Source organism: Silene latifolia, chromosome 4, assembly GCF_048544455.1.
Source record: "Silene latifolia isolate original U9 population chromosome 4, ASM4854445v1, whole genome shotgun sequence".
Taxonomy (NCBI): domain Eukaryota; kingdom Viridiplantae; phylum Streptophyta; class Magnoliopsida; order Caryophyllales; family Caryophyllaceae; genus Silene; species Silene latifolia.
This window is the reverse complement of record NC_133529.1, coordinates 53,623,120-53,695,208: the sequence shown is the minus strand read 5'-3', so window position 1 is coordinate 53,695,208 and position 72,089 is coordinate 53,623,120. Positions and strand designations below refer to the sequence as shown.

Genomic DNA, 72,089 nt, shown 5'->3' with positions numbered 1-72,089 from the left:
ATTTCACATGTTGGTTGTTGGATGAATTGGTTGCCTTATACTTGAGTCTTCTTGTCTTGTTGCCATTTTAGCTTGTTCTCATGAATTATGAGATTAACGGTTAGCTGGAGTTTGGATTATTATTGATGTTGAGGATATTGTTGGATTGTCTGCTGAATCGACATTTATATAGCCTTTCACATGATAGAATGTTAGCATTTATGTTGGTAAGTTGGACTCTTTGCCCTCTTATGGTTAAGTCGGTGTCCTATTTGTCTTGTGTGGTGTGGGCTAAAATATTCAAGCTGGGACCTAGATTGGTTTTATTTAGGTCCTAGGTGAGTATTTCGGCCTTCATCATAGATAGGTCATTATAGTCTTTGACGAGTGTATGTTCACTGCTTAATAGCCTCTGTGTTCCTGACTTGGTGGGTTTATATCCAAGTTGGGGCATGACCTCGTTATTTATTTTGAGAGTAAGTGGTCAGCTTAAGTACTAGCCAACCCTTTGGTGGACTCCTTAGGGTACTCACTTTGTTTTAGAAAAATTGTGGGTCTTGGGTGCGGTGGTGTGTATCCGCATGTCTAGGTCTCAAGGATTTTAGGCTAGGGTTGTGTTGTGTCTTGGCCATGTTTTGATAGAACCTCCGAGCCAAGATACCGGTTCGATTACCTTCCCTACCTCGTGGTATAGACTCGAGTTCTGAGTGACTATTGACGGAACTAAGAACTTATGTCTATCTTTGATATATTGTCCTTTCTTGTTTGATGATTCTATGAATTAGAGAAGGTGAGATGCAAGCCGGCTATGGTTGATAGAGTTTGGATTCCTGGATGTTATGTGATTCACATGATAGTGTAGTATGAGTCGGTCTAGTATTGACATGCTAGGACTATGTGTGGTTATATTGTTGTTCACATGATAAGCACGATTGTCTAGCATCTATATGCTAAGGCATTGTGTGATTCGTATTCATATTCTTATGTTTACATGTTATATTAATTATGACATTTCGTGGCTGGGAGGACTCGGAGTTACTCCCCACTGACTGTGGCTTTCATATTTGTATAAAATGCGAATGACAGGTAGGTGATGCATATATGGGGTACATGGACGAGCTAGCGAGCAAAGTAACCTTGGGACCTAGATTGGCTTATTCTATTGTGACCCTTAAACACTTTTTATGTCACACACATTTTAGGGACTTATGTCTCCCTCTCTACATTTGGTTGTATAATTTGCTATTCGCGACTTTAGCGATGGTTATGTTGTGAAACTTCTAGTTAGACCTTGTATGTTTGACACCTTCCAATTTGGATATCTTTATAACAGGTTCAGGTTTTAAAAATTACAAGTTTTTACCCAAATGAACCTATTACAAACATATCCATGCAGTTTTATTCTAGAATTACGTGTTTATTTTTCCGCAATAAATGAGGGTGTCACAGTTGGTATCAGAGCATATTTGCTCCCGACGCACGTTTGTGCACCCCAATATAAATAACTTGACCTTGAAATAATAAACTTGAGAGATGGGTAAGATGGGTAGACTTAGGACCTTATGTTGTAGTCTCTTTGTGTTTGCTCTTATTTAGGTACTAACCTGTTTGTTGATTGTCATTTAATAATTGTTGCGTTCTTGGATCAATGACCGTGAGCTTATCTATAGCTAATGGAGTTATTACCCTTATTATAAAAAAAAATTTTTGAACTAAAGGTTTTGAAAATATTTTAATGTTTTTCACTGGTTTTAACGTCAATTAGTGTTAAAGCTTGTTATTGGAGACGTCTGATAATTAGTTTTATCATTTGTTGGTGTAAAAATGTATATTTATGTCTTTGAATTGGAATATTGATGTTCATGAGTGATCGCCAAGAGTATCTCCGTTCCATTGAAAGGACACTTATATTTTAAGAAGATCAAGATTTAGTGCCTATTGCTGAGGATTGAAGATTGTTCAACCTTTGAAGAATGCTTCTACTTCCTTGAAGATGTTTCTCGTTCTTTTTGTATCTCGCCTTATTCTTAATCTCTTGGTGCTTATCCTCCTTCTAAACTCCCTTCTGTTTTACTTTAAAAGCTACTCTTGTACTCCTAACTTGTTTTTTGTTCCTTGCTTATCCTCCCTTAACGCCATTTGATAGTACTCCTTCTTGTGAGGAATGTTGACCTGGGTTGGAAAATTCGACTTTTGAGGAGATTGTTTGTGTCTTACCCTTAACCCTGGCTTTGAGAAGTCGTGATGTTAGAAAGACTTAGGTAAGGTGATGAGACATACTTAGTGATTCTTATACCTAGTTCCTTGACAAAGTGAGTATAATTGATCGGTGGAATTTTGTGTGTTAAGTGTGAGTTGCCTATGATATTAAGATTATGGAACTTAGCCTTGCTGTTTATACTTGGAATTTGAGGATTTGATAACTTGAGTATTGTTACTTGGGGATTTGACATGGCGTAGAGTTTATGATGAGAGCTTGGAAAGAAACACCTATAGGACGTGTTGGCCATTGGTGATAAAAGTGTTACTTGGAAGTTTGAGTTGAACTCGAGATTAGCGTAGTCGGTATACTTTTGTGAGTGTTGTGCTGATTACGTAGGAACCATGTTAGGTGAGAATTGTTGTTATCTTTAGAATCTCATTCGGGTATCCACTTTGCGGTAATGAGGAATTAGTAGCCAGAGTTCTTGAGATGTAATTATAAGTTGGGATCGATGGATGTTGAGTTGAGATGAGTTAGAGGTTTTGGGTGGTTGCCTTGTGATTTGGAGAATGTCACCATCTATGCTTTAGGTTTCGAGAGTATAACAAGACCTCATTGGGGTGATAGATTATGGAAAAGGATTTTTGAATTGGGATTTTGATTAAGGGTTGTACCATTTTGAGGAACTCATAGTTGACACTAGATGGATATGAGCATAGCTTTGTTAGAAGCTTTGACCTTGATCTCGTGGAGGTTGTTTGTAGATATCTCAGGATTTAGAGTGGTGAAATCACACTTATAGTGAAGTACCTTGTTTCTTGGAATACCTTAGGATGAAGTAACATAGGTGTTTTGAGGAAATTCTTGGAAGTAATGTGGTTCTGAGATTTATTTTATTAGGAAGTTTTCGGAACCGTTTAGGATGATGTTATGTTTGGGATATAAGTATCTGGCGTTTCCTTGTTGTCTCATTTCCCTTCTTCTTTCACCATAAGTGTGGTCGTTCATATCTCTCTTCCTCAATTCACCATGCTCCTCCTTTAAATTCGATCTTTGATAACCTATATAATTCTACCTTTGACATCCTTGTTGACCTAACTTCGACTCTTACCCTTAGGAAAGTTCACCATAGCTCTTTTGGTTGGTTAAGTTTGGACTCTCTTAGCGTACCTTGTATTTTGATGTCTAAGTTACTTTTCTTTTCGTACAATTTCTAAACAATTCAAACTATCATTTTTGATTCATTGTTAAAAAAATATGTTACTCCTACAAAACTTTACCTATTTTAAAGGTTTGAAAATGAAAATTTAATTTAGTTCCCATTTTGATCTTTGAGCATCGACTCCTTTATCCTAAATTTTGATTGTTAAACCCGAGTTGCTTTTAAATTTTGTTCAATTTCTAATTAACTTTGATTTGTTTATGATTCTTTGTCAAAATTTAATGTTATATTTTCACGAACTTGACTCCTTTTTGAGTTTAACCACAATCCCTTAATTTTCATTTGACTTTTGCGAAAGAAAAATTTGAATGGATTGCCATTTTCATTTGATTTTAACGTTGATGGGATGTTAGGACTCGTTATTAAAGGCGTCTAATAACTTGTTCTACGCTTGTCGGCGAATAGTTTTTGTTTTAAATTTGTCTCTGACTTGGAAAGTTAGCGTTCTTGTGTGCACGACAAGAGCAATTCCGTTCCATGAATGAGACGTATATTTTTGAAAACTCTTCATTAATGTTTTTGAAGGTATTTTGATTTTTGATTTATACAAATGATTTGCCTTTGACCTTATCTTGGATTTGGAATGTGATGTTCTTGAATGCGCAACGAGAGCACTTCCGTTCCTTTGATGAGAATCTGGTTCTGTCGGAAAATTTTATTTGAAACTTTTGAAAGAATTTTGATTCTTATGATAAGTGACCTTTTAAATGTTTTGGTTACCGATTCCAATTTCAGTTTTATTTTTCTAACCTTTTATTTATACTTTCAAGTTTCGAGGACGAAACTTTTTAAAAGATGGGGTGATTGTAACACCCCGTATTTTATTAAGTTGGATAAAATTCTTTTAATTGCTATTTTGAATTTAATTACATCATTTAACGATTTATATATATATGCTTAGCTAATTAATTAATTTCATCATAATTCGATACGTTAATTTTAATAATCATTAATAAGTTTATTTAAAGTTAGTTCGAGTTTATTGAAGTTAGTTCGAGTTTATTTATTTAATAATTTCCGTTTCTTTACGAGTCCTTATGAAAGTTGTTTTAAGTGAACCCGAGATGGATTTTGGGAACAAAACCGTCCAATTAGCTATTTTGAGCTTATTTCACTAAATTAGCAATTTTTATTAATATCCGTTAGTTTAAGTAAAAAATCGCTAATAATTCCGTTTCAAGCCGATTTCTTATTATTTCCGTTAACTATCCGAGTTTATTTTATTTTTCATTCTTTAAACTTATTTATTATTGTTTCATTTATGAGACTCTTTCTTAAACCGGTTAAATTTAACTCGAAACGGTTTTAATAACTATCGAAGTTTCTTAACGACGAAGAAACGTACGTATAATAAATAGCAGGCTAGCAGGCTGCTGTCTCATTTTCACAAACTCACGCCTCTTTTCTTCTTCTTCCTTCTTTTTTCTTCTTTTTCGTTCTTTTCATTTTTTTTTAATTTTAAATTGATTCTGCCACTCCGTTTGTCATCCGTTATCAATGATTTTCGTTCCATAGTGCTGCTTTCATCGTTCCTGTCAATCCGTTGTAAGTAAAATTCATTTTCGTCATGTATTTTTACAAACCCATTTATATTTTCAGCTTTATTTATTATAAGACGGTTGTATGTACTAAAATAGACTGATGCAGTAGAAGATTTGTTAGTCCATTTTTACAGTTGAGACGGTGTATAATTATATATAGGGATCCTTATGGATGTTAATTAGTCAGTTGTATAGTTGAGACGGTGTATACTGACCTCTAGGGATCATTTGGGATGCTAGCTAGTAAGTGGTATATTTAAGACGGTGTATGCTGACATGTATGGATTGTTTTGGGTGATAATTGGTGTGTTTTATAGTTGAGACGGTGTATACTGACATGTAGGGATTGTTTTGGACTAATTTGGACTCGTGTTGGGCGATTTTTGTAGTCTTTAGGGTCTGTTTTTGAGTTGCTTTATACTTGTGGATTTCCGCTCTAAAACCGTTTTAAATGCTGACTTAGTTGGCTCGGCTAGGACTGTTTTTAGGCACGAGAATGGAGTCTTAAGGGGACGATTGGTACTGTTTTTTGGGCGGGGGACGAGAGAGCTGTCATCGTGGGTTTTCACTTTGCATTTGAGGACTGGAGTTGGGGTCGAACCTAGGCCTCTTTTGGATTCTGTTTTGGACTGATTTTTGGGTCAGGTTATGAAGTAGGGTGAAGGGTGGCTATGGGTAGTCGGGTGGTGGTCGTGTCGGACTCTTTGTGGCTTGCTTTTAGGCGAGTCGATGGCCCGGCAAAGGCACTGTAGCCTAGGCCGTGGCCTAGCTAAGTCACGAGTTTGAGGCCATGTGTAGTTGGTGGTTAGGCCGAGTTTGAGGTTGTCATAATAACTTTGAGCCGTGTCCATAAATTGTTTTGACGCTAGTTTGGTTTATTTAAAATATAATTAAATTAATTTCCGTCTCATATTTTATATAAAGATAATTCGTTAATATCGTCCTTTCACATAATTATTTTAGGTGGCTCATATGTGGTTGAAGATGAAGAGTAATTTTGGGTTTTAGAAGCTTTCTCAAGTTATTACTTGTCTCTTTGCTAGCGTAAGGTAACTATTCCGAGTTACTCGACGAATTAATGTCACATTAGTAGTTGATGTGGTGTTTGTTGTTTGTTAAGTGTTTAGGTGATTGATAATGTTTTACTTTCGTTTTTCACATGATAGAAATTGGAAATAGCATGAGAATAATATTGTGATAAATTTTGTGATTTGGGCCAAAGTAGGCCAAGACTCTGAGCTGGGCCTGATTGACCGAACGAGTTTGGTCAAGCTAGGTTTAAACCGTCGACCTCGATTTGACCGATGACCCGTCGCGGGACTCGGGTCGAGGGTTTGTCTTTGAGGTGAGATTGGATGTTTTATGTTATGCCTTGATATTTGTAATTATCATTTCACATGTTGGTTGTTGGATGAATTGGTTGCCTTATACTTGAGTCTTCTTGTCTTGTTGCCATTTTAGCTTGTTCTCATGAATTATGAGATTAACGGTTAGCTGGAGTTTGGATTATTATTGATATTGAGGATATTGTTGGATTGTCTGCTGAATAGACATTTATATAGCCTTTCACATGATAGAATGTTAGCATTTATGTTGGTAAGTTGGACTCTTTGCCCTCTTATGGTTAAGTTGGTGTCCTATTTGTCTTGTGTGGTGTGGGCTAAAATATTCAAGCTGGGACCTAGATTGGTTTTATTTAGGTCCTAGGTGAGTATTTCGGCCTTCATCATAGATAGGTCATTATAGTCTTTGGCGAGTGTATGTTCACCGCTTAATAGCCTCTCTGTGTTCTGACTTGGTGGGTTTATATCCAAGTTGGGGCATGACCTCGTTACTTATTTTGAGAGTAAGTGGTCAACTTAAGTACTAGCCAACCCTTTGGTGGACTCCTTAGGGTACTCACTTTGTTTTAGAAAAATTGTGGGTCTTGGGTGCGGTGGTGTGTATCCGCATGTCTAGGTCTGCTTGTGATTTTAGGCTAGGGTTGTGTTGTGTCTTGGCCATGTTTTGATAGAACCTCCGAGCCAAGATACCGGTTCGATTACCTTCCTACCTCGTGGTATAGACTCGAGTTCAGAGTGACTATTGACGGGACTAAGAACTTATGTCATCTTTGATATATTGCCCTTTCTTGTTTGATGATTCTATGAATCATAGAAGGTGAGATGCAAGCCGGCTATGGTTGATAGAGTTTGGATTCTGGATGTTATGTGATTCACATGATAGTGTAGTATGAGTCGGTCTAGTATTGACATGCTAGGACTATGTGTGGTTATATTGTTGTTCACATGATAAGCACGATTGTCTAGCATCTATATGCTAAGGCATTGTGTGATTCGTATTCATATTCTTATGTTTACATGTTATATTAATTATGACATTTCGTGGTTTGGGAGGACTCGGAGTTACTCCCCACCGACGTGGCTTTCATATTTGTATAAAATGCGAATGACAGGGTAGGTGATGCATATATGGGGTACATGGACGAGCTAGCGAGCAAAGTAACCTTGGGACCTAGATTGGCTTATTCTATTGTGACCCTTAAACACTTTTTATGTCACACACATTTTAGGGACTTATGTCTCCCTCTCTACATTTGGTTGTATAATTTGCTATTCGCGACTTTAGCGATGGTTATGTTGTGAAACTTCTAGTTAGACCTTGTATGTTTGACACCTTCCAATTTGGATATCTTTATAACGAGTTCGGGTTTTAAAATTACAAGTTTTTACCCAAATGAACCTATTACAAACATATCCATGCGGTTTTATTCTAGAATTACATGTTTATTTTTCCGCATTAAATGAGGGTGTCACGGTTGGTATCAGAGCATATTTGCTCCCGACGCACGTTTGTGCACCCCAATATAAATAACTTGACCTTGAAATAATAAACTTGAGAGATGGGTAAGATGGGTAGACTTAGGACCTTATGTTGTAGTCTCTTTGTGTTTGCTCTTATTTAGGTACTAACCTGTTTGTTGATTGTCATTTAATAATTGTTGCGTTCTTGGATCAATGACCGTGAGCTTATCTATAGCTAATGGAGTTATTACCCTTATTATAAAAAAAAAAAATTTTTGAACTAAAGGTTTTGAAAATATTTTAATGTTTTTCACTGGTTTTAACGTCAATTAGTGTTAAAGCTTGTTATTGGAGACGTCTGATAATTAGTTTTATCATTTGTTGGTGTAAAAATGTATATTTATGTCTTTGAATTGGAATATTGATGTTCTTGAGTGATCGCCAAGAGTATCTCCGTTCCATTGAAAGGACACTTATATTTTAAGAAGATCAAGATTTAGTGCCTATTGCTGAGGATTGAAGATTGTTCAACCTTTGAAGAATGCTTCTACTTCCTTGAAGATGTTTCTCGTTCTTTTTGTATCTCGCCTTATTCTTAATCTCTTGGTGCTTATCCTCCTTCTAAACTCCCTTCTGTTTTACTTTAAAAGCTACTCTTGTACTCCTAACTTGTTTTTTGTTCCTTGCTTATCCTCCCTTAACGCCATTTGATAGTACTCCTTCTTGTGAGGAATGTTGACCTGGGTTGGAAAATTCGACTTTTGAGGAGATTGTTTGTGTCTGACCCTTAACCCTGGCTTTGAGAAGTCGTGATGTTAGAAAGACTTAGGTAAGGTGATGAGACATACTTAGTGATTCTTATACCTAGTTCCTTGACAAAGTGAGTATAATTGATCGGTGGAATTTTGTGTGTTAAGTGTGAGTTGCCTATGATATTAAGATTATGGAACTTAGCCTTCTTTGTTTATACTTGGAATTTGAGGATTTGATAACTTGAGTATTGTTGCTTGGGGATTTGACATGGCGTAGAGTTTATGATGAGAGCTTGGAAAGAAACACCTATAGGACGTGTTGGCCATTGGTGATAAAAGTGTTACTTGGAAGTTTGAGTTGAACTCGAGATTAGCGTAGTCGGTATACTTTTGTGAGTGTTGTGCTGATTACGTAGGAACCATGTTAGGTGAGAATTGTTGTTAGCTTTAGAATCTCATTCGGGTATCCACTTTGCGGTAATGAGGAATTAGTAGCCAGAGTTCTTGAGATGTAATTATAAGTTGGGATCGATGGATGTTGAGTTGAGATGAGTTAGAGGTTTTGGGTGGTTGCCTTGTGATTTGGAGAATGTCACCATCTATGCTTTAGGTTTCGAGAGTATAACAAGACCTCTTTGGGGTGATAGATTATGGAAAAGGATTTTTGAATTGGGATTTTGATTAAGGGTTGTACCATTTTGAGGAACTCATAGTTGACACTAGATGGATATGAGCATAGCTTTGTTAGAAGCTTTGACCTTGATCTCGTGGAGGTTGTTTGTAGATATCTCAGGATTTAGAGTGGTGAAATCACACTTATAGTGAAGTACCTTGTTTCTTGGAATAACTTAGGATGAAGTAACATAGGTGTTTTGAGGAAATTCTTGGAAGTAATGTGGTTACGAGATTTATTTTATTAGGAAGTTTTCGAACCGTTTAGGATGATGTTATGTTTGGGATATGAGTACCTGGCGTTTCCTTGTTGTCTCATTTCCTTCTTCTTTCACCATAAGCGTGGTCGTTCATATCTCTCTTCCTCAATTCACCATGCTTCTCCTTTAAATTCGATCTTTGATAACCTATATAATTCTACCTTTGACATCCTTGTTGACCTAACTTCGACTCTTACCCTTAGGAAAGTTCACCATAGCTCTTTTGGTTGGTTAAGTTTGGACTCTCTTAGCGTACCTTGTATTTTGATGTCTAAGTTACTTTTCTTTTCGTACAATTTCTAAACAATTCAAACTATCATTTTTGATTCATTGTTAAAAAAATATGTTACTCCTACAAAACTTTACCTATTTTAAAGGTTTGAAAATGAAAATTTAATTTAGTTCCCATTTTGATCTTTGAGCATCGACTCCTTTATCCTAAATTTTGATTGTTAAACCCGAGTTGCTTTTAAATTTTGTTCAATTTCTAATTAACTTTGATTTGTTTATGATTCTTTGTCAAAATTTAATGTTATATTTTCACGAACTTGACTCCTTTTTGAGTTTAACCCTGAATCCCTTAATTTTCATTTGACTTTTGCGAAAGAAAAATTTGAATGGATTAACATTTTCATTTGATTTTAACGTTGATGGGATGTTAGGACTCGTTATTAAAGGCGTCTAATAACTTGTTCTACGCTTGTCGGCGAATAGTTTTTGTTTTAAATTTGTCTCTGACTTGGAAAGTTAGCGTTCTTGTGTGCACGACAAGAGCAATTCCGTTCCATGAATGAGACGTATATTTTTGAAAACTCTTCATTAATGTTTTTGAAGGTATTTTGATTTTTGATTTATACAAATGATTTGCCTTTGACCTTATCTTGGATTTGGAATGTGATGTTCTTGAATGCGCAACGAGAGCACTTCCGTTCCTTTGATGAGAATCTGGTTCTGTCGGAAAATTTTATTTGAAACTTTTGAAAGAATTTTGATTCTTATGATAAGTGACCTTTTAAATGTTTTGGTTACCGATTCCAATTTCAGTTTTATTTTTCTAACCTTTTATTTATACTTTCAAGTTTCGAGGACGAAACTTTTTAAAAGATGGGGTGATTGTAACACCCCGTATTTTATTAAGTTGGATAAAATTCTTTTAATTGCTATTTTGAATTTAATTACATCATTTAACGATTTATATATATATGCTTAGCTAATTAATTAATTTCATCATAATTCGATACGTTAATTTTAATAATCATTAATAAGTTTATTTAAAGTTAGTTCGAGTTTATTGAAGTTAGTTCGAGTTTATTTATTTAATAATTTCCGTTTCTTTACGAGTCCTTATGAAAGTTGTTTTAAGTGAACCCGAGATGGATTTTGGGAACAAAACCGTCCAATTAGCTATTTTGAGCTTATTTCACTAAATTAGCAATTTTTATTAATATCCGTTAGTTTCGTAAAAATCGCTAATAATTCCGTTTCAAGCCGATTTCTTATTATTTCCGTTAACTATCTGAGTTTATTTTATTTTTCATTCTTTAAACTTATTTATTATTGATTCCGTTTCATTTATGAGACTCTTTCTTAAACCGGTTAAATTTAACTCGAAACGGTTTTAATAACTATCGAAGTTTCTTAACGACGAAGAAACGTACGTATAATAAATAGCAGGCTAGCAGGCTGCTGTCTCATTTTCACAAACTCACGCCTCTTTTCTTCTTCTTCCTTCTTTTTTCTTCTTTTTCGTTCTTTTCATTTTTTTTTAATTTTAAATTGATTCTGCCACTCCGTTTGTCATCCGTTATCAATGATTTTCGTTCCATAGTCTTTGCTTTCATCGTTCTGTCAATCCGTTGTAAGTAAAATTCATTTTCGTCATGTATTTTTACAAACCCATTTATATTTTCAGCTTTATTTATTATAAGACGGTTGTATGTACTAAAATAGACGATGCAGTAGAAGATTTGTTAGTCTGTTTTATAGTTGAGACGGTGTATAATTATATATAGGGATCCTTATGGATGTTAATTAGTCAGTTGTATAGTTGAGACGGTGTATACTGACCTCTAGGGATCATTTGGGATGCTAGCTAGTAAGTGGTATATTTAAGACGGTGTATCTTTGACATGTATGGATTGTTTTGGGTGATAATTGGTGTGTTTTATAGTTGAGACGGTGTATCTTGACATGTAGGGATTGTTTTGGACTAATTTGGACTCGTGTTGGGGCGATTTTTGTAGTCTTTAGGGTCCTTTTTGAGTTGCTTTATACTTGTGGATTTCCGCTCTAAAACCGTTTTAAATGCTTTGACTTAGTTGGCTTAGCTAGACTGTTTTTAGGCGCGAGAATGGAGTCTTAAGGGGACGATTGGTACTGTTTTGGGCGAGGACGAGAGTCATCATCGTGGGTTTTCACTTTGCATTTGAGGACTGGAGTTGGGGTCGAACCTAGGCATCTTTTGGATTCTGTTTTGGACTTATTTTTGGGTCAGGTTATGAAGTAGGGTGAAGGGTGGCTATGGGTAGTCGGGTGGTGGTCGTGTCGGACTCTTTGTGGCTTGCGTTTAGGCGAGTCTGATGGCCTGGATGCCTTTGTAGCCTAGTGTGGCCAGGCGATGGCCTTGGCCGTAGCCTAGCCGTGGCCCGGCCGTGCCTAGCTAAGTCACGAGTTTGAGGCCATGTGTAGTTGGTGGTTAGGCCGAGTTTGAGGTTGTCATAATAACTTCTGAGCCGTGTCCATAAATTGTTTTGACGCTAGTTTGGTTTATTTAAAATATAATTAAATTAATTTCCGTCTCATATTTTATATAAAGATAATTCGTTAATATCGTCCTTTCACATAATTATTTTAGGTGGCTCATATGTGGTTGAAGATGAAGAGTAATTTTGGGTTTTAGAAGCTTTCTCAAGTTATTACTTGTCTCTTTGCTAGCGTAAGGTAACTATTCCGAGTTACTCGACGAATTAATGTCACATTAGTAGTTGATGTGGTGTTTGTTGTTTGTTAAGTGTTTAGGTGATTGATAATGTTTTACTTTCGTTTTTCACATGATAGAAATTGGAAATAGCATGAGAATAATATTGTGATAAATTTTGTGATTTGGGCCAAAGTAGGCCAAGACTCTGAGCTGGGCCTGATTGACCGAACGAGTTTGGTCAAGCTAGGTTTAAACCGGTCAGCCTCGATTTGACCGATGACCCGTCGCGGGACTCGGGTCGAGGGTTTGTCTTTGAGGTGAGATTGGATGTTTTATGTTATGCCTTGATATTTGTAATTATCATTTCACATGTTGGTTGTTGGATGAATTGGTTGCCTTATACTTGAGTCTTCTTGTCTTGTTGCCATTTTAGCTTGTTCTCATGAATTATGAGATTAACGGTTAGCTGGAGTTTGGATTATTATTGATATTGAGGATATTGTTGGATTGTCTGCTAAATAGACATTTATATAGCCTTTCACATGATAGAATGTTAGCATTTATGTTGGTAAGTTGGACTCTTTGCCCTCTTATGGTTAAGTGGGTGTCCTATTTGTCTTGTGTGGTGTGGGCTAAAATATTCAAGCTGGGACCTAGATTGGTTTTATTTAGGTCCTAGGTGAGTATTTCGGCCTTCATCATAGATAGGTCATTATTGTCTTTGACGAGTGTATGTTCACTGCTTAATAGCCTCTGTGTTCCTGACTTGTTGGGTTTATATCCAAGTTGGGGCATGACCTCGTTACTTATTTTGAGAGTAAGTGGTCAGCTTAAGTACTAGCCAACCCTTTGGTGGACTCCTTAGGGTACTCACTTTGTTTTAGAAAAATTGTGGGTCTTGGGTGCGGTGGTGTGTATCCGCATGTCTAGGTCTGTCTCTTGATTTTAGGCTAGGGTTGTGTTGTGTCTTGGCCATGTTTTGATAGAACCTCCGAGCCAAGATACCGGTTCGATTACCTTCCCTACCTCGTGGTATAGACTCGAGTTCAGAGTGACTATTGACGGGACTAAGAACTTATGTCTGTCTTTGATATATTGCCCTTTCTTGTTTGATGATTCTATGAATCATAGAAGGTGAGATGCAAGCCGGCTATGGTTGATAGAGTTTGGATTCCTGGATGTTATGTGATTCACATGATAGTGTAGTATGAGTCGGTCTAGTATTGACATGCTAGGACTATGTGTGGTTATATTGTTGTTCACATGATAAGCACGATTGTCTAGCATCTATATGCTAAGGCATTGTGTGATTCGTATTCATATTCTTATGTTTACATGTTATATTAATTATGACATTTCGTGGTGGGAGGACTCGGAGTTACTCCCCACGACCGTGGCTTTCGTATTTGTATAAAATGCGAATGACGGAGTAGGTGATGCATATATGGGGTACATGGACGAGCTAGCGAGCAAAGTAACCTTGGGACCTAGATTGGCTTATTCTATTGTGACCCTTAAACACTTTTTATGTCACATACATTTTAGGGACATATGTCTCCCTCTTTACATTTGGTTGTATAATTTGCTATTCGCGACTTTAGCGATGGTTATGTTGTGAAACTTCTAGTTAGACCTTGTATGTTTGACACCTTCCAATTTGGATATCTTTATAACGAGTTCGAGTTTTAAAAATTACAGGTTTTTACCCAAATGAACCTATTACAAACATATCCATGCAGTTTTATTCTAGAATTACGTGTTTATTTTTCCGCAATAAATGAGGGTGTCACACAAGGGCTGGTCAAAGTGGTTCCTTATAGGGAGAAAGCAAAAGGTAATGGATAGGGATTATTACCGAGGCGCGGTTCGGGGAAATGAAAATGGTGTAATCTATGTCACAAAGAATAATCGGCTCCTTGACAGATTCTGCATGTGCACGACTATGTCTAGTCGTGCAGAAATAATTAGGCATCACAAAAGACAAGAACGACAATTTAGAAAGCAAAGAGAAGAAGAATATGAAATTGAGGAACAGGGATGAGGGTTATTATGACTCCGACTGTTAGATTAGTTTAGAAATATCTTGTGTTATCTTGTATTTATTGTTATTAGGTATTATCTTGTGTTTTTTTTTTTGAGTATAAGCCTAGTAGGCTTTATCATTTTGAAAGCCTTAAATGGCTTTTGTAAATATTTTTCTAATATTAATGAAATAATATTATGACTATTTCTTTGTTTAATGTCATTAGCATTCAATACATTATATATATGCTATATCAAAATGGACAACAATATTTCCTATGAACATTAGCAGTAAAATAAATGTCCCTTTAAAGGCATGATAATGGACATTCGCAGGAATACATTATATATGAACCTTTATTTGTACGAAATAAATTGCCAATATTTGTAGAGCATATTAGAATTGGATTACTGCATTATTGATGCAATAATATTCAATATACTTACTTACTTAATTACTGTTGAAGCAGACAATGAGTACAAGTGATGCAACTACGTCGTCTTCTACAAATAACAGCTTTAAAACACCAAGGACAAGAATTGAAACATTAAATGCACTCCAGTACATTCCATTCTGTCCAGAGGAAAAGAAACCTAAAGTCGGACAAGTATTCGAAACGCTAGAATCAAGAAAGCGAGTTATTCTACAAAGAATATTGTACAATCTGTGGGTTTACGCCAAGACTTGCAACAACAAAAAGGATTAAAGGCAATGAGTTACCAAACAGTTTTGCATTAAGGAATGTTGTCTGCAATAGGCAAGGTGTAAAGGTGATGTGACCATAATTTAAGCACATTTAGTCCCCGAATTAGCCTTGTTCCCATGCTTTTTAGTGCATACTTGGGTTATTTATTGTCTTTAGTCCTTTGTTTTGCATATTCTTTGAGGTTTTGTGTCCCTGGTAGGAAAGGAGTGCAAACCTTGCATTTTCATGGCAAAATGAAGCTAAATTGATTGAATTCAATGACCAAGCATCAAGGAGAGACAAGATTAGGAGGCCTTTGTACATACTATAGTAGATGGGCAATGATGAGAAAAGATCCTTGCATCCCTGAGGAAATCCTCAAGGATTCTATGAAGAAAAAGGAAGAAAAGAAGAAAGAAAGAAGCTGTAAGACAATCCGGGCGGATTGTCCACAAGACGCCCGTCCAGCATCCACAATCCGAGCGTCTTCCCCCTGTGGACGCCCGTCCAAAACACCCAGAATCCGCCCGTCTTCCCCAGCTGGACGCCCGTCCAAAATCACCCAAATCCGCCCGTCCCGTGCCCTGGACGCCCGAATTCCCTAACAGCCTTTTCGTCTTCTACAAGCTTCAAGGAAGGATGCGCATCTTTTTCTAAGACCGGCGAAAAGGAGACCGGAGTCTCCCTAGAGACCGGCGATTCCTCAAGGACTTAATCGGCATTTAAGCCCTTAGTTAACCCTAATTTATGTACCTAATCCCCACTATAAATACGCCATTAGTCTATTAGAAGAGCATGTTCTTCTTAGTAATCTTTAGCGTAGTTAATATCAATCAAATCTCTCTTTAATCTTGTAATCAACATTTAATCAAGTTTTAATACAAGTTTCATTTCCTTAATCTCTCTTTTGTTCATCCTTTATTTTGGGTAATTAAAGATTATTTGGGTTATTATTGGGAGATTGACAACCTTCCAATCAAGCATCAAGTACTTCTATTATTCTTTGCTTTATTATTGGAATCATTAGTAGGTATAATTCTCTTAATCCCTTTTTAATTATAGTTAATTATCTTCATTTATTCATCATGTTTCACTTTGTTGGTATGATTGACAACCTTGCTAGCATGTTCAACATGATAATGAGTGAGTAGTCTCCTTAGCTAGGGTTAATGGGTAATTAGGGAAAACCAACATGGGGAATGATTCATGCTTAATTTAATATGTTTTCATAGTTTATTTGCTTGCTTGTTATGATCTCAACTTATGCACATGTTATGTTTGATGAAATGTGAGCCTATGAATCCTTGCATTTTTTACCCATCACCTATCTTTTCAATGAAACTTGTAAGACATAAACCAAGTCGAGTCTCATTAGACCATGCATATAGTTGAGTAGGAAAGATTAAGTCGACTTGTAGGTGTTGTACAATCTAATCGATTCGGCTCCGGGACCCAAACTTTCCTAGGATTGTAAGATAAAAACCAACTCGATCCATCACAACAATAATTGCTTGCTTATAATTTGAGAATATGTTTGTATGATCAATTCCCATGAATCCCCTATGACCCCATGACACCCTAGTGCCTTTTATCAATTGTTTACATCCCTTTTTAATCATCTTGCTTGTTTACTTTCATTGCTATTTAGTTTAGTGATCTTCTACTTCAAACCCCAAATTGTGACACCCTTAGACACCACTAGTTACAATAGAAAATCTCATCTCAATTCCCGTCCCTTGGGATCCGACCTTTACTTGCCTCTTTACTAATTGTAGAGTTGTTTGTGAAGTTATAAATTGTGTTTTGGTCTAGGTGCTCCTAACGACAAGTACTGAAAACTAAACCCTCAAAAGGGAACATGACCAAAAATGGCGCCGTTGCCGGGGACGGTGTTAACTTGATTTAGATTTTCTTATATTGTTATTAGTTGTGTCTTTCTTTGCCTTGGGGAAGTAAAACTCCTCAAGGTTTGTTCTATTTATTTTCGAGTTGTTTGATATTTTGCATGTCTAGAAGGTCACAAGGTAACTTGTTACCCTTTGATCAGGAAATTGAAAGGACTTTGACAAACAATTGAAGACTTGCTAGGAGAACTTTGAGAGGTATTGGTGAGGTTGTAGATATTCAACCAAACACTATTGAGTTCATCAACCCTTTTGCAAGAGAAGGTGAGGAGAACCCAACACAAAATCCAACACAAAATCAACCCACAATGCCTAAATTTTCATCACATTCCGTACCCACCGAGGAGAACCTATCCAATGGTACTCCCACACCACAACATCTAACCGGAAATTTTATTGCCAAATCCGCATTTATCCAATTAGTTGAAAGAAGCCAATTTGGGGGGATGCCTAGTGAAGACCCTCACTCTCATATGGAGACTTTTTGAGACTATTGTGATGCGATTTCTCAAACCGGTGTAACTCAAGACCAAATTCGATGGGTCTTATTTCCTTTTTCTCTAATTGGCACCGCGAAACAATTGTTGAAAGGCCTTGATAAGGCTACTCTCGGAATTGATTCTTGGAAGAAGTTGGCTCTAGCTTTCTACAAAAAGTTATATCCACCGGAAAAGACTAACATGCTAAGAGCTCAAATTACGGGCTTTAAGAAAAGAGATGAAGAATCCTTGTATGAAGCTAGGGAGCGATTCAAAGGAATTTGCCGCTCATGTCCTCACCATGGACTTAGCGAGTGGTTCTTGGTACAACAATTTTGGAACGGTCTTTATGAAGACTCAAGAAACATTCTCAACATGGGATCAAATGGAATGTTCACCGAAGTTGATGACAATCAAACTTGGAACAAGATTGAGGAAATGGCGGTCCATAACTCACAATATAGTAGACCTCGCAAGGCTACTAGAGGAGGAAAGCATGAAGTGGACTCCATTACTCAATTGGGTGCTCAACTTAGTGCTCACATTGATACCATCAATTTGAAGTTTGAAAAAGCAATGGCTAGACTTGAAGAAGCCTCAAAATCACCAAAGCATCATGTTAATGCCATGACGGCATCTTCATTAATCCCAAGTGGGATATGTGAGAATTGTGGAACTTTGTGACATGACCAAAGTGAATGTAGGGGAACAAATGAACAAGTGAATTCTTTTCAAGCATACAAGAGTGGTACCCCTTACTCCAATTATTACAATGAAAACACCAAATTCCACCCAAATCTCTCATACAAAAGCCAAAATGTTCAAAACCCTCAACCAACATACACCCCACCTCCCATGAGAAACCAAAATCAAAGACCCTTTTACAACCAAAACCAAGGTTACCAAAATCAAACTCCATACAATCAACAAAATGACCAAGGTTTTGATGTTCAAAAAGCGATCCTCCAAATGCAAAAGAATCAACAAGAGTTTTTCACTCAAATGCAAAAAGATAGTCAAGCAAAGGAAATCACCATCAACAACATCCTAGCTAACACCAAAATGTTGGAAACCCAATTGGCTCAACTAGCATCCTCAAGCTCACAAAGACAAAAGGGGCAATTACCACCTCAAAGTAATCCCCCAAGACATGAAACGGTTAGTGCCATTCACTTGAGGAGTGGTACAAGGTATGAAGCACCAAAGAAGCAAGTTGAGGATGAAGTTGTGGAAGCTAGTGACAAAGAAGAAATTGTGCAAAACTCCAAGGATGGAGAACCATCGAAGGAAGAATTTTCAAAAAAAAATGAAGACAAGGTCAAGGAGAAGGAGCCCATTATGATTAGACTTCCTTTTCCAAGTCGTCAAGCCAAGCCCAAATTTGATGACCAACTTGGAAAATTTATGGAGATTGTGAAGAATTTGGAAGTCTCAATTCCTTTCACGGAATTAATCAATCACGTACCGGCCTATGCAAAATACATGAAAGACATCCTCACAAAGAAGAAGTCGATCCGGAAGCTTGAGACTATCGCCTTCACTAAGGTAAGTAGTGCAATACTTCAAGGGAGTTCACCTCCAAAACTTAAAGATCCGGGAAGCTTCTCAATACCGTGCACCATTGGCGACACCACGATCAACAAAGCCTTATATGATCTAGGGGCTAGTGTGAGTGTTATGCCGTACTCGGTAAGTAAAAGGTTAGGGATGGGAGAGCTTAAATGCACCAATATCACACTCCAAATGGCCGATAGATCGACGAAGACACCATTAGGGATATGGGAAGATGTTCCCGTAAGAGTTGGGAAATTTTTCATCCCGGTGGACTTTGTCATTGTTGACATGGAAGAAGACTCCAACATTCCGATCATTCTAGGTAGACCTTTCTTGCACACCGCAGGCGCGGTGCTTGATGTAAAGCATGGAGAGCTCACTCTAGAAGTGGGAGATGAGAGCATAACTTTCAATCTTTACAAGACCATGAGAACTCCCCGTTTGCATGAACCATGCTTTATGGTTGATCATTATAGCCGGAAGGATGATAGGAAGAATTCGGAATTCCAATGGAAGAAGAAAGTTGATGATGCTCCATTCAAAGAGCAAGTGAATTGTAATAAAGAGAGCTTGAAAAGCTCACCAAAGTCAAGCAATGAAGAGGATGGCCTCATTGGCCAAGACAAGAAAGTGGGAAAGTTGTCTCTATCAACTCAAGAGATCTTTAGTGACCAAGTAGATGAAGTTTGTGGTCTTTGGGACGATGAGTTTGAAGGGATTTTCAATCCCTATATTGGTAATGTTATCGATCAAGACCAACATGAAGGACAACAAGTGCAAAGATCTATTGAGGATCTTTATCATGACAACGAACAAGCTTTTGACTACTTTTTCAAGGTGTTGGGTAACATCAACAACACATTGGACATGCCCCCATGACATCTCACTAAGGATGAGAGTTTGGTGGAGTCCTCTCCAAACCACCATTTGTAAATATTTTTAACTCCCTAACTTGCATTTTAATTCTTACATTGCATTTTTGTCATTTTTGGATTTTTATGCTTTGATCAAGATAATTATCATTTTTGAGAGAAGTGAGGGAGGGACTAATGATTTAATTGATGTGTAGTGCTTTAGCTTAGTGTGGGGATAGCAATTTCCTAGGCTACTCATGCCTTTGTAGTGCCCCTGCAATGAAGAACACGGGATTTGAAGAATGAAAAATGACACGGGATATGCAAGTGCACGGATGGAACTGAATCCGGGTAGACCAGGGAGAATCCGAGCGTCCTCAAGGGGAATCCGCTCGTCTTATGGGAATCCGGGCGTCTTTGGCAGAATCCGTCCGTCCAATTGAGCTGTAAAATTGAAATTTTGGGACTGTTGAAGAATTCGAGCGTCCTAACAGAGAAGACGCTCGTCTTAAGGAATCCGCTCGTCTTTGCAGAAAGACGCCCGTCTTTTTGCCTGTGCAAAATAAGAAAGCTTGCTGTATCAGAATCCGCCCGTCTTTAGTAGAATCCGCTCATCCTGCAACTGAAATATCCGAGCAGCCCAGCTGAAAGACGCCCGTCTTTAGGCGAGAATCCTGAACCCAGATTGAGCAGAATCCGAGCGTCCCGAAGGAAAAACGCCCGTCTTCCCCTACAGTTCAAAATTTTCGGATGTTTTTAAATACCCCTCCCACATTCATTCCTTCATTCATTCATTCAAAACACTACCAGAAACCTCAAAACTCAAAACCCCTCATCCTCTCCATCACCAAAACAAGATTTCCTCAACCAAATTCAACAAAATCAAATCCAAACTTCCTTTCAACAACAATTAATCACTCCTTTTCCAACAATAATCAATCCAAGCACCAAAATCTTCAACCTTTGAGTCGATTTTTGAAATACAAAGGCAAAGCCTTTCATCTTAAAATCGATTTGGGTATAATTAGAAATTGAAGATTTTCACTCTTTTCTTGGTATAATCATCAATGGCAAGAACAAAAGGATCAACAAAGACACTTAAGACAAAGGCACTCTCAATAAGGCAACAATGCCTTCAAGCAAAGAAAGCTTCAATGGCTATGGTGGTCGCTAGTGCAAACTTGGAAGTTCAACAACAACAAAATCCTCCCTTGGAAGCAACAACATCAACAACTCCGGAAATTGCTCAATTATCAAACTATCAGGAGGTAATTTTCATTTCTAACTCCCATAGGGATAAATTTGCCAAGTATGCTAGAAAATCCATTCTACCCACCAAATTCATATGTGAAGATGCCTTGAACAAATTGGGTGTCCTTGAACAAACAAAAGCCTTATTTGAAGCCATGGGGTTGGGAAAATTGTTTGCTACAAGAGAATTGACATACCCCTCTCTTACCTTAGAATTCTTGAGTTCTTTGAAAGTAACTAAGGTAGAGACTAGAGAATACATCGAGTTCCGCCTTGCCAATGTGAATTGGTGCATCACCTTTGATGTCTTGAGTAAAGCATTAGGTCTTAGTGATACACCTCGTTATTATAAGAAGCCCGAAAAATATGACCCCGCTCCTCTTTGGGAGGCGATTTCCGGGAAGAAATTTGAGAACTTTCATGCTTGTCGCGCTCTATTAGTCCACCATCCGGGCATTAGAGTGTGGCACAAGGTCATCGGGAATACTATCATTGCAAGAAAAGACACTAACCACTTTACCAAGCTCGATTGTGTTCTACTTGAGTCGGCCTTAAATATTTGAAGGGAATTCACCAAGCCTTACAATGCTCTAAGGCTTTTCGTGGAAAGATGGCTCAATGTTGATTGTGGAACGCAAGGCACCGCTTTTATCGTAAATGGAGGTTTAGTTACTCTATTTGCCAAGTAATTTGATCCGAATTTCAACAAGGATAGCAAGTATGTGGCAAAAAAAGGGGGTCATCTCATTGACATGGATGCCATGATTAACAAGTACAAGTGGGTCACACATAATCCCCTTGACACCGAATATGGGTGGCTTACCAATGATGCTAGATCTTTTACTTTGCCTTTCAAGATATGCTGTTTGAGTGTCCATCGGACCAACTACCTTCTTCCCCTCTCAAAGGAAGCCGAATACATCATCCGTCAATAAAGGGGTGAAATTGAAATGTCTGAAGGAAATGTAGATTCATATACATACTAACATACTCTTATATGTCAAAATTAATTTGTCATAAAATTAAATACGGATTTTATGCATGCAAACAAATAATATAAAAGAGAAGAAATCATCCTTACATTGTGATTTCGGTTCTAATGGGCACAAAAGAAATCTCCTTTTCTTTTGTTCTTGAGCTTTCCAAATGGAAGAACAAGGATTCAAGTGTAGAATCCCTCCCAAAAGCATATACCCAAGGAATACATCTTAATAAACCAATACTATTTAGATCTAGTAATAATAATGGTTTTACAATAAAATTGATACAATATAAATTTTATTTTCACTCTTGAAATTTCGGTCAAGAGGGAGAGTATGTGAGATTTTATTTCTCTAGAAAATTCATATATTGTAGAGATTCAACACTTTCTTACACTAGAAAAATGTTTTTGGGTATAAATGATGAATGAATGAATTAAAAAGAAAAAGCTCTTTTTCTTTTCTTGTATGGTTGGCCGAAAATTGGCTTGGGTAGGATGCCCAATACTTTTTGTTTTTGCTCTTCTCAAAAGCATAGGTGGGCATGGCTAGAGATTAGACTTTAATAATTATGTTTTCTCTTATTAAAATAATCAACATAATCATTCCACTAATACTCCTAATTTTCGGTTTATACAAGATAAAATGGAAGGTCCATTTTATTTTGTCATTTGTCAAGTGTGACATATGTGACATGTTACTTGACATGTGAATTTGTAATGTATTTTTAACATATTAAAAATCAACATACTCATAAAATATGTCATTTACAAAATCGACTAGTAATTCGTAATTACTTGTACCAAAAATGTTTCCAAATTATAAACTACAACATTCTGTATTTATAATAATTTATTCATTCCGTTTCAATTGTTTCTGTAAACAATAATTTCATCTAAGTAATAAAACAATTCGATTACTTAGACCGTGTCTCATTTAATCATATTTACAATGAGATACGTAAATTATACTCACAAAATTATCCGTCAATTTTAAGCAATTTAATTAACACGTATCGGTATACGATTAATTAAATAATCAATTAAGAGTATTTCCCTATAGGTATGACCTAAGGGGATCAACTGATCACCACCGTCGCATGACAGTAATGTCAAACTCTAGTCAGCCAATCATTACCGATATGTGTGGACCAGTTGACTTGTAAAATATTACATCCCACATGTATTCTTAAAATGAGATTTAATAATGATATTTAAATCATGTGATCGCACTATTGTTGAGGACACATTTCCAACAATCTCCCACTTGTCCTCGACAAGTGTGCGTCACCAATTCTCTTGCCTATTACTATCTCCCACTCAATGCAAGGTGTCTTTCGGTCGTACTTGCAAGTGATCATATCGAGAGTGGTTTCCTCGATCCGGAGAATAAGCGATTGACCGGATTTATCCACTCGGATACCTTCCGAGCGTGGCCACGCATTTCGATTCATTACTCCTCGAGTGGCCTTGAGATATTGTTTTAACCCTGACAAGGGGATGGACAATTCCTATCGCACTCATTCCCTTCGACTAGCCACAGCCATCATAACCCAAAATATGCCCATTTAACCCCATTTACGAAGGTCGTAGTAACACAAATCAAAGTTAATCTGATACTGAGCCATCTTAGGTGAATAGTCTTTAGTCAAAAGAATCGACTCATTTGAATACTATAGCAGCTCTCGCCACGACCAGGCTATATAAATTTGCCAGAACTCTATAAGCGGTCATTTGCCCGACAAAGTGTTCCTAACAGTCTGCCTATGTGATCGACTAGTCATCTCACATGACTCTATGGCACTTGAACTTGCCATCAATCGCATCACACTCTAGCCACTTCGAGACGTCACCTCATACAAGTGACTATGGGCGAATACCATGTTAATCCGCGTTCACTTTAACGGGGTTCAATTGTCTCTACAACCCGTTTGGATGCAACAAGGTATAATAAAAGAGTTTTAAGGTAAAACTCAAACGACAAATGCGATTATCACATATGAATAGTCAATGCTTGATTACTACTTCATATTCTATAATCTAATTTGATCTTTTATGTAGTTATTCATCTCAATTTAATTGAAATGACATGACTCATCGTGTTAAGCCTATGAGAAGGCTTTGGTTAGTAGGTTTTATCAACTTCTTGTACCTTACTCAACCTTACTACATACTCGTTTTCCTTTGTAATGTATACATTTGCATTAGAAAACTTTCTGAGTACGTGTCGAGATCCAATCAAGACATAGGTCCTCTAGCCTAAGAATAGCTCCCACTTTGTTTTCACGATTAATGCGGGACTCATCCTCTTGCACATCTCATGATTGCAAGTGTACTCAATTTCCGTTATAAATATCTCTCATTGTTCTTTATTGCCTAGAACGATTCTAGAAAATCTACTTCTTAATTAACATAGCCGCAATGGTATCTTAACCATCCTAATGTGTTTTGATTATGGTTTTGTCGGAAACCATGCGCAATCTCAATTGTCAATTGTCACTTGTGTAACACCCTTACACAAAATTGCATCATAAACACTTTGCTTTACTTCCTTAATGCTTCTGCAAGCACTTAAGGGTAATCTTTACAGCTTACTTGGTAAAGATTACTTAAATTCGATTTTTTGAAAACAATTCATCATACTCAAAGCATATGAAGTGTTATACATCATTTCTTTTTAATTGATTCTGCAGCGGAAGCAAATGAAATCAATCAAATATGTTCAATTTAATTGAACTAGTCATAAATCTTATCAACATAAGACTTCTTACTGACGCTAATATCATGTGGATTTATCTTCATAAATCCGGATATTCAAGATGTATTATAATACTCCAAAAGTCTTAAATCATTCTCAATGATCAATATGTCATCCACATATCAGACTAATTAAAACTTCCGTAACTCCCACTAAACTCCATGTATAAACACAACTTCTCGACTTATCGAGAAACGTTTTATAACATGATCAAATCATTGATTCCAACTCATTGATGTCCTACTTAAGATCCTCTCTTAAGTTTCACATAATCTTAGGATTGCAAGAATCTACAAAACTCAAGACATGTATTGAATACATTCCTTCTTTTGAAGAAGCGGGTTTTAGATTCACTTGCTACGTATTTCATAACCTCATAATGAAACACAATCCTTAAGAAGATCCAAATAGACTTAAGCATTTTAATTAGTGCAAAACCCTTTGCAACCAATATTGCTTTGAAATATCTCTTTATTAGTGCAAAACCCTTTGTCACTAATCAAGCCTTTTTGTTTCGGATTTTCATGGCTCTAAGCCTTGTATTGAGTTGTGACTTTAAACACTCTTATGTAAATCATATGTTCATTACTTTTTAGAAGTAATCAACTTGAATCAAACAATTTCTTTTGTAAGTTATAAGCTCTTTACTTTCTTAAGAGTAGCATGAATTCATCATCTTTAACAAGTGACGAATTTAACCTCCTAGGTTTTAAAGAAACAATATTTTACACAAAACGTCTCATGTAGCCAAGAAAGACCAGTTTCTTGCGACATAACATTCTCTGTGGCATTCTTTGTGGCTCTTGAATAATTTCTCCCACTCTGTCTTCTAAAATAAACTTGTATTTTAGAAAGACGGCTTCATGAGCCGCAAACCCGTCGTGCTCGTGATAATTGCAAGGGAAAAATGAGCATTTGTTTCTTGTGAAAAACTTACAACCATGGTACTCTTACCATTTCATATCTCATATGATTCGATTTAGTGGAAAAATAATTTTAGACAAAATGATAAAATTCCCAAAAGGATCAAGTAACTCAAAGTAACTTCATTGAAGTTCAAACCATATCGAATAGCGTTTGAATTCTTATCCAATCACACATTATTCCATAATGCGTGTTAAGAGAGATTAACTTGTGATACTATATCACATTTCTTTTGGCTTATATCAAAGTCTTCACTTTGATAATCCCATCACGACTAAATCGTGATTCCTTGAACTCTTTAAACTTCTTCAAAGATTTTTCTATTTACCTTATTAAGTGAACACATAAGCGTCAACTTAAATCGTTGGTAAAATAAAATGATCAACCTATTATGGATCAATGATTTACAACCTCGATCTCCTTTTCAACCAAAAAGCACGAGACATATTGCTTTGAATACAAGATACGCATATACCATTAACAATCTAATGGTTTCAAGAGTACTTGATAACTCCTTGCGTTTATCATTCCAAAATTTAAGGTTTAATCTTGGGTTACCAATTTGAATCTTTACATCATCTACATGATATATCATTCTAGTTTGGTTTAGAATATAATCACCTTGATAATGGGCTAGCCATACATCAAATCATGGTGTATAGGGTCACAAAAGTGAAACCTCTTTGTATCTTAACAAGTATGTATTCTTATTTAGAGTTTATGTACTTAATAGTCACAATTAAGTACAACTCCAAACCCAAAAACTAGATTGAGTACACAATTACTCTATCTCTCGATATTGTTGTTGCTAGTCGTCATATTCTAATCATTCTATGTATCAAGTACAATGATGTAAACCACCACCGGTTTCTAATATTGACGAAGTGGTACTAGCAAAATTTATGTCAATCATATAAACATTTAAAGAAGAAGATCCCATTAGATGTCCCACAACTAACTTGTTGATTCTTCAATAATTTGGGGTAGTTTCCTTTCTCGTGTCCAACATTTAAGACAATGGAAACTTTATCGGTCGGGATTGATAGGTTTAGTATCGTCATTCTCAACAACTTTACCTTTAACATTACCTTGTATCAATTCCATTATAATCTTTACTTCTTGAACCTCGTCCTCATCTTAACGGTTTAAGAGAATGCTCCCACTCATTTCAATGAGTCTTTGCTTTGAGAAGCAAAATTGAATTCATGAAGATTACTCTTCATTTGTTCGTTTTAGTCTTAAAACTTTCATTGAAGTGGTTGCGTTATTTTGGTCAATTACGAATTCTGAAAATCTAATCACCAAAACAATTTATCGCTTCAAGGTACTTAATTCAATTAAGTATATGAAACATAATCCATTGTAAGTAGAAGTGTTAGTCATGAATCAAAAACCTGTTTGATAATGAATAACTTTAATCTATACTCTTTACAAGAGATCCTTATCAATGGTTCATTTGAGGTTTTAGAAGAAAATTCAAATTTTTTCTTTAGTTACGATGTTTTAATGGAGATTTGAATCAAAAATCAAAATGATATTGTATATGAATTGTGGTAAAGAAATAGAACAATATGATAACGGAATAGTGGAAAACATAACATTTATCGTTTTATTAATACTTGTAAATAACAAGTAAAGCATTTACATAGTGACCTCTACCCAACTATGATAAATGATTCCAAGACCTAAATTCATATTAACTTGGGCACGGTGTGGCCGATGAAACCCTTATCAATATAACTCGGTGGATTAACGCTTTAATCGATTCTACTTTTAGAACTCTTGGTCGATAATATTACATTAACATTTATCTTTAGCCCAAAACACATTCAACAAGGGGACGGTGTGGCCGATGAAACCCTTATCGAAAAACTTTTGTTGAGTTCAATCCAAATTTCGAATAAATGTGTCCATGATCCAAACCCACATTAACTTGGGCACGGTGTGGCCGATGAAACCCTCATCAACATGAATTCGGTGGATTAACATTCATCACCCACTTCCCCTACGTAACAAGGTTTGTACCCCGGTGTGGCCGAGTGCACTCCCTCACGAAATAGGTTTTCATGGTTTCTACTCTTTGGTAAGGCTATGTCTCAATTAATTGTTTTAGCGAGAGGTCATGTCAATTTATTATCTATCACGTTTTAAGTGAACTAAAGCGGTGAACTACGATAATTCTAATTGACACGGTCGATAAACTCGATAAGACAATGCATGTTTAGTTATGGCGATTTAGCGATGCATGTGACATAAAATAAAATGCAAGCATAAAGATAAATAAATCCTAGTATGGCCTTTCCTAAAAATAGAAAAACTATTTAACTATTACATTTCGGAAACCAACTCCATTGGTCCCTTGAACTTCGGTTGTGACACGCATCTCGAGGTAACACCGTCTTTATGTATCGCCATTCTTGAAGAAATCCGTCTTTGGGAACTCCGAGAATAAATAAAATTACATAATAAATTACATAATTTCCTATTATACATATGTAACTAAAATAAAAAAAATCTATTAAATTACAAAACGGTGATACGAGATCACAATAAAATTACAACCGAATCGATATTCCCATACATTTCGGGAAATACCAATTAAAATCTAAGGCCATACTAAGTAAAATTACATAATTCAAAAATTACATAAATTAAAATTATGACAATCATAAAGAAAAATGCAGCATTATAATATGTATGAACATGCCCAATTTTATGCTAAATCGCCTTTAATTAGCCAATATCGTATATTACTCGGTTTTTACGGATTTGCGTGATTTCAACATTTTTATAATCACAAAAATACATAAACTCATATTTATGCATACGTTAATTACCCTAACCTCTTAGAACTCAAAATTTAGTCTTCACTAATAATTTGACCATAATTAACCCATATTTTATAAAATTGTTCATAAATGGACCAAAAAATACAAAATAAGCTATAAACTTCAAATAAATCACAAAATTTCAAATAAATTCAAAATTTGAAATTTAAACTCATGAACATTCTGGAAAAAATACCATGACACTCATAATGTTCAAAATCTTAGGTTAAAAATTTCGAAATTTTCCCGGAAAAACAATGTTGCGGTTTATCGATTTTTAATAAAATAATCATAAAAACACGGAAAAATTATTTTCATTAACTTTTCAATTTTAGATCTGAAAAATATAATAAAATGCAACATTAGACGTTTTTCCTAAGTCATAGATTATGATTTATTAATTTTTCACTAATAATGTCACTATTTATGCTATTTTTCTTCAAAAAATCATAAATCATGCAAAAAGACTTCTTTATAGCCAATTATTTTACACACATCTTGTAAAATTGCATGTGACAACATATTAAAAAACTATGACCAGATTCGAAATTTAACTCATATTAACCTATTTTTCACCTAAATCCGAATTTAATAATGAAAAATCCATTTTTCGAGCATAATAAGTCCAAAAATTATGAAAATTTACAGGTTATCTCAAAATGATATATGTGACAACATATCCAAAAATCAATGAAAAATTCGAAGTATAGCTAATTTTAGACTAAAAATGACATTTTTACTCATAAAATCACATTTAAATGCCATTATTGTAAATTATGAACAATAAAAATCCGAAAAATAACCAAAATATCCTAAAACATTTTAGGACCAGAAATATTAACATGCATGTAATGATTTCGTGATATATCATAATAACACAAATTTTACAAGTTTTATTTGTTATTCTTATAACTCGGAAAAACTTTTAACTAATTTGCATGCAAACAACCGTGGCTCTTGATACTGATTGAAGGAAATGTAGATTCATATACATACTAACATACTCTTATATGTCAAAATTAATTTGTCATAAAATTAAATACGGATTTTATGCATGCAAACAAATAATATAATAGAGAAGAAATCATCCTTACATTGTGATTTCGGTTCTAATGGGCACAAAAGAAATCTCCTTTTCTTTTGTTCTTGAGCTTTCCAAATGGAAGAACAAGTATTCAAGTGTAGAATCCCTCCTAAAAGCATATACCCAAGGAATACATCTTAATAAACCAATACTATTTATATCTAGTAATAATAATGGTTTTACAATAAAATTGATACAATATAAATTGTATTTTCACTCTTGAAATTTCGGTCAAGAGGGAGAGTATGTGAGATTTTATTTCTCTAGAAAATTCATATATTGTAGAGATTCAACACTTTCTTACACTAGATTTTGGGTATAAATGATGAATGAATGAATTAAAAAGAAAAAGCTCTTTTTCTTTTCTTGTATGGTTGGCCGAAAATTGGCTTGGGTAGGATGCCCAATACTTTTTGTTTTTGCTCTTCTCAAAAGCATAGGTGGGCATGGCTAGAGATTAGACTTTAATAATTATGTTTTCTCTTATTAAAATAATCAACATAATCATTCCACTAATACTCCTAATTTTCGGTTTATACAAGATAAAATGGAAGGTCCATTTTATTTTGTCATTTGTCAAGTGTGACATATGTGACATGTTACTTGACATGTGAATTTGTAATGTATTTTTAACATATTAAAAATCAACATACTCATAAAATATGTCATTTACAAAATCGACTAGTAATTCGTAATTACTTGTACCAAAAATGTTTCCAAATTATAAACTACAACATTCTGTATTTATAATAATTTATTCATTCCGTTTCAATTGTTTCTGTAAACAATAATTTCATCTAAGTAATAAAACAATTCGATTACTTAGACCGTGTCTCATTTAATCATATTTACAATGAGATACGTAAATTATACTCACAAAATTATCCGTCAATTTTAAGCAATTTAATTAACACGTATCGGTATACGATTAATTAAATAATCAATTAAGAGTATTTCCCTATAGGTATGACCTAAGGGGATCAACTGATCACCACCGTAAGCACGACAGAATGTCAAACTCTAGTCAACCAATCATTACCGATATGTGTGGACCAGTTGACTTGTAAAATATTACATCCCACATGTATTCTTAAAATGAGATTTAATAATGATATTTAAATCATGTGATCGCACTATTGTTGAGGACACATTTCCCAACAATGTCCTCATCCTCCATTGTCACACCACCCTATCCATTCAAATATCAAGAGTTCAAACCCGAAGGTGTTGAAGCGGGCAATGACTACATGACTCTACTTATGCAAGAGATGCACAAACAAGCTTATAAGGATCGGGAAGATGCATACTTAGCCCAATATCCACCCCTCCTTCATTTAGCTAGGCAAGGACTACTTGATCCTTCATGTCCTTTGCCTAGTTGGGCGGATAGGGAAGTCTTCTTTCCAAGTGCATCTACGGGTGAGAGACCGGGTGACGATGAGGTTGTCGGTGATGAGGTTGTTGATGATGAGGGCATTGTTGAAGAGGTAAATGAAGATGAAGAGGATGATAAAGTAAGTGATGAAGGAAGTGAGCAAGGAAGTGAAGAGGGAAGTGGTGATGAGTCCACTTCTATTGAGGAAGATGATGACAATGATGATATGGTGGAAGTCTAGCAAGCTTTGGAGGCTCCTACCCTCTTGATGTTTGTCTACTTCTTTCTTTGTTTTATTTATTTTAACTTAATCATGGTTGGAGAGTCCTAGCAACATAGAGGACTAACACCTCGGCCCCATTGAGGTGTTCTTATTTTATTGTTCCCACCTTTGAAAATCCAAAATGACAAATTTATTTTCATGCATTGCATCTTGTGTGCATGAACTACCCCAACTTTAGGACATTAGAAATAATGTCTATCTCGGTTTGAGGAAGTACATGCATACGCAACGGGATGTAATCTAAATTACGCTCTCCGTCATAAACAAAAACCCATGCATCATGTAGTGTAGATTAGTATAGCTTGCATTTAGTGTAGAATTCATACATCATGTTTGCATAATTTTCCATCATTTTGTCCATTGAGGACAATGCCCATATTAGTGTGGGGATGGGAATTCTAACTTAACTTTTATTCAAAAATCCAAAAAAATCAAAAATTTTCGAAAAACCATAAAAATTTGAAAAATTGAAAAACCAAAAACATGTTCATTTCCTTTGTAGTGTAGTCATGTATATATTGTTGTATATATTGTTTTTGCTCTATCCTTGTTCACATTGTGTAGATACCTCATTTCTGCACCCCTCGCAAACCACCCGGTGATGATTGGGCTGCATGTTTGATACGCGGAATGATTTGTGACAATTCATAAGATTATCGTCAAGTGATTGCTCAAATATTAATGTCTACCTCTTAGTTGTCATCTACGTCCCGATACGGTCGTTTTGACAGTAATTAGAGTACATTTGGAGTCCGGGCCTAAAACCGTCTCCATTTTCTGTTAACCGTTAAATCCCGAGTCAGAATGTTCTGGAATGTTCCGGATATTTCTATTCCATATTTCATAAATTTTATCTTTTAGTAAACAATTTCCCGTAATATTCACATAAGATATTAAGGAAAACCGAATTATTTCCGTCCTACCATAACTCAAACACGGAGATCTTTCTTCTACAGGAGGAAACCCCTTGGGAACAGACGCAGCAGGTGCTGCGCCTCTTCCAAGAGACGCAGTGGCTGCTGCGCCTCTTCCCAGGCCCTTTTCTGCATGTTTTTCATATCTTTTTCATATCTTTCCGAGATTCACTTCCAAAGAGTCTCCGAAACCCTAATTCCTCCACGTGATTAGTATAAATAGGAGCCCTTGCTCCTCATATTTCTCACGCGAGTGTCCGCCCTTCTCTTCTCCCTTTGCATTCTAGACTTTGTTCTTACTTTTGGCGTCTACGTGCTTGAACTTTCGACCACGTAAGCTCGGATCCTTCTAAGTACCAGCCTCCCCGTTTGCATGACCGACCAATTTGACCAACTACACATCAATCAACTTAATTAACTTAATCGTTTTCCTCTTACGAGGGCACTTTCTTTGCATTCGCGTCGAGCATCACTAATCGATATCTTAGTCCTTCTCGTTTCGTCAACATGTAAGTCTGAGGGTGTAAATCCTTCTTTTATTGTTATTTATTTATTGTATCGTCAATGTAAGGTTTATGTCGAAAATACCATTAAAACCGATTTCTAAAACCATGCTTTAAAACCTCTTTTTACGGATTTCCAGTAGATAACCGTCGAGAAAGGACGCAAAAATCGCTGCGCGCCTCTTGAAGGAGCGCGAGCTCTGCTGCGCCTCTTCGTGAGAGGCTGCGATTCTCTTCCTTTTCTTCTTCGTTAAATCCATTCGCTAAAATTCTTTTATTGGTTTTGTTTCTTGTTAATTCTTCATCATGATAGTCTAATAATTTCGTGTATATTATAATCATCATCATTAATATGTTTTATCCATCATAAATCCGACTTAAATCCCGAATAATCCAATATTTGCGGGTTTTCATCATTAAATTCAATTCCGAGTTGTAGAGATTCAATTCGTCAATATTGGGTTTCTGGAATTCGTCTTTGATATAGTTTTCATATGTTATTTATTGTATTCATCGCATATTCGTCGTTAATCCATCGTATATAACTTAATTGATTTAATTTGTTGACTCATTAATATTTTTCACTTCTATCATTATTCCATCATGTAAATAATTCGTTTGCATCCGTCTCATTCATGTTTTACTGTTTTTATGACCCATTCATATGTTAAATAACCTACTAATCACTTCCATCCGAGTAAATATCGTCAATTGATCATTAAAATCACCAATTAACATTAACGGCTCGCAATTACGGCTTCACAGCCAGAACTGAGCCAGGGAACAGACGCAGCGTCTGCTGCGCCTATTCCAAAGGACGCAGCTCTGCTGCGCCTGTTCCTGGATGAGTTCTGTGTTGGGAAATGTGTCCTCAACAATAGTGCGATCACATGATTTAAATATCATTATTAAATCTCATATAAAGAATACATAAGGGATGATTCAATTATATAGTCAACTGATCAACATTAATCGGTAACGATTGGCTTGCTAGAGTTTGACGTTACTGTCGTGGGACGGTGGTGGTCAGTTGATCCCTTAAGGTCACACCTAAAGGATGATGCCCTTATCTATAAAGTTAATTAATTGTATGTCGATACAAGTTGATTAATTCCTTAAAAATGAACAATTTATTTTTTAATAAGAGAAAATATGTATCTTATGTTAATGTGATTAAATAAGATCACATTTAGTGGATTAATATGTTAATTCACTAAATTATGTTGAGGTTTTATAAATGTTTCGAGGTAGAGGTAATTAGTTATTTACATTTACAAGAGGTTGTGAATTTAACTAACTAGCTATTATGGGACCCATTATATGTTGATATAATGATAAAATATTACTCAATAAGTTGAGTGAATATATGTTTATTAATTTGTGTCATAATTGTTGTATGATCAAATTAATATTTAATTATGTAAGATGATTAAACATAAGACTTATAAGCATTTGTGAGACAAATATTATAAGACAAAAATGGACCATAATTAGTGCATAGGCACCGATTTTTGGAGGTCATAGGACACTTGTCCTAAGTCTTCTATTTTGTCATAAAAGTTTATGACACAAGCAACATTTGTAATGTTGCACCTACCAAAAATCACTCTACCAATAAAGCATTTGAAAAAGAGTTTTTGAAAAGAAAAATTGCTCTTATTAAGAGCATAGGGGCCGGACCACTTTTGTGGTTAGAAGTAGGGCAGAGTACGGATCGGGTATTTGATCCAAAGTGCTAGTTCGGATCGGATATCCATATTAGAAATCCTGAAGTTAGATATCCAATATCCAAACCAAATGTCTCGGATATCCAACGTTCGGGTATCCAAAATAATCGGATCGGATGCGGATATCCATCGGATATCCATACTTTTGAATTTACTTTAAAATTAAGTTTGAAACACGATTATATTCATAGTTTTACATGATATTTTCTTTCGTATTCTTATTCCAATGTTCTTGCTATAAAATTTAAGTATCATCTAGATATTTCTCTAATATTTTAAACCTTAATTAAGTTGTTGTATCAAATAAAAATTTATTTTCTCGAAATTATACTAGAAAACTATAGTTTCGGATCAGATCGGATATCCAAATGTTTTAATTCTAATATCCATATCCAAACCAAAACCAAAGATTTCGGATCAGATATCCAACCCAAACTTAACTTTCGGATCGGATATCCAAAAATTCGGATCGGATTCGGATCGGATATCGGATCAGTTTGGATAATCGGATTTTTTGCTCAGCCCTAGTTAGAAGAGCTTTTGTTCTTATTTTTCTTTCATCATATTCTCAAAAGATTAACATGCAACAAAACCTCTCTCTTGTTCATAGTTTTTCCTCCAAAAACTTGTGAAGTTTGATTCAATTTGTTCATAAAGATTACTAATATTATTAGTGTAATATATGAGTATTAGTAATCAATTTTAAGGTAAACTACTAAACAAATATCTAGCAAATATTATTTAGTGGGGATAAGGGATAATCTTGGGTGCAATCAAGAGGAGTGACTTCTATACTTGAGGTCTTTGGAGGATCATCCTAATACTCATCATAGCTCAAGAACAAGTGAAGGTAGGAGACCTTACTTGTGCCCATAAAACCGAAATCAACAATGTAAGGGACATTGTTTTCTTATAAATCTTTCATTTTGTTATGCATGCACTAGATCTAAAGAACATATAATTAACAAGTTAATTTGTTCACTATTATAGGAGTCTAATAATAGGTATATGAACCTAACAAGTGGTATCAGAGCATAAGGATGTTGCATGCATAATCGGTTATTGTTTTTCCGAGTTAAAAGGTTAACATATAAAACTAAAAATTTGTGATTTGTAAGTATAAGCCACGAAATCACCATGCATGTTATATATTCTGGTCCTAAAATGTTTTTAGGTCATTTTTATGATTCATGGAAATTTATTGCTCATTTTAAGAATTTTTGGTCATTTTATTACATTTTTATGACTAAAATGGGAATTAAAATGCTAAAAACAGTTAAATTTCGTTTCTGACCTTGGAAAATTTATATGACCTCAAATGCATATTTTACAAGTTGTGTGTAAAAGGACGAGTTAATTTGATTAATTTTGCATGATTTATGATTTTTATGAGATAAAGATGGATTAAAAGAGGTAAAATGGTTAAAAATAGTTAAATTTCGAATTAAGCCATGATCTTTTAATATGATGTCACATGAAAGATTTACAAAGAGTATGTAAATTTCTAGATTAAGAGATCTTCTTTAGCATGTTTTATGGATTTTTGAGTAAAAAAATGGCATAAATAGTGACTATTTTAGCAAAAATTAGCTAAAACGTATTGCATGGCTTGAGAAAATTATTTTAAGTTGCATTTATATCCCACTAATCAGATCTAAAGTTGTAAAAATTATTGGTTTAATTTTCGTATACTTTATACATTTTATGAGATAAAACCGATAAAAATGCAACTATATTTTCTCAAATTTAATTCGAAAATTTTAACCATGTTTTTTGACATTATGAGTGACATGGAATTATTCCAGAATGTTCAAAAATTTAAAATTCAAATTTTGAAACTTTTATGATTTAATTTGGATTTAATTCATAAATATTGTGTTTTTAAGGTCAAAAATGAGCATAAAATTAAATCAAGTTGAATTATTGTCAAAAATTTAGTGATGACTAATTTTTGAGTCCTAAAATGTGTTAGAATAATTAACTTGAGCTTAGATGTGATTTAAGTGTTAATTAGTGATTTTAAAAGGTTATTATCACGCATTTCCATGAAACCGGGCTATATGTACGACATAAGTTAAATAGGGCGATTTGGCACATGATTTTGCATGATAGGTACATATTAAAATGCTGCATATTTCAATTGTTGAATGTCTTTTATTTATATAATTTTGAATTATGTAATTTTATCTTAGTATGGCCTTAGTTTTAATCGATATTACCCGTAATGAAAGGGAATATTGATTCGGTTGTAATTTAATGTGATCTCGAATCACTTTTATTTTATTTTTATTAGTTTTTTCCATTTTTACAAATGTATAATAGGAATAGCTTTGTATTTTTATTATTATTTGTAATTATGGATCATCTTCAAAGACGGTGCCATTCGAAAAGGTGATCCGACAAAGACGGTGTCTTGGGAGGCGTGCCATTTGAAGAATCAAGGGACCAAAGGAGTTGGTTTCCGAATATGTAATAGATTATTTGATTTTCTATTTTAGGAAGGCCATACTAGGAATTTTATTTATTGCTTTGCATTTCTTTTAATATGTTACATGCATTGCCAAATCGCCATAACAACACATGCATATCATATCGAGTCATCGACCGTGTCAATTATAATTATCGTAGTTCACCGCTTTAGTTCACTTAAAACGTGATAGATAATAAATTGACAAGACCTCTCACATATAATAATTGAGAAATAGCCTTACCAAAAAGTAGAAACCCATGAAGTACCAATTTCACAAGGGAGTTAATCCGGCTTCACCGTAATACAAACCTTGTTACGTTGGCGAAGTGGGGTAGTAAAATGTTATTACATCGAAATTTGGATTGAGCTCAACGGAAGTATTGTTGACCGTAGTCGCATGTGTTCCGGGCTAAAGATGAGAATTAGAGTAATTTTTGTCGACCGAGAGTTCTAAAAGTAGAATCGATTAAAGTGTTAATCCACCGAGTTATATTAATAAGGGATGAATCGGCTCACCGTGCCCGAGTTGATATGAACTTGGATCTCGGAATCATTTATGTAGTTGGGTGGAGGTCACTATATAAATGCAATACTTGTAGTTAAATTTACGAGTATTATTAAAACGATAGATGTTAATTATTTCCTTCATTTTCGGTCTTTGTAGTTAATTATTCGCAATGAATTCATCTTATACTCCTACACCCATCACCTTAATTCATGGCTCCAATCATACGATGAAAAATGCTCCGATTATGACAATGAAACGATTAGAGAATTACGCATTGGCATTGGTCAGGATGGAAATTTTTGCTTCTTTACCACCTCCACTCCACCCACTCCAATATTATTGCCCACCACCTTGGTAAGAAAATCTTGTGAAGAAAATCTTACAAAACCCAAGGCATCCTTGTTTGAAGAAACAATGAAAAATATCAAATTGAGTGGGAGTTCTAGCAAGAGTGTCCTTGCAAATGAAAGGGGTTTTGGTTTTAATAAAGGGAAGGCAAAAATGGGCGAGAAACCCAAACCTGATTATAAATTGGAAATGGATAGTGGGACTACCAAGACCAAGACCAAGAAGGGTGCCAAATCCTATGAGGAATGTCATTATTGTAATGTCATGGGCCATTGGAAGCGAAATTGCCCCAAGTATTTAGAAGATATCAAAGTTGGGCTTGTTACTCCAAGTGGGACTTGGAAATGTGGAAAAGCTAAACAAGAGTGATACGAATCTCCGACAATGAAATGGAGCTCGGGTAGCCGCCACTTCAAGAGATATTTATGTACTTGTTTTTGCTAATAGCTTTGAGTTATAATTTACATAATTGTTATTATGTATCCACTTAGTCTAAAACATTATTTCCATTTCTATGTGAGACATGAAAGGATCTATATTTTGTCTTCAAAGACAATTGTAGTATTTTGTTGAAAATAGACATGGATGTGAGCCATGTCACTTATCTTTATGATACACAAGTTTTAGACAGTTCCAACTCATGTAAGGATATCTACATAATACGCACCAAAAGACTCATAACAAGTAATACAAATGATTTGTACATTTGATTTTTCAATTAGGTTACGTAAATGAGAAACGCATTAAAATGCTAGTGTCGACTAGAATTATTGAACCATTTGATTTTCAATCATATGGAATATGCGAATCTTGTCTCCTTTGCAATATAATTTATACTTCCTTTAATTGTAAAGGGACACAAGCAAGTGATTGATGAGACTAATACATGCCGATGTATGTGTTCTAATTAACATCACCGCAAGGGGAATTTATGACTACTTCGTCACTTTTACCAATGATTCAAGTAGATAAGGGTATATTTACTTAATCTAATAAAAGGTGAAGCATTTGAGAGATTTGAGAAATTTCCAAAATAACGTAGAGAACCAATTGAATTAAGTTCTAAGCATTACGACCCAATCGTAGTGGCAAAGATCTAAGTAATAAATTTGATTTATTAAAGATGGATTATGACCTAGCGTCACTACCCATAAGATCAAAATAATATGAGTCGGTTTGAGTTGATGAACTCAATTTTGGGAATTCGCGATCCAAAACGGACAAGTAATTCTAATTGGATGGTCAACCATGAGATACATAGAATAGAGAGTCTATCAAACAGATGACATGGATAAGACTCGTATATCATCAAGCTGCCATGTTAGGATGGCCTTTTAAAAGCTAAACTCCGTTAAATATATATGTTTGGGTCTCACAAAACTATCTCTCAAGAAGATAGATGTATTTCTGAGAGATAGAGTGGGAGTAGATTGAATCGTCACAAACATCTCTTATAGTTGAAATGTTACTTTGTGAAAGTAATTGAATTATAGAGTGGGAGTTGGTATTGAACTATTATCTATGAAGATAGTATGAGACCATAGTTCAGTGGGAGTCTATCGCACATGTCTTGTTGTTTAAAAAATATTACTTTGTGAAAGTGATAGTATCATGACCTTGTTATATATACGAGCCGAAGCATTACAATCCGAAAATTGTTGCTCATGAGTAGATTTACTTCAAAGTGAGGGTCTCTTTAAAAGGAAATAGAGCTTTAGAGTACACAAATGCATAAGATTTACATAAAGATGTTGATCAAGATAAATTGTGTTAGGAATTGCCGCATTTCATTATAATGAAGAATGGCAAATAAAAATTCACTTTTCTAAAATGGGAATTTTGAGAAGGAAGTGTTTGAAACACAAAACCTTAGATGAAGATCTAAGAATCCTAACATATTATGCATAGCTATCTTAAGTGATCACAGGATGGTCTTAAGCAAGCATTAAAGGATTATACTTTTCGTTCATGTGATTATAGTGAATTGTTTCATTCACATGATTGAAGAATCATGATATACATGAAGTTAAGTGGGAGCTATAATTGTTTCTCCATGTCTTATATGTTGATAACATATTACTTAATGAGAATAATATACCAATGCTCTCTTCTGGTAAGAGTAATTGGGAGACATGGAAAGAGATGCAAAGTATTCTAGATTTTGAATCTATATGAGAGAATATTGGCATAGAGTTGAGAGTCTTATGAGGATAAGATATTTCACATCTGTTGTACAACAACAAAGTTGAATGGCTTATTCATGATGATGAAAGTGGAATTACTATGATGGAATCGTAGTCGTTCACTGAACCCATTAAGTTGTTAATTACATGAAATCGATTACTAATGTTTCCGCCATTAGAACGATTATGTATTCCAACAGACGCACATGCTGTGATGTACCTTATGCTAAATACATTATGAATCAATAATAAGTTAATTCATTAGATGGGCTTGTGAAAGCCTTAAAGTATAATTGATGACTTGTACACATGTTTGGATGATAAACTAAGTTAAGGTGTTGAAGGGTTGCACCAACTTTAGTTTCCAAGCTTAAAAGGATTTGATGAAATCCTAAGCTAATGTTATTGACTAAGGAGTAAGAAACTAAGAAAAGTGTTTTTGTTTCAAGCATTGCAAATTCTATAAAAGGATTCTAAGTAAATAGTGATTAAATAGTCAACGAAGGGATTAAGGGTGAATCCCTCTACAAATGACTTTATCACAAGTTATGCGATAACAGTGGGAGCTTCTTTCAAGTTAAAAAGCTCAGGTCTAGTATGAAGTCTAGACGTATATTTAGAGAAATTCATGTCATTAGAGATGACATTGAATGGAAGGAAATAGCAATTAATAAAGTTGGAATATATGGATATCGGGTATATCCACTTGCCAAGCTTGTATTGCATTTTAACTAGTGTTATTAATACACTAAAGATTATAGAATATGAAGTAGTAATAGTGTATTGACTATTCATATGTGATAATCACATTTATCGTTTGAGTTTTATTAAACTCACTCGCTACCTTGTCGTATCCGAATGGGTTGTAGAGACAAATTGAACCCCATTAAAGTGAACTGGATTGACATGGTATTCGCCCCTAGTTACTTATATGAGGTGACGTCTCCAAGTGACTAGAGTGTGATGCGATTGATGGCAAGTTCAAGTGCCATAGAGTCATGTGGGATGACTAGTCGATCACATAGGCGGTCGTATGGGACAATCATCGAGGCGATGACCGCTTATAGAGTTCTGGTAATTCATAAAGCCTGGTCGTGGCAAGAGCTACTATAGTATTCTTATGAGTCAATTCTTTTAACTAGAGACTATTCGCCCAAGTTGGCACATCTTCTGATTAGCTTTGATTTATAATCTACGATTTCGTAAATGAGGTCAAACTGGGTATATTTTGGGTTATGATGGACTGTGGGTGAACGCAGAGGGAATAGGGCGATAGGAATTGTCCACCCCTTGTCGGGGTTGTTTGAAATCTCAAGGCCACTCAAGGAGTAGTTAATCGAAATGCGTGGCCACGCTCGGAAGATATCTATGATAGATAATTCCGGTCGATCAGTTAATCTCCGGATCGAGAAAACCACTCAAGATATGATCAAGTGTAAGTACGACCAAGAGACACCTTACATTGAGTGGGAGATTGTAATAGGACAAGAGAATTGGTGACGCACACTTGTCGAGGACAAGTGAGAGATTGTTGGGAAATGTGTCCTCAACAATAGTGCGATCACATGATTTAAATATCATTATTAAATCTCATATAAAGAATACATAAGGGATGATTCAATTATATAGTCAACTGATCAACATTAATCGGTAACGATTGGCTTGCTAGAGTTTGACGTTACGTCGTGGGACGGTGGTGGTCGATTGATCCCTTAAGGTCACACCTAAAGGATGATGCCCTTATCTATAAAGTTAATTAATTGTATGTCGATACAAGTTGATTAATTCCTTAAAAATGAACAATTTATTTTTTAATAAGAGAAAATATGTATCTTATGTTAATGTGATTAAATAAGATCACATTTAGTGGATTAATATGTTAATTCACTAAATTATGTTGAGGTTTTATAAATGTTTCGAGGTAGAGGTAATTAGTTATTTACATTTACAAGAGGTTGTGAATTTAACTAACTAGCTATTATGGGACCCATTATATGTTGATATAATGATAAAATATTACTCAATAAGTTGAGTGAATATATGTTTATTAATTTGTGTCATAATTGTTGTATGATCAAATTAATATTTAATTATGTAAGATGATTAAACATAAGACTTATAAGCATTTGTGAGACAAATATTATAAGACAAAAATGGACCATAATTAGTGCATAGGCACCGATTTTTGGAGGTCATAGGACACTTGTCCTAAGTCTTCTATTTTGTCATAAAAGTTTATGACACAAGCAACACTTGTAATGTTGCACCTACCAAAAATCACTCTACCAATAAAGCATTTGAAAAAGAGTTTTTGAAAAGAAAAATTGCTCTTATTAAGAGCATAGGGGCCGGACCACTTTTGTGGTTAGAAGAGCTTTTGTTCTTATTTTTCTTTCATCATATTCTCAAAAGATTAACATGCAACAAAACCTCTCTATTGTTCATAGTTTTTCCTCCAAAAACTTGTGAAGTTTGATTCAATTTGTTCATAAAGATTACTAATATTATTAGTGTAATATATGAGTATTAGTAATCAATTTTAAGGTAAACTACTAAACAAATATCTAGCAAATATTATTTAGTGGGGATAAGGGATAATCTTGGGTGCAATCAAGAGGAGTGACTTCTATACTTGAGGTCTTTGGAGGATCATCCTAATACTCATCATAGCTCAAGAACAAGTGAAGGTAGGAGACCTTACTTGTGCCCATAAAACCGAAATCAACAATGTAAGGGACATTGTTTTCTTATAAATCTTTCATTTTGTTATGCATGCACTAGATCTAAAGAACATATAATTAACAAGTTAATTTGTTCACTATTAGAGGAGTCTAATAATAGGTATATGAACCTAACATTCTGTCCCTGAACTCCGTTTCTGTCTTGACTTAGTGTAATTAGTCTACGTATAATCTACTATTAACCGTAATATCACGCTAATTCCTGTTCGTTAATTTATTTCTTTTGTTCTTTATTCCTTTTTCTCAAATTATCCGTTTTAAAGGTATTTTCGACATAAATCGCCTATTCCAATGTAATTAATGTAATTTTCATTATTGTAATTTATTTTATTCCTTATTGCTTTGTATCCTTTGTATGCTTCACATGTAATTGAGTATTAAATCCTACCTCGACCCAATTGTATGCTAATTAATTGTTCACCGACTTAGTTAATTCTCACATGCTAGGATTAATTTATTGGATGTTGCATTGCATGCATATAGCCGACGATATATCAAGTACGAATAACTTCCCTAATCATTAGTAGAGGCCGCCATCGAGGCGGGCGGGATTAGGTGTTCGATCAAAAGAGCTTCCTAATACGTACCCTCACCCCTTACTCCAGATCCTCGTGAGCACCCGTGTTCATTGGCATCCACGAGAGTCATTCTAGACATAGAATGCTAAGGGTAACGATTGCTTAGTGTTCATGTCTCTACTTTGTGTCTTGACATGGCACGAGGTATTCGAACGGTTCCAATTTCCCATAAAAATTGGTGGCAACTCCATACAAAATGCAAACGCTTGTTTCTCTTTTCCAACCCAAGCGCCCCCGTGGGCGGCCCGCCGTCCACAGTTTGGCGACTCCGCTGGGGAGAATACACTTACGTGTAGCAAGGGTGAAACTTGAACAAGGTTAGGGAATAGTTTGTACAAGACAATTGTCGGTTTTCATAACTCGGTCTTCCTAGACCGTTTTATTCGGCCTTCCTAGGCCCAACCCAACCCATTCGACCAATCGTCCCGTCTAAACGGTCCTAATTCTTATTTGGGCCTAAGGATGGATAGCGATTGACGTCATCCATACCATGATGCTTACTCTTGTTTGTATCAAGGGCCTTCACTACTTGAGGAAATGGACTAGGAATCGGACTTACTCTAGTTTGGTACGAGCCTCTCCACAGACTTCGGGTTTGATGGTTCGGTATGGCAACCCACCCTTTAAACAAAAACCCTTTTAAATGCACTCAGCATCCCGTTATAATGCTTGTATAAATGTGTATACCTTACGTGATCACCATTTCTAAACGAAACCATGACAATTTTTCAAAAATCAAAACCTTTTTCTTAAACCAAAATTTCGAAATAGGCCTTTGATTAGCGCAAAATCCGGTCAAAACTCTATCCGTTTGTCGTGTCAAAATTCGGGCCACGAGCCCATTTCAAAACCTCACTTCGAGTCTACTCCTACAACTACACTACAGTTGACTAGGACACACATTTTCAAAAAACCTTGTCTTTCTTCAAAGCTCACTCAACACAAGTGGCACACACCCACTTCACGAGTCAAAACATTTCTTCTTTTAGCAAGTGTGTTAGAATGGTCGATCGTGTCTTGATTCGTCGCCGATCTCTTATCCAGTTTTCAAGATGCCCGGATCAAGTGATGAAACAAATCTCCACCAACTTCAAGATGGTAATGATCGAATCTTAGCCGCGCTAGCCCAAATGCAAGCTACCCAAGAACAAACCTACGACCGCCTTGAGCTCATCGAGGGCCGTATCTATGCCGTAGAGGGAAGGTTGCCTCCTCATGAAAGTGAAGTACTACGTGACTCTGACAACGAATCCAAGGATGAAAATCCTCTCATGGGGATGACTATAGCTGAGAAAAGACTCCAATACCTAGAGGTGCAATTGATGTACCTTAAGGGGGATGACATTTATAGGGAGAACAATCGCAAGTATGAGGCCGTCAATTCCAAATTGCCAACTAACTTCAGTATGACGGATATCCCTAAGTTCAAGGGACACGAGAACCCTTTGAACCACATCCGTGCCTTCAAGGATTACATGTCTATCAAAGGCATTAAACCCGAGATGTTCTTAAGGATCTTTCCTTCATCTCTTGATACTATCCCAAGACAATTGTTCTACTCTTTAGATCACAAGAAGGTCGCTACTTGGGAAGATGCCGCAATCGAATTCTCTAAACAATATGCGGATAATGCTGAAATCCAAGTCAACATGCGCACTCTAGAGGTTCTTACCCAAAATGACAAAGAAGGATTCACCAACTTCCTAAGTAGGTGGAGGAAGACTAGCACCCAACTAGTTGAACGCCTGGATGAGGCTACTCTTGTGGAGAAGTTTGTGGATAATCTCAAACCCATCTATGCCAATCATTTGAGATACCCAAAACATCAAAACTTTCAAGGACTTAACCATACTAGGGACAAGGATTGAAGATGACATCCGTAAAGGACTCTTGTCCAAAACGGTAGGTCGAGGATACCAAGGTTCCACAAGTCGTTCATACGGCTCCACTAGCAAGACCGATGAAGTTAACCTTCTCGAGCCATCCAAGAAAAGTACCCCACCAAGGAAATTCCCAAACCTTGGGGACACTTACTCCAATGCTCTAAAGAGGCTAATGAAGCAAGGTAAACTCCAACCCATTGGGCCTACTCCCCCGAAAGGAAGTCCAAGTTCGGGACGAGAATTCGTGCTGCGAATACCATAGGGGCAAGGGGCATGACACAGAAAAATGCTACAAGTTGAAAAACGTGCTTCAAGACATGATTGAAGATGGTCGATTGCCAATACCACCGGGAGGTAAACCCAACAACACTCAGAATCCTCTTGGAGTTCTAGTGATCACAAGTGATGAATCTACCTTAGATTGCTCACACCTCATTTCTCCAATCGAAAATGAAATTCATGCAATCGAGAATGAAGGGTTCTACTCTACTATCTCCCCTACCATTTCCGACTTCATCGCATGGGCAAGGAGTGTAGATAAGCAAGTTTGGGAACTAGAAAATGTGGTAACAACTTTACGCAATCCCAACGCAACACCCGAAGAACATGTGCCACTAATCTTCTCTCAGAATACTACTATGCAAGAAATAGTCACCGTAGTTGATAAACTAGTCGACCAAATCATGCGACTAGAAGATGATATCATGAGAATGAGGGAACTAGCTACAATCAATGGAGTTTGGGCCGACGATGATGAGGACGAGTATCTTATTGAAAACTCCCTAGTCAAAGAAATAGTCCAAAATGGTGAAGACCAAGATGTGGATCACCTAACTCGTTCGGGTCGTCCATATCAAAGCACTACTCAAAATGGTCTAACCAACGTCATCACACCAAATGACAACGAAGATGACTCCACTGATCATTTTCTCAAGCAATTACAGAAGATGAAGGCTGATCTTTCAGTCTGGCAATTAGTAGCAAGCTCATTCCCACATCGCCAAGCTTTACTGCAAGCTTTGGCCAAGTTAAATGTAGCACATAACTCCACTCCTGAATATGTAGTCAACTTGGTCTTCCAAGAATCACCGAAACTAAGTAATCCTATTACTTTCTCAGACGAAGATTTGCCACCTTTTGGCGCTAGTCACAACCTCGCTCTATACATCACTGTCGTTTGTCTAAAGAAGAATGTGCCAATGACCTTGGTGGATGATGGCTCCACGGTCAACGTCATACCCCTCAAAACGGCATATAAGCTAGGCATGAATGAGTCGGATTGGACCCCTACCAATCAAGGTGTGCGTGTGTATGACGGTACACGACGAAAGGTAGTAGGACTTGCTAACCTAACCATAGCCACAGGGCCAATCGAACGAAAGGTTAACTTCCAAATAGTGAAAATTGAAGCTTCATTCAACATACTTCTGGGAAGGCCTTGGATTCACGCTTCCAAAGCGGTAACATCCACCCTTCATCAAAAGATCAAAATCCCACTAAATGGCAAAGTAGTGACGATCACTTCGTCACCCATCAAGGCAATAATCGAAAAACAATCGAACAATCAAGTCCTTGCAGATCCTGTATACGAACTTGGGGGCTTCCAAAGTGTAAGTGTCATAGAAAGTGAGTTGACGCCCTTATATCCCTACTCGAACTTGGTGGTCAACCACATACTCAAATCCCAGGGATACTTCCCTGGAATGCCTTTGAACCCAATTCGGAAGAATCCCTTCGCACCATACAAGGAAGGCAACTCGACGAGGATACCACTTGGACTAGGGTACAAACCCACGAAAGAGGAGGTTCTCGAAATGCTTGCCCAAGTCCAAAACCGTAGGCACGTAGGAGTCCAAATGCGACCCTATCTCCCTACTTTAAATGGATACTTTGTTCAAGAAGGAAGTCTAGAACTCTTTCACGGATTTCCCGAACCCTGGCATTATCTCGAGAGGAAGCTAGCCGGAATCGAGATCTTTCACGATTGCTACTTTATCCCTCCAGAAACGGTTCCTACCGTCAAAACCCGTCAAGCACCTTGCTTAGACGAACAAGCTGTTAGCCTATTGTTTGGAGAAGATCGATTCGTTAGGGCCGCGCAGGATGAGATCATTACCATGATACTTCAAGACGATCGCTTCAACCCCACCGCGTTGATCACAGAAACCGACGCGAGACAGCAGAAAGGATGGAGAAAATCAATCAAGTGGACCAACAATCAAGGAAGACTCTTCAAGCTCACCACTGGAGAAGGAGAGATGTTCAAAGGAGAACCAGAAGACGATGAGTTCGAGTCGGAGTCGGAGTCAGAGTCGGAGTCTAGAGAAGTCATTAGAGAGTCTACTCCTGTCGTCATCCCCACTCCCTTTGTTTCTTCTAGCTTAGCCTCGAGTAGTCACGATGGTTTGGGAAATGCCCCAACCATTTGTCCCTTTGCCGCCACTGACCATGGATCGGTTGGCTTCTTTGTTTCAACTCTACTCAAATTTTAATATGAATAAATCGGTTACCTTACTCTTTGTGTTATCTTGAGTGCAATTCTGTTTACGATGATACTGAGGATGACCAAGACCCAGACTCGATCGAAATACCTCCCTACGTAGCCAAAGAAATATTACAGGAAGGGGAAGGGGGACCAGTAATAGAGGACACCGAACCCATCAACGTAGGAACCGAACTAGAACCCCAAGAACTTAGGATAGGGACTATCTTGAGCTCTACCGAAAGGGCCGATTTCATAAACCTCCTAAATGAATTCAAAGACGTTTTTGCTTGGTCCTACAAAGACATGTCAGGGATCGACAGGGATATCGCCGAACATAGAATTCCGATTAAGCCAGGTTTCAAACCTGTAAAACAGAAGCTTCGACGAATGAGAACAGAATGGGCTCTAAAGATAAAGGAAGAAGTTGATAAGCAATTCAAAGCCGGGTTCATCAAAGATTCCGAGTATTCTGACTGGGTAGCTAACATAGTACCCGTACCCAAAAGGATGGGAGAATCCGTGTTTGTGTTGACTTTAGGGACTTAAACAAAGCAAGTCCAAAAGATGACTTCCCTCTACCTCACATCGACATACTGGTGGACAATACCGCAGACCACGCATTACTATCCTTCATGGATGGGTATGCGGGATATAATCAAATCAAGATGGCCATGGAAGATATGCATAAGACCGCCTTTGTCACCCAATGGGGAACCTATTGCTATACGGTAATGCCGTTTGGATTAATCAACGCCGGAGCTACATATCAACGCACCGCAACTACGCTCCTACATGACATGATGCACAAAGAAGTTGAGGTATACGTAGATGACATGATTGTCAAATCCAAGGAAAGAGAGGGACATATTGCGAACCTTCGCAAGTTCTTCGCAAGACTACGAAAGTACAACATGAGACTCAATCCTCAGAAATGCACGTTCGGGGTAACATCTGGCAAACTCCTGGGATACATCGTTAGCCAACGAGGTATAGAAATAGATCCTTCCAAAATCAAAGCTCTGATCGAAATGCCACAACCTCAAACAGAAATAGAAGTCAGAGGATTCCTAGGAAAGGTGCAATATATAAGTTGATTCATATCGAAACTTACGATTATTTGTGAGCCTATCTTCAAGAAACTCAAGAAAACAGACCACGCCATGTGGGATGACGATTGTCAAAAGGCATTCGACCGGATCAAAGAAATATTGGCTAAACCACCAGTGCTCATGCCACCACAACGAGATCAACCTCTTGGTTTATATCTCACAGTAACCGAAACCGCCATGGGTGCCATGCTAGCTCAAACCATAGGAAGTGAAGAAAGAGCTATCTACTATCTTAGTAAGAAGTTCTTGGAGTACGAGTGCAAATACTCACAACTCGAAAAGATATGCCCCGCTCTTGTGTGGGCAACGAAGAAGCTACGCCATTACATGCTTAGCTACTCCGTCAAAATATACTCCAAAATGGATCCAGTCAAATACCTCTTCGAGAAACCCGTCCTCAATGGACGTCTAGCAAGATGGACCCTGATGCTCTCAGAATTCGACCTCAAATACGTGCCACTGAAAGTTATAAAAGGTCGCGCCGTCGCCGAATTTTTCGCAGAAAATCCTATCAATGACGCACAAACAATAGATACTTGGTCATTTCCAGGACGAGGATATACTCCAAACGATGTAGACTCCGGGACTGTGCTTTGATGGAGCGTCGAACTTAAGAGGATTCGGAATAGGAGTGTTTCTCATTTCTCCTGAAGGCGAGCATACACCAATTGCTGTCAAACTCGACTTCGAGGTGACAAACAATGCTGCAGAATACGAAGCTTGTCTTAATGGACTACAAGCGGCAGTGAGTTTAGGCATCAAAAACCTCCGAGTACATGGGGATTCATCACTGATCATCAACCAAGTTACAGGATCTTGGAAAATCCGAAGCGAAAGCGTCGCACCTTATCGGGCTAGAATAGACCAAGTCGCTCAATTCTTTGATCACGTAACCTACCTACACCTACCTCGGGAAGAAAATCAATTTGCAGGCGCTCTTGCGAAACTTGCATCTTTGATTAATATGCCAGATCACATGGTGGAAATGCCTTTCTGCATCGAACGACGGTCAGAGCCGACTTATGTCCACCAAATCACCGATGAAGAAGAAATCGCACAGGAACCCTGGTTCCAAGCAATCCTGAATTTTAAGCTTAATGGTACATATCCACCGGATATGGACAAGAGGGGACAACGCGCTATACGCCTACTAGCTTTCCAATACGTTCTGATGCAAGGAGAGTTATACAAAAGAACACCTCTTGGTGTAGTCCTACGTTGCCTTGATCATTCACAGGCACGAAAGGTGATGGAAGAAGTCCACGACGGAGAATGCGGTCCTCACATGAGTGGGCCCATGATGGCAAAGAAAATCACACGTTTGGGATATTATTGGACCACAATGGAATCCGATTGCATCAAGTACGTAAGACATTGCCACAATTGTCAAGTCTTCGGGAATGTACAACACGTCCCTCCTTCATTGCTCTATACAATGACATCCCCTTGGCCGTTTTCTGCATGGGGAATTGACATAATCGGGAAGATAACCCCGGTAGAACAGGAGGTCAAGTCCTTTGTTTCATTCTAGTAGCAATCGACTATTTCACCAAATGGGTAGAAGCGGCTTCCTACACTGGTCTTACAGCTAAGAATGTGGCAAAGTTCATACAAAACAACATCATCTGTCGATATGGTTGCCCACATGAGATCATTAGCGATAATGGATCACATTTCCAAGCTGAAACCGAGCAACTGCTAGCCAAATACAAGATTAAGCATCACCACTCTTCGCCCTATAGACCACAGACTAACGGCGCGGTAGAGGCGACAAACAACAATGTTGTCACAATCCTCAAGAAAATGATTGACAACTACAGAGATTGGCCAAGCAAGATACCCTTTGCTTTATGGGGATATCGTACATCTGTCAGGACGCCCACTTGGGCAACTCCTTTCTATTTGACCTACGACATGGAAGCTGTACAACCAGTCGAGCTAGAAATACCATCCTTGCGTATTTTACTCGAAAGTCAAATCCCGGAAGCCGATTGGAAGAGGGACAGATATGAAGAACTCATCCTCCTGGATGAACGTAGGCTACGCGCCTTACATAATGTCCAAACATATCAAGCACGTATCAAACGAGCTTTCAACAACAGGGTTAGGCCAAGAAATATCAAAGAAGGAGACTTAGTGCTTAAATCGGTTAGAGCTCTCTTACCTGTTGATCCACGGGGAAAATTCAAACCTAATTGGGCCGGACCATTTCTAGTCAAATCAATACTCCCAGGGGGTGCGGTTAGAATCACAGGCCTAGACGGGAATGAGTTTTCAAACCCCACAAACCTTGACCAACTGAAACGATACTATGCCTAGAATAGGAATGAAAACGCGCCTTGCGTAACCCCATGTGTCGCTCTTGTGGCACTAAATAAACGGCCCCACAGCCAAGAAATAAGCTAATGTCACTGTGCTCTTGCATTTTGGCAAATTCGTCATCCTCATATCATCAAATAAACTAAATTCGTACCTTCAGAGTAAGCAAAAGCTCATGCTTATTTTCTAAGTTCATTACAAGCTCTTGCTTAGAACAATTATTCTTTTACATTTACTCGAACTACGCGCAAGGGTTTGATTTCGCTTTTTAAGTGAATACGTAGGCAATCCTTCACGGGATTCAACCCATTATACCTAAAATGTAAATAGAAGGACATTTGCATTGCATTTGAAATTCGACAAGAATAATAAATAGAAAATCACAACGGTTTCATAACCACTTAACCTTTTTATTTCATTCATTTTCTAATAATAATAGTACGCTACATAATAAAAATAGAATAGGCTAGGATCCTAAAAATCCCACCTTTTTATTACAACAATAATAATAATAATAATCAAATAATAACAATAAAGACTCGGGCTATTCCTCCATCTTCCCCTTGCCCTTGTCATTCTTGTCATACTTCTTGTCACGACCTCGAGCCGGACGCTCTTGCGCCACTTCAGACCTAATCACCAGCGGTCTTTCTCGAGGCCTAGCTTTTCCATTCTTGCCAATCACCATTTCCGTGACAGGAGTAGTCTTTGCTTTCTTCGAAGGATGAACAACTTGAAACCCGGCTTCTTCTTCTCCCTCTGTCAGATGCTTCTCTTTCTCTTTCTCTACTTCGCGCATCTTGTAATCAATGGGCTCGCGCTTCCTCAATTTCTCGCGCTCTTCCGGAGTAGTAGCCTTTCTCCATCTCAGATAAGAATCCGACACCCATAAAGCATTGGCGGAGAAGTTCAAGAACCACATGTTTCTTTGGGCCCATTTAATGGCCCACTCTCTTCGGCTCTCTGTAGTAAGCGCCACAGCAGTCTACGGGACGGTATCAAGCCTCGGGATCGTCTGTTTCAGCCCAACTTGTCTCATCAGCGTTTCCGGAAAGATGCACACCATAAACTCCAATCCAGGAATGCGCACGGACCTAGTGGGATCCAAAGAAGAAACTCCAGTGACGGACTTAAGGTGCCACCACGGCACGACCCACCTGATCAACGGGCCATCATCACTCTTCAGCTTGTTCTTCCAATAATCACAGACCCGGGTGAAGTCCACCATGTACAACCTCGTCCTCATCGCAATCGAACGGGCATGATAGGAAAGCGCATGAACTGGGGGCTCGATCAATCGGAGCCGTTCCATAAGCCAAACCTACCAAAATCGGGTATTAGACATCAAAACAAAAAAAAAAACGAAAAAAAAAACGAAAAAAAAAGAGAAAAAAAAAAAAAAAAAAAAAAAAAAAACAAAAAAAAAAAAAAAAAAGATGTCTTTTACTGCCGAATGACGGACTCCCCAAGAACGGCAGATCACGGTTGGATTTCCTATTATCCAAGCCCAAAATAATCTCTCCTAAGCATAAGCAAGTGGGCTCTGCGCACTCCATCTCCTTTCAACAAGGCCCAGAAGACGGGGATCACCTCTCAAGTCTTCATCGACATGCCCTTGGAAGACATACACATGCAACAAGCAAAAGCCAAATGCCCTCCGCCTAGCAACATGAGAAACGGTGGGGTCGGCCCTGTTGATGAATCGATCTATGAAGTCCAACATTCTCACGCCTTTCGAGGTAACTAGACGGTCCACCTCAAGTCTAGTTAATCCGAGCAAATCATTAAATTTGCTTTTGTACCCTTGAGAAGTAGAAGGAATGGCAGGCAAATGTTCAGGGTCCCATCCACCAATAGCAGCAATTTCTTCAGGAAAGGGGCAAATATAACCCCCAGGGAACGCAAAAACATGGTAGTTCGGGTCCCAGTAGTCAAGGCAAGCATCCAAGAACGGTTTAACAACCTTGATGAGTTTCAAACTCAACAACGATCCAAAATTCTAAGAGCCCATATCATGCTTCTCCATATTTGAAAATTCATTGGTCCATTCCTTCAAGGGGATCTCCAAAGTATTCATGATGAAGAAATTATTTTGAGAGTTTTATGTAAATAGACGAAGAAGAGACGGAAGATTTGTGTGAATAAAAGCTCCATCGACGTTTCTATTTATACTAATTCTTTGTTTCAAAAATCCGTCGAGAATAGAACACTTTGGGAACAGGCGCGACCTGCTTTGCGCCTCTTCAAAGGGACGCAGCTCATGCTGCGCCTCTTCCTCAGCTTCACTTCTGTGATTTTCCGCGTTGGATCTTTCCTAATTCCATGACGAATAATTTCCTATTCCTACGGGTTATTATTTTGGTAAAAACGGGAAGATTACCATGTTTCAAGTTTCCTAATTTCGCGGGCACGCATTTCGAGACGACATCGACATTTCACCATTTTACCACATGTGCACGTTTTCATTTTTAGGAAATAAATTTCATTTTCATTTTTAGGAAATAACTTTCATTATAAATTTCAAACATGTATATATTAGTTTCAATTTCTTAATTTCATTTCTACATTTCTAACTTATAAATTTCCTTTTTTTCTTTTTTTAGGGGGTAACCCTCCCTACCGTCCGGTCATTTCCGGCAAAATTTTTGCATTTTTGCATTCTTTCGAGTCTCTCATTTTGCGCTAATTAAGGCCGTATGTATGTACATCTGTATGCTTTGCATGTTTTCTATGTAATTTTCGGCAGCATGACTGCGTAAACCGTCATCTACCAAACCTGTTCGAAACTAACCTGCAGGTACAAGCAACACATTCCAACAGCAAAGGCACTCAGGCCATCGTATATATACCAAATGAAGGAAATGCACAACAAACTGGGGGCTCGAGCCCCAAACAAAGTCCAAAAAATGTTCAAAATCAATGTACAAATGTGCAAAATACGACAAAAGCTACACAAAACTACTGCTGGGCGCCCTCCAACTCCGCAACTCTCGCCACAAGAACGGCGATCTCGGCGTCCCGAACCTCGAGCTCCCTCAACAAGCGAGCTGTGTCCTTCCGAGACTGGGTCAACTCTCGCTCCAGCCCACGGTCACCCTGTAAACAATAAATTGGCTCATGTCAATCGATTCAAGCAAAATTAGAAAAGTCAAAAATAAAAAAGAAATAGGCGTAAGGTTCATACCTGACGACCTCGATCGCCGACAAGTACCTCGACGGCAGTAGCTCGCAGCCGGTTGGCCACCCTCCACAACGCCACAAACCGAGACGGCGCGACCTGCATTTCCAAAAACAAATTCTCAACAATTGAACAAACTCAATCAAATGTGTTCTTACACAAAAATTATACAAGTTAGAGGCTCACCCTCCGAATCAGATGCTGCCAGTCGTCAAGGCCAGCATCCGTCACAGCTACGTCAAAGTCACGCAGCTCGGAGATCGTCGTCCTCCCGGTCGCGTCAGTGTACTCGAGGGTCTCGGGGTACTCTGGGGGCTCGATGCCCGCCGCCTCGACCTCCTGCAAAGACAAATGGTTCTCATTACTCGATGATCCTTCATCATAATTCTCAAAATCGAATCAAGAGGAAAAATAAAAGATGCTCACCACTACCGGCCAGTACGCCAACTTCCCGTAAAGGAACGCCGAGTAGTCCTCGCCAGGAAGGAGAAGGGCGTCGCCACTGGCACCAGCCAAGTCTGCCTCCCTCTCAGCCTCAGAAGGCTCCCTAAACATCGTCTTGGGAGGATCGAAGGGAACCGTCAACACGTCCCGCGAGCACTGACGAGCCAAGCGCTCACCCAAGTACCACACAGGACCCATCGACGTCCTCAACAGCAGTCGGCTCGGGCTCCTAGGTCAAAGGACCTCAGCCACGAAAGGAGGCGCTCCAGCGTACTCCGCCCCTGTCCGGCACCCACTGTGACAAGATAAAATAAGGATCATTCCTACGATCAATTAAAAGCAAATATAAGAAGCAAGTGAATATAAGTGAGATACTCACGCTGCTCAGCTGAAGAGCGTTCACGTCCCGCCGGTAGACGTTGTGAGAAGAACGCTTGCTCTTCGTCCGGCACATCACCCAATCCCTCACCACGGGATAGGCCTTCTCCAGCGGCTCCGTCCTCTTGGGCGCGAGGCTCGGGAAGTAGGAGTACACCCACGCCTGTAAAGCAAAATAATCAATGACGATCTTTCGTAGTTTGATAAAGAGAAGAATTAATTTTGGTCTAAAGGAAGTTTCATACCTCCAAAGAGAGTCCGGTCCGACGGCCACCGGGAGAAGTCCCCTTCTCCATCAACTCCGGACGAACCATGGCCCCCATGAAGCGGATGAGGACCGCAAAACTAGCGTGACCCGGTCCCAACGTCCTAGGGAACTCGGGTCGAGAAAGGAAGGGGAGAAGCTTCGTCGACGACCTCTCGCCCTTGTCTCCGAGGTAAATCGAAGACGAAACCACGAGCCACGGACGGCCCTCTGCTCACCAGACAGGGAGGAGGAGCCGTCTCCCTCCCGTCAATCGTCACCATCGCCGGGGTCTTCCCCGCAAAGTAGTCTCGAACGTAAGAACGGGTATCAAACCCGATCAGAACAGCCTTCGGCGACAAGTTCCAGCCGATTAATCTCCTCGCTTCGGCCGAGTCCGCCCTCATGGCAGTCTCCGGCCACACCACCTCATCGGTCCCGCACGGCAGACCAGAAATCATGCCGTAGTCCTCCAGAGTGACTCCCACCTCACCGAAAGGCATGTGAAACGTAGAAGTCGTATCCCAGAATCGGTCCAAGAAAGCGCGGACCAGGTTAAGGTTAGCCCGCAACTTCCTCTTCGCGATGTCCCTCCAGACCTGAACCAAAGGACCGAACGCTCCACGCTCGATCATGGCCCTCTCCTCCACCGACAGCCGCTCGTAGTGCTCCATCATTGTCGTGTAACCCGAGAACGATCTGATGTTCCCGGCCTCCTATTGTGATTTGAAACAAAGCTATCTTTAGTTTTGAATGAAATTTGAAAGAAATTTGAACAAAAGAATGAAAAGGGGATGAGTATTGACTAGTGAATTCCTATTTACCAAACTCTTCACCGTCCTGTAGCACTGAGTGACCCTCTGCCCCCACACCAGTGCCTGCTCTCCCAAGTCTCGGCCACGCGGAGCCCTCTCGGTGACGACCTCCTCGTCCGACGTTGGCCCGTCTCGGGGCCTCCTCCTCCTCGACGGCCTCCTCCTCGTGAGCCTCGTCCCCAGCAGCCATCACCGCAGCGGCGAAGGCCTGCTCTAAAGCCTCCTCGATAGTAGCAGTGTCAATCTCCATGGGAGCTCTCCCAGAAGTAGAAGCCTCATCACCTCCAACATTAAAGCAAATTTAGGCCGCGTCACTTGACGACAAGCCTTGGTTAAGGGATTTTCGAGCCTTCAAAGCCCTGAAACCGCTCTTTTCTTGCCATCCTTGGCCATATTCCCACCTACCCGATCACTCATGTGATAATTTGGGTCAAGTCAAGCTTAATTCGAAGCCTAGTTCCGGGTTCGAGTCGAAATTTCGGCAGCATTTCGTTATAACGACGATTATGCCCTAGAAAAGTGTCCTGAAAAAGCCGTCACAAACCAAAATTCCGAGATGGTAGAAAGTTTACACATCATTCAAGGATCCCAAATATCAAGTTTCACCGCAAATGGGCATTCCTAAGGCTATTTTCGAAGCGATTTACGGTTTAGCTGTAAAACCGTCTCAAATCCACTCAAAGGCTCAAAACTTGATGAAAATTCGAAACAAATACATGGTTATGTTCCTAATATTACGTACTATCCATTTCCAATGTCAACTTGACAAAAAAAATTCATTTGGGGGAAAAGCCCCAAATTTTCGATCAAATGGGTCATAACCCTAGATGTTTTCGGCTCAAAATTGGACGAATGTGGATGATTAATGCAAGATTGAGACACATACCTCGATTAGTCATGATTAATGCAAGCTTTTGAATCAAACCTTGGCGGAAATGGTGACGATTTGAGAGAGAAATGAGTGATTTATGTTTCGAAATAATAATGAACAAAGCCTCCTGATTTTCGCGTTTTTACGCAGAAAAACCAATTTGGGGAATAGACGCAGCAAGGCGCTGCGCCCTCTTCCAAGAGACGCAGCTCTTGCTGCGCCTCTTCCTTTTGTTCCCTCCATACGGATTTTCAAAAATTTGTTATTTGTGGGCCCATCTTTGGTGCGCCTCTTCCCCGATGCTATTTTTATTCTTTTGGTCCGTTTGACGATTTTCTTTCGTTCCGGCCCGCATTTCCAAGCCCGCAACACACTGTTGCGTATTATTTATTCCTTCCAAGACCTTTTGCTTGTCACAACGAGCATTCATTCCTTCACAGAATTCGACACACCTTCATTATGTCTCCAGCGAGAGTAAGCGGATATACTTTACATCTCATGACAAGAAGAATAAATTCCCAATCATGTCTCCAGCGAGAGTAAGCGGACGTACTGTCTCTCTCAAGACGTAAGGGTTGACGATCTACCTAAGCAGATTTCCTCTCAGCAGTTCCCGCCTGTGTCCTGCTACTCACAATTGTTTCCCGAAGACTACCCAAAGCAGTTTTCCCTCAGCAGTTCCCGCCTGTGTCCTGCTGCTCACAATATTTCGTGTTTCCCCGCGGGGTTTGACAAGGAGTCGTTCTCCAGAAGTTCCCAAACCCAAAGCCTTCTTTCTTAGGTTCGTAAACCCGAAATTATGATTTTTTTAACTATAGGATCCCAATCCCTTTTAGGTTCATAAGCCTTCAAGTTCCCAAACCAATAGAGTTCCTATACCCAAGCTTTAGTTACCCTTAAGTTGAACTTATATTTGGCCTCCTTCCCATCGATGCTTTCCTTTAGGGTCCCACACCTTAGCACCAATCCTTTTATATCCTTTAGGTCTTACCCTTAGCTCCTACGCTTAACCTTAGCTCCTACGCAACTCCGGAAGCATCTCGAGAAGAAGTCTCAGGTATGGTCTCTTCTTATGGCTGACGAGCCTCCTTACGTAGTCTAATGGACTTTCAACGACCCTCCCCGATAGTCGACAGACTCTAAAATGTTCCCGACGACAGGTCCTTGCCTCAGACCCCTTGAGCCGCCTCACGTCGCCATAGTCGTCAGGTTGTAATCTTCGATTGACCTGATGGCTATACTTTGACTTTCGCCTTGTCCAAGCCTCGGTCAAAGTGGGGGCTCAGAGATACCTCATTTCCGCACCCCTCGCAAACCACCCGGTGATGATTGGGCCGCATGTTTGATACGCGGAACGATTTGTGACAATTCGTAAGATTATCGTCAAGTGATTGCTCAAATATTAATGTCTACCTCTTAGTTGTCATCTACGTCCCGATACGGTCGTTTTGACAGTAGTTAGAGTACATTCGGAGTCCGGGCCTAAAACCGTCTCCATTTTCTGTTAACCGTTAAATCCCGAGTCAGAATGTTCTTGAATGTTCCGGATATTTCTATTCCATATTTCATAAATTTTATCTTTTAGTAAACAATTTCCCGTAATATTCACATAAGATATTAAGGAAAACCGAATTATTTCCGTCATACCATAACTCAAACACGGAGATCTTTCTTCTGCAGGAGGAAACCCCTTGGGAGCAATGTACGCGGCAGTGCTGCGCCTCTTCCAAGAGACGCAGTGGCTGCTGCGCCTCTTCCCAGGCCCTTTTCTGCATGTTTTTCATATCTTTTTCATAACTTTCCGAGATTCACTTCCAAAGAGTCTCCGAAACCCTAATTCCTCCACGTGATTAGTATAAATAGGAACCCTCGCTCCTCATATTTCTCACGCGAGTGTCCGCCCTTCTCTTCTCCCTTTGCATTCTAGACTTTGTTCTTACTTTTGGCGTCTACGTGCTTGAACTTTCGACCACGTAAGCTCGGATCCTTCTGAGTACCAGCCTCCCCGTTTGCATGACCGACCAATTTGACCAACTACACATCAATCAACTTAATTAACTTAATCGTTTTCCTCTTACGAGGGCACTTTCTTTGCATTCGCGTCGAGCATCACTAATCGATATCTTAGTCCTTCTCGTTTCGTCAACATGTAAGTCTGAGGGTGTAAATCCTTCTTTTATTGTTATTTATTTATTGTATCGTCAATGTAAGGTTTATGTCGAAAATACCATTAAAACCGATTTCTAAAACCATGCTTTAAAACCTCTTTTTACGGATTTCCAGTAGATAACCAGAGTCGAGAAAGGACGCAAAGAATCTGCTGTGCCTCTTCGAAGGAGCGCGATTCTGCTGCCGCGCCTCTTCGTGAGGGGCCGCCGCAGATTCTGCTTCCTTTCTTCTTCGTTCGTCCTCTGTTATTCGCTAAAATTCTTTTATTGGTTTTGTTTCTTGTTAATTCTTCATCATGATAGTCTAATAATTTCGTGTATATTATAATCATCATCATTAATATGTTTTATCCATCATAAATCCGACTTAAATCCCGAATAATCCAATATTTGCGGGTTTTCGTCATTAAATTCAATTCCGAGTTGTAGAGATTCAATTCGTCAATATTGGGTTTCTGGAATTCGTCTTTGATATAGTTTTCATCTGTTATTTATTGTATTCATCGCATATTCGTCGTTAATCCATCGTATATAACTTAATTGATTTAATTTGTTGACTCATTAATATTTTTCACTTCTATCATTATTCCATCATGTAAATAATTCGTTTGCATCCGTCTCATTCATGTTTTACTGTTTTTATGACCCATTCATATGTTAAATAACCTACTAATCACTTCCATCCGAGTAAATATCGTCAATTGATCATTAAAATCACCAATTAACATTAACGGCTCGCAATTACGGCTTCACAGCCAGAACTGAGCCAGGGAACAGACGCAGCGTCTGCTGCGCCTATTCCAAAGGACGCAGCTCTGCTGCACCTGTTCCTGGATGAGTTCTGTCCCTGAACTCCGTTTCTGTCTTGACTTAGTGTAATTAGTCTACGTATAATCTACTATTAACCGTAATATCACGCTAATTCCTGTTCGTTAATTTATTTCTTTTGTTCTTTATTCCTTTTTCTCAAATTATCCGTTTTAAAGGTATTTTCGACATAAATCGCCTATTCCAATGTAATTAATGTAATTTTCATTATTGTAATTTATTTTATTCCTTATTGCTTTGTATCCTTTGTATGCTTCACATGTAATTGAGCATTAAATCCTTCGACCCAATTGTATGCTAATTAATTGTTCACCGACTTAGTTAATTCTCACATGCTAGGATTAATTTATTGGATGTTGCATTGCATGCATATAGCCGACGATATATCAAGTACGAATAACTTCCCTAATCATTAATAGAGGCCGCCATCGAGGCGGGCGGGATTAGGTGTTCGATCAAAAGAGCTTCCTAATACGTACCCTCACCCCTTACTCCAGATCCCCGTGAGCACCCGTGTTCATTGGCATCCACGAGAGTCATTCTAGACATAGAATTCTAAGGGTAACGATTGCTTAGTGTTCATGTCTCTACTTTGTGTCTTGACATGGCACGAGGTATTCGAACGGTTCCAATTTCCCATAAAAATTGGTGGCGACTCCATACAAAATGGAAACGCTTGTTTCTCTTTTCCAACCCAAGCGCCCCCGTGGGCGGTCCGCTGTCCACACATTGATCGACTATGCCACATCCGAGACATGAGGATATTGAAGACCGCATGATATGATCTTTCCAATCTCCTTTTTCCTCTTTATGTTAATGACTATGTGGCTTTATTTTGATTGATGCGGTATAACAATGTGGATTTAGGACTTGTATTTAGTTTATATGTCATATTAGTTGGTAGAATCATATGCATTAGGATGTATATATGTTAGTTGCATCATGGCATGTAGTTTGCATGTTAGAAAAATTTTGCGAAACCGTCTACTTGGGAAACTTGACAAGTGTATATAGGCCCTAGTAGATGCTTTTTCTTCTTAAGACTTTGCTTGTTAGAATACTTGTAAAACACCCTAGGATGTGTCATGCTAGTATCCTTTGACCCATGGATTAAGGCCTAGTCAAGAGTACCTTGTGGTGTGATAACTCCTTGGCTACCGTTTATTCCAAGGTGACCCTTGAAACCATGCATCCATCATCCATGTTCTACCACATTTTTGTCATCAAAGGGAATGGGCACAAAAAGAAATTGATTTGAGTTCAATGAAATGAAAAGTGAAAGAAAGTTTGCAAAATGCATCAAATGAAAAGAGGAGCAAAAATAGACTCCTAAAGCTTCAAATATAAGCCACTCTCACTACATATGGGGTGACTTTGAAAATGTTCAAAAAGAAATGCAAAGAAAAGTTGAAAGTTTTCAAGTATTGAATTGCCAAACATCAAAAGAAATGGCAAAAGAAAGTGTTCTCAAATGTTATATGCCACAAGAAATTGGGGGGAAAAACAACAACAAAGAAAACTCCCAAAATGAAACGCAAATATCAATGGATCCCTTTATCCATCATATCCATTTTTGAGCATGGTAGAGAGGGGACGACCCTTCTTCTTGTCTAGGCAAGAAAGGGAATTCCGCGATCCTCCAGTGTTTCTAACACCATAGGGAGTCTACTCTTGACAAAAGCATTTAACGATTGAGGACAAAGGTACCCTAGCTTGACACAATTTGGAGGTGATTTATTGATATCCTTCTAGGCTTAGTAGTTTGAAGAAATGGCATCTATGAAGGAGTGTTTACCCTTGAATTGCTTCCCTTGTAGATAATTTCCGCCACTTAGATGAGGAAAGTGGCTATTCTTTTGTAGATGCATCCATTACTTGATTTTGTGTGCTTAATTTTTGGATGTGTCGCCATTTTGGCAAGACCCACCTTGCCTTGCAAGAAGGCATCCTACCTCATGGTTGTCTTGTTGTGAGTTGAAGGGGCGGAGTGAGACCCGCTAATTGTCTCATATCGGCTATGTTATTAGGTTAGTTTAAATAACGGTCCTAGCCTTTGTCACCTCTTTACTCGGGACGAGCAAAGGTTCGGTTTGGGGATATTTGATGTGACCATAATTTAAGCACATTTAGTCCCCGAATTAGCCTTGTTCCCATGCTTTTTAGCGCATACTTGGGTCATTTATTGTCTTTAGTCCTTTGTTTTGCATATTCTTTGAGGTTTTGTGTCCTTGGTAGGAAAGGAGTGCAAACCTTGCATTTTCATGGCAAAATGAAGCTAAATTGATTGAATTCAATGACCAAGCATCAAGGAGAGACAAGATTAGAAGGCCTTTGTACATACTATAGTAGATGGGCAATGATGAGAAAAGATCCTTGCTTCCCTGAGGAAATCCTCAAGGATTCAATGAAGAAAAAGGAAGAAAAGAAGAAGGAAAGAAGCTGTAAGACAATCCGGGCGGATTGTCCACAAGACGCCCGTCCAGCATCCACAATCCGAGCGTCTTCCCCCTGTGGACGCCCGTCCAAAACACCCAGAATCCGCCGGTCTTCCTCAGTTGGACGCCCGTCCAGAATCACCCAAATCCGCCCGTCTCGTGCCCTGGACGCCCGGATTCCCTAACAGCCTTTTCGTCTTCTACAAGCTTCAAGGAAGGATGCGCATCTTTTTCTAAGACCGGCGAAAAGGAGACCGGAGTCTCCCTAGAGACCGGAGATTCCTCAAGGACTTAATCGTCATTTAAGCCCTTAGTTAACCCTAATTTATGTACCTAATCCCCACTATAAATACCCCATTAGTCTAATTAGAAGAGCATGTTCTTCTTAGCAATCTTTAGTGTAGTTAATATCAATCAAATCTCTCTTTAATCTTGTAATCAACATTTAATCATGTTTTAATACAAGTTTCATTTCCTTAATCTCTCTTTTGTTCATCCTTTATTTTGGGTAATTGAAGATTATTTGGGTTATTATTGGGAGATTGACAACCTTCCAATCAAGCATCAAGTATTTCTATTATTCTTTGCTTTATTATTGGAATCATTAGTAGGTATAATTCTATTAATCCCTTTTTAATTATAGTTAATTATCTTCATTTATTCATCATGTTTCACTTTGTTGGTATGATTGACAACCTTGCTAGCATGTTCAACATGATAATGAGTGAGTAGTTTCCTTAGCTAGGGTTAATGGGTAATTAGGGGAAACCAACATGGGGATTGATTCATGCTTAAATTAATATGTTTTCATAGTTTATTTGCTTGCTTGTTGTGATCTCAACTTATGCACATGTTATGTTTGATGAAATGTGAGCCTATGAATCCTTGCATTTTCTACCCATCACTTATCTTTTCAATGAGACTTGTAAGACATAAACCAACTCGAGTCTCATTAGACCATGTATATAGTTGAGTAGGAAATATTAAGTCGACTTGTAGGTGTTGTACAATCTAATCGATTCGGCTCCGGGACCCAAACTTTCCTAGGATTGTAAGATATAAATCAACTCGATCCATCACAACAATAATTGCTTGCTTATAATTTGAGAATATGTTTGTATGATCAATTCCCATGAATCCCCTATGACCCCATGACACCCTAGTGCCTTTTATCAATTGTTTACATCCCTTTTTAATCATCTTGGTTATTTACTTTCATTGCTATTTAGTTTAGTGATCTTCTACTTCAAACCCCAAATTTTGACACCCTTAGACACCACTAGTTACAATAGAAAATCTCATCTCAATTCCCGTCCCTTGGGATCCGATCTTTACTTGCCTCTTTACTAATTGTAGAGTTGTTTGTGAAGTTATAAATTGTGTTTTGGTCTAGGTGCTCCTAACGAAAAGTACTGAAAACTAAACCCTCAAAAGGGAACACGACCAAAAGGAAAGTAGGAAAAGGAATAGGACTGATACTGATACTGATACTGCTGAGAATGATGCAGAATCTGATGTGACAGATGTAAGCCGTGTGAGGCCGATTACAAGAATTGACTGTCGTGCATTAGTGCAGTTTAAATACCAAGAAAATGGAACTTATATTGTTACCAGATTTGATGAAGCGCATAACCATCCACTTGCTTCGCCTGAATCTACAATATTCTTGAAAGGAAACCGAAAAATGACAGTGGTACAGAAGCAATTTGTCACAAAGGTAAAGGTGCTAAAACTAGGTGGTGTGAAAGCCTATAGAGGTTGGAAGGAGCTGTGTGGAGGTTACGACAACATTGGGGCTACCGAGGTTGATTTCAAAAACTTTGTCAGGGACATAAAAACCTACATTGGTAATTTTGATGCGCAAATGTTTGTTGAAAATCTCATTGGGAGAAAAGACACATGCAGTTTATTTTACTTTGATTTTATAGTAGATGAAAACAAGTGTCCGGGTTTGAGTGTTTTGGGCGGATCCGATCTCGCATAAAGAACTACATCTGTTCGGCGAGGTGTTATCAGCAGATGCTACATATGGAACAAACAAGTACGATATGGTGTTTATGCCTTTCACAGGAGTTGATCACCACAAAAGGTGCATAACCTTTGGAGCTGGGTTGATAGGTGATGAAAGTATTGAGTGTTATACATGGCTGTTCAAGACATTTTTGGAAGCAATGGCGGGTGCCAGTAAGAGAATTATAATTACGATCAGGACAAATCAATGAAGTCGGTAGTCCCGAAAGTGTTTAAGGAGTCAACACACAGACTGTGCATGTGGCACATAATGAAGAAACTAAGAGAAAAAGTCAGTTATCAACTGTTTCAAGATGAGGATTTTAAGACCAGGCTCAATAGGTGCGTTTGGAACAACCAACTTGAGCCTGATGAATTCGAAGAACAATGGGGGAAGATAATGACTGATTATCAACTTGTAGAACACGAGTGATTTTCAGATTTATACGATCTCAAGGAACAGTGGATCCCTGCCTATTTTAAAGATGTTTCCATGTCTGGCTTGATGAGGGTTACTTCTAGGTCTGAGAGTGAAAACAGTTTCTTTGACAGGTTCCTCACACCTCATTTGACCCTTGTTGAGTTTTGAGTGTACTATGAGAGTGCCTTGGAAGCACAAAGACACAAGCAGTCCAAGTTGAACAGTGAGAACAAACACTCTGAAATCCCACGGAAAACAAAGTCAAACCTTGAAGTCCATGCTTCTGAAATGTACTCGCACAACATTTTTAAAGACTTCCAAACAGAATTGGTTGCAGCTTTGTCTGATTGCCGTTTTAAAGATGTGGAGAAGATTGATGAGACAAAAATATATATTCTAACAGACTTGCAGATGCCAAATAAGTCATGGAACGTAGCATATTCACCAGATAACATGGAGATTACTTGTTCTGTTCTATGTTTCGGAGAATGGGCTTGTTGTGCGAGCAATCGCCTTTGGATTCTACACAACCAAGATTTTCAGAAAATACCAGAACAGTACATAATGCAAAGATGGACAAAAGCTGCAATGAGTAAGCCTGTCTTTGATAAAGATGGCAAACTGATAGATGTCTCTCAAAAGTTTTCTGACCGAAAAAGTTTGCGTATTGAGCTGTGGCAAGAGGTTTATTCTTGTGTCAGCGTAGCTGAGTGTGATGATAATGACATGAAGCTTTTGATTGAAAAACTGAGAGATATTAGATTGGATATGATTAGTAACAGAAGTTTTCCAGCAAAGAACAAAGACAAGATGAAAGAAATAGAAAAGTACGTGGGCTGCAAAATACCTGAGAAGTTGGTGATTCATGTTCCTAAAAAATATAAAAACAAGGGCAGGACCAAGGGCAAGAGAATTGAATCACAAATGTTAAAAGCCCTAAAGAAGAGAGGAAAAGAGAAGAGGTACTGCAAAACATGTGGCCGCCAAGGACACAACTCTAGGACTTGCAAAGAAACAAACCATCTGACAGGTATGTATAATTTGGTTTCTTGTTAAAGCATATTACATTAATGTTAAATAATTATTAAATTATACAAGCATAGCGCATAGTATTTACCTTCCAAAATCATCACTCTTATATGGAGGCACATAAGCTCTTTGTGCAATGAACATTATGGTTGTTCTGAAGGCACAGATGAGAATTTCAGCAATGTATATTTGGTTAACATTAAATCTATATCAATTTATTTTTTCATTTTGGCCATTTTCTCCTTATAAAATCTGATATTTAATTTATATTTTGTTGCATATTCACCAAATACTACCATGAAGATGACGACGATGAAGGAGATGAATCTGATGATGTGGAGGACGACGATGAAGAAGATGAATCTGATAACGAAGTGGAAGGTGCAAATTTTTGATTCATGGATATACATCCATAATATACACTACGAGAACATTCTTAAAGGCTTGTATGCACAATTCGATTTTACTGCCAAAGTACATTACTCTTATAGGGAAAGTATATTACATTTGTATTAAAGGATCATTATAGTTGTTCTGCAAGGAACATTCTTAAAGGCTTGTATGTATAATTCGATTTCACTGCCAAAGTACATTACTCTTATAGCCAAAGTATATTACATTTGTATTAAAAGATCATTATTGTTGTTCTGCAAGGAACATTCTTAAAGGCTTGTATGTACAATTGGATTTCACTGCCAAAGTACATTACTCTTATTGCCAAAGTATATTACATTTGTATTAAAGGTTCATTATTGTTGTTTTGCAGGGACATCATCAACTTGATTGGAATTGTTTTCCCAGAGTACAATAATTTTAAGGCGTTTTGCACAATAAACATTATTGTTGTTCTGCAAGAACATAATAAACTTTATTGAAATTTGTTTCCGGAATATAACACTCTCTTGAATTAAAATTTTTTCAAACTTCAGGTTGTTCGACTCTCAGCTTCCTCAATATATGTTACATTACTCACACACATGTCACAAACATAACTAAAAAAAGTTTTTACAGCTTCAATTCAGCATCTTCCTCATCTTCATCGTCATATTCTTCCCATGGCAGTGGGTTTAAACGGAAATCCATTGCCTTCTTTAGTACAGCATCAAAACATACATTGCCTTCTGTTGAAATCATATATGAAATGTATTTCTTCCGCAGAATCAGTAGGGGAGCATCCTAGGAAAGTAAAGAAAATAAGGGGTGAGAACATGTACAAATGTGTACTGAATTATGTATTAAAAATAATTGTATTACTTCTGAAACTCACATCGCCTTTTTTAAGCCCACAGGTCCAATTTAGATTACCCTTAAATGTCTCCATATGTCTCATAACGTAAACACCACAATCAGTCTTGTTAGTGTTGTTTCTCCACTTCATCTTTGCAAGGATAAGCTGCAGTTTTTTAATGCGATCAACTTTTACCTTTGAAACACCGATGTCTTTCAAGTATTCTGCTAGAACATTATGCTAGCGGAGAAGGGGGGGTAAGAAAACATTAGGACACTAATAATTATGAGCTACAATATCACAAAAATAAGAAAATTAAGACAGACACAAAATTTTTGGGGAAGATACACTCTATGTAAAGTCATTGTACATTCACAATAATGAATAGGAACAGTATGTAGTGCTGTTAAGCAAAAGAGAGCATAGAATCTTACAAAAGACAGTGGTCTATCGTGGAAAAATTCTTCTGGTTTTCCGTCACGATGTACATTATCAATGATGATGAACTTATACTTGTTGCTTTGTCAATGACTAGTAAATGGTAATGCCTTTTATATATAATCGAAGAAGAATCAGATTTTAAAAGATTTAATTAGGCAACAAGCAAATTAAATATAACATGCAGAAAGAGTGTAGATTGTCGATGCTAACCAAATCAATTCTATCTGGGTTAACCGAGAATTGGGTAAACTCTTCTTTCATTATATCCTTAATCACGATAAAATTTTCAACAGTGTCCAGTTCTCCATGAAGCATCATCTGTATGCAAGACAAGTAAAGTTTCTGATGTTAATCAAGGGAAAAAACATTACAAAATTTACTTGGTGAAATAAGTTTATATAAATATTTGACTTACACACACATCTGTGGTGAAAAAAAATCGATAAGGCTCTGAAGAGTTTCTTCTAGATTCCTTGGCATTCAAAAGTTTTGTCCAACAATCGATCACATCACTCGTTAAATACTTATATTGTCGTAGCGTTGCCATTTCAATACGCCGAAGAGAAATTTCACCCACATGCACAAGAAGTTCCCTGGTTCAGGACTACCAGTGTTAACTCAAAACAGGATACAGAACATTTTAAATTTAAATATTGTACATTAGTAGAGAGATATATATATATACCTGGCTAAATCGGTATGTTTTCCTCTACTATACGACACGCAATCAAAGAATGCAATTAAAACTCAGAAGAGGAGTAATAATGCATGTATCTGTGCTTAGTAAATTACGATTTGCAAGGATGCTCAGAGACTCTGGTTGACTTCTTTCATGTTCATGAACATTGTCATTGTTGATGACTTCGCCCTTGGTAGTGTCACCACTGTCAAGCAGATTATGCTCATTTGTACTCTTGTCGTTTGTATTACTCACATCTGTCATGCTGTCATTCTTCTCATAAGCATCATAGCCATCTGGTATAATATTCCCTTCTGTACAACCTACCTCCATTGTTCTCTTCTTAACCCTAACACTCTCATTGTTGTCAGGGACACCAATATCATCGGTACTCTTCTCTTTCTTTCCAACTATCTCCTCTTCTATCTTCTCATCCCCAACAGTCTCATCACCCTCGTAGAATTCTTCATCAGACGAATCCAGTTTCTTTGGGAAGGGCTTCTCTTGATACTGCTTCACCTTTATTAAAACGTCATCACAAACAATGTTGCACTTGGATGAAACCAAAGTGCAAAGATATTTGATTCTCAATATTCGAAGTCCATCCATCTACAAAAGTTAAAACATCTTCAGGATAGGTAACTTATAAACAAGAATGTGCTTTTAATACTTTAAGAAAGATCATTTAATTAAACCAAAAGTACATTTACAATTATTGGATATAAATTGTTTTGAAACTTACGTTGTTTTTTGTCAACCCACAAGTCCAATACTGACCCCCCTTGTACGTTTCCATGTATTTCATTGTGTAAATACCACAGTCAACAACATTTTGATGGTTTCTCCAAGGCATTTTCAATACAACAGGCTCCATTGCTCTTACTCTTTCTTTCTTTCAAATCACCAATGTCATTGAAATATTCTGCCAAAGCATTACGTTGCATGGAAAAATTCAGATCAAACTGTCTAGAGAGACCGTCCAAAAAATATGACATTGTCAAAGAAAAAATAACCAATGAAAGGCAACTGAACAATTACCATATTCCAAGGTTTATTTCCATAACGAGTTTTTGGGGTTTCATCATGCTGTTAATTATCAGGAATGACAAACTTGTTCTTCTCCATATTGAATACGAACAGGTAAAAATGCTTGTCGGATATTATTGGGAAAAAAAACTGTTTTATATAAGAAAAGATTAGAAGATACAACGGACATAAAATTTGTTACGAGAGTAAATTAGCAAAGAAAAACACTATGTATTGACTATATATATTGTTTGAGCTAACCATATCAACTTTTGTCACATCAATAATCCCAGCATGATTTAACTCATTTCTAAAATGCCTCTTGAATACTTCCAATTGTCTTTCAAATTTGAATTCTTTCCTTTGCCCTTGAAATGCTTGCTGCACACGCAGAACATAATATTCTTCTATTAATATACACTTGTATAACTTAAAATTATTGTAATATAGAATGAAATAAAATTTTACATACAAATACGAGGGTTGAAGCATAGAATCGACGTGGTGCTGAAGATTTTCTTTCAAGTTCATTGAAATTCAAGTAAGCTGACTAACAATCAACCACAACATCTGCTATATACCGAGGTGGTTTTAGAGATGCAAAAAGATATCGGGTACCCACGACATTCTTAAACTCAAAGAGCTTCTCACTGGTTCAGACGTTACACAAAACAAGTCAGTTAATTACATATACGTACATTATCTTTATTAATAATGCACATAACACCCAAACGAAATGTACAGAATGATCAAATAAAAGAAACATAATTAGTAGAATAAAATATACCTAGCAAGAACAATGCCTTTTTCCTTGGTGTAGTAGACGTAGTCAGCAATACAGTGCTGAAACTCAGATGGCTCTATACATGGGTCAATGTCTCCTCTTAGTAAATCAAGTTCAGTACTAATATCTAAGCTTGGATTGGGATTGGTTGCCTTGGGTTCTTCACTATAATCTTTAGATAACATGCTACATACAAGGGTATTTATAAGATTATCCGTATTGGCTTCTTCCTCATTCTCCACGTCACTATCAACATAAAGACGGTTCGAATCATTTCGTACATTCTTGTCATCATCTTTCTTGTTGTCTTCATTCCATTTTCACACTCCCCTTCTGACACCTCTTTCTTGTTGTCACACTCCCCTTCTGACACCTCTTTCTTCTTGTCTTCATTCCCATTTTCAACCTTATTATGTTCATTCACATTGTAAACTAATTCACCTTCTTTTCTCAATGCACAAGGCTTCTGGAGAAGTGGAAATGTATCAAATTAAATAAAAATACACTTAAGCACCAAGTTAACATAATATAACAAAAAATATGATCAACATATTTACCTTTTTGTATGTATAAAAAATCGGCCTCTTCAATGACATGCTTTCAACCTGAATACTATTTTTTAAAGTTGTGTTTACATTATTCAAAGCTTCAACAACCAAAGGATGATTACTAACATCATTCTCAGCAGCAGGAACAACATCTGGAATATCAGCAACATTAATACCAACAGAACTTTCACTATCAGCGGAGCTGTGCTCATTTGACAAATTGAGTAAACTAAATGCATGATCACGAGCTTCGAGCGCTTGTTCTCCTTAATTATTGATGCTCCTTTTTCTAACTTATTCTTAACAGATGATATGTTCTGAGCTAAACTAGTTATACATTTAGCAAGATCAAGAATATACTCCTCAGTGTAGTCCTTTGTTTGATAGACAGATTCGACACCTATATTGTCAACCACCTCCTCCATTGGTGCTCCAACTTACCATTTCCAAACATACCGCTTTTCATCTCATCCTTCTCTCTCGGTGATAACAAACTACTAGTCCAACCTACCAACGTATAATAATCTCTATCAACTTTTAGTTCCACATGAACAACACGATCAACAAAGATGAGCTGCAAAAAAAAAAAAAAAAAAAAAAAAAAAAAAAAAAAAATTAATTACAAGAGAATGAAAACGTACCTTGCAATGTTAAATTAATTTATGAACTTCAAATATTTTTTTTGTGACTTCTTACCTCCAAAAACAACAGTGGCCCGCCGAAGTGAGTCTCCTTTTCCACCCACTCAATCTTGCTTTCTTGCAAACTTTTTAACAAAAAGGAACACCAATTGTAATATTTGATTTCATCAACATTCATCAACGATTTCAAAACATGATGATTAACCAAAGGCTTTTGGGTGTTTCTCATTAGCAAAGAAACAGCAAACACAACAAAGTTAACCTTGAATTCATCACCACCATGATCATGATTTATCAACCAATTCTCAAGCGTTTTGAGTGGAACTTGTCCATCTTTTATACCAAATTGTTGTTTCCATTTGCCATAAAACTCTTGAAACTCTTCTTGATTCATGAGTTTTGGATAATTCAACTGTTTTAGGGCCTATTGGAAATCCAAATGTTGATCTTACATCCGAAACCTTCAAGAACAACTTCTCACCATCAAGAAGATCGATCGCTTTTGGTATGGGTTATCTTTGCTTAATTAACCAAAGTACCAAGCTTTAAAGGAATGGAACGAACTCTTAACCAAAACAGCCCACTAAATCCAATCTCTTCTAGCGCGCACCACTGTTCGTATGGCAAACGTTCAACTACCTCAACTACTCCTGTAGGAGACATTCTCGTATATGCACTTTTAAACGAAGCGAAATCAAACTTCTGCTTACACTTGGAACCCAATACCATCTTATTACTTACTTTACCCTTTTGAGGACTTTCTTTCTTTGCAGTACCAATTTGTTTATTAACAGAAACAATTTGTTTCTTAACTGCAAG

The 72,089-nt window shown here is 37.6% G+C and overlaps 1 protein-coding gene and 1 non-coding gene across 2 annotated transcripts; one reads left to right on the top strand and one right to left on the bottom strand.

Moving 5' to 3' along the window:
- The first annotated feature begins 14,848 nt into the window (after positions 1–14,848).
- On the top strand, positions 14,849–65,745 carry LOC141651513 (protein FAR1-RELATED SEQUENCE 5-like). The gene is made up of 6 exons (XM_074459221.1): positions 14,849–15,042; positions 63,898–64,310; positions 64,534–64,647; positions 64,914–65,025; positions 65,077–65,578; positions 65,677–65,745. The coding sequence occupies exons 1-6, from the start codon at positions 14,849–14,851 to the stop codon at positions 65,743–65,745; spliced, it is 1,404 nt and encodes a 467-aa protein (XP_074315322.1).
- LOC141654439 (small nucleolar RNA R71) lies at positions 17,646–17,752 on the bottom strand. Its single transcript, XR_012547999.1, has one exon. It is a non-coding gene; the product is annotated as a small nucleolar RNA R71 (small nucleolar RNA).
- Positions 65,746–72,089: the final 6,344 nt, after the last annotated feature.

Bases quoted from the DNA above. Each gene is read 5' to 3' on its own strand.
- LOC141651513 (XM_074459221.1), top strand. From the start codon at position 14,849: ATGAGTACAAGTGATGCAACTACGTCGTCTTCTACAAATAACAGCTTT. The intron at 64,311-64,533 runs GTAATTTTGATG...TGCCTTTCACAG, and splicing joins GGACATAAAAACCTACATTG to GAGTTGATCACCACAAAAGG. The intron at 65,579-65,676 runs GTTTATTCTTGT...GATTAGTAACAG, and splicing joins GTATTGAGCTGTGGCAAGAG to AAGTTTTCCAGCAAAGAACA.